The 71151-nt window shown below is 44.4% G+C and overlaps 1 protein-coding gene across 3 annotated transcripts; it reads right to left on the bottom strand.

Moving 5' to 3' along the window:
• Window positions 1–13865: 13865 nt before the first annotated feature.
• On the bottom strand, window positions 13866–50193 carry NATD1 (N-acetyltransferase domain containing 1). 3 transcript variants are annotated; one of them, XM_023735563.1, is made up of 5 exons: window positions 49887–50193; window positions 40587–40705; window positions 38229–38293; window positions 33166–33295; window positions 13866–13922 (listed from the first exon to the last, which is right to left on the bottom strand). In XM_023735563.1, the coding sequence occupies exons 1-4, from the start codon at window positions 49990–49992 to the stop codon at window positions 33166–33168; spliced, it is 420 nt and encodes a 139-aa protein (XP_023591331.1). In that variant the 5' UTR covers window positions 49993–50193; the 3' UTR covers window positions 13866–13922. The 3 variants fall into 3 exon arrangements, with proteins under 3 accessions (XP_023591331.1, XP_023591330.1, XP_004381081.1); XM_023735562.1 differs by lacking the exon at window positions 13866–13922 and having other exon boundaries at window positions 32782–33295; XM_004381024.2 differs by lacking the exons at window positions 13866–13922; window positions 33166–33295 and having other exon boundaries at window positions 36449–38293.
• Between the last annotated feature and the right edge of the window lie 20958 nt (window positions 50194–71151).

Raw genomic sequence — 71151 nt, 5'->3', positions numbered from 1 at the left:
CTCACCCCTTCGGGAGCAAGGGAGAATGAAGAGAACAAGATACAAGGAAAAGATTAGTCCAAAGGAGTAATGGACCACAGCTACCAAGGCCTCCACCAGACTAAGTCCAGTACAGCTAGATGGTGCCCAGCTACCACCACTCACTGCTCTAACCAGGATCACACAGAGGGTTCTGGATAGAGCTGGAGAAGGATGTAGAACAAAATTCTAACACACACAAAAAAAGACCAGATTTACTGGCCTGACAGACTGGAGAAAGCCCGAGATTATGGCCCCGGACACCCTTTTAGTTCAGTGGTAAAGCCCCTCCCAAAGTTCACCATTCAGCTGGGGATTGGACAGCCTCATAGAACAAAACGGGACTAATGAGGCACAGAAGTTCAGGGACAAGGACTAGAAGGCAGGAGGGGACAGGAAAGCTCATGGTAGGGAACCCAAGGTTGAGAAGAGACAGTGTTGACATGTCATGGGGTTGTTAACCATTGTCATAGGGCAATATGCATACTGTTTAATGAGCATCTATTCTGCAAACCTTCATCTAAGTTACAAAAAAAATAATTATCTATGTGAGATCAAATTGACAACAGCAACTCAAGGTTTGATGGGAAGCCTAGGGGACAGTGAGTTGAAGATAATGGTGATGGAATAATTTTGAAAAGGATAGTGAGAATAGCAACACAACTGGAAGAATGTAATTGATGTCACTGAATTGTACATGTAGAAACTTTTGAAATGGTGTAACTTTGGCTACGTATATTTTCACCAAAAAAAGGTCTTCAAGGTCGAGATGGGAGAGTGTTGACATGTCGTGGGGTTGTTAACCAATGTCATAAAACAATATGTGTACTGACTGTTTAATGAGAAACTAATCGTTCTGTGAACGTTTATCTAAAGTACGATTAAAAATTAAAAGAAAAAAAAAAAGATTTTACCAAAAAAGTGAGAAGATAAGCTACTGACTGGGAGAATATCTTCTGAAACCGTTTATCCAACAAGAATCTAATAACTCAAATATACATAAAACTTCAACAACTTAACAACAAAAAGACAAATAACCCAATCATAAAATGGGCAAAGGACTTGAACAGACATTTCACGAAAGAGGACATTCACGTGGCCACCAAACACATGAAAAGATGCTCAACCTCATTAGCCATCAGAGAAATGCAAATCAAAACCACAATGAGACACAATCTCACTCCCACTAGGATGGCTACGATGAAGAAAAAAAAGAAAGAAAATAACAAATGTTGGTGAGGATATGGGGAAATTGGAACACTTATCCATTGCTGGTGGGAATGCAAAATGGTACAGCCATTGTGGAAAACAATGTGATGGTTCCTCAAAAAACTAAAAATAGAACTACCATATAACCTAGCAATTCCGCTACTAGGTATGTGCCCAAAAGACTTGAAAGCAGAAACTCAAATAGAGACTTGTATACCAATGTTTATTGCAGCACTATTCAAAATAGCCAAGGGTGGAAACTACCTAAATGCCCATCAACAGATGAATGGATAAACAACAAGTGGTACATACATAGAATGAAGTAACACTCAACCAATAGGAAGTCTTGATACATGCTACAGTATGGATGGAGCTTGAAGACATTATGCTGAGCAAAATAAGTCAATTACAAAAGGACAAATATTGTATGATCTCACTTATATAAAAAGACAAGAAGAAACAAATGTATAGAGACCAAAGTTTATTAGTGGTTAGCAGGGGCAGGAGGGAGGGTCAAAGAGGGGTTAAGTGTTATGGAAGGGTTGTACAAACGATTACTGTAATTGCTGTCAATAAGTTGTACACCAGTAAAAAGTTGAATTGGCATAAGTTGTGTGATAGATATATATACAACAGCAACAACAACAACAAAAAGAGTAGCTGCTGAGGCTGCTTATATACAACCAAACACTCCAGGGGTTTTGGTTCCTTGGTTTGGAGGTTCAGGGTCATGGTTTCATGGTATATTCCATTTAATTGGCCTAATAATGTGTTTAGTGCTTCTGTTCTACCTCCTAGTTCGTTGCGTAGGGCCTAGGGTCTTAAAAGTTGACAAGCAGCCATCCAAGGCACAACAATTGGTCTGTATTCAATTAGAGCAACAGAGGAAGAAGGCGAGTCAGGAATAGGAGGAGTATACAGAATGTGTGGCTAATTGCCTCCATGAACAACTGCCTCCTTTGCCATGAGACCAGAAGAAATGGATGGTGCCCAACTATTATTACTGAACATTTTGATCAAAGATTTCATAGAAGAATCTTTATCAAAAGGGGGAAAATGTAGAACAGAATTTCAAATTTTAATGGACTCTAGACTTTTTGGAGCCATGGAGGGTGGGTGAACCCCTGATACTATTGTTGTGAGATAATCCTTAAACCTTAAACTAAAAATACCCCTGAAATCATTTTAAAACCAAAAAATAGTTTAGCTTAACTAGTTAAAAAGGTCTTCCTTGAGCATTATGGTCTTTTAAGAACTATCTGTATGGATCAAATTGACAACAGCTACTTAAAAGATTAGATAGGAACCTTACGGGGCAGTGAGTTTATGTTAATGAGGGAAGAATAACAAAAAAGGAGGATGAGAATGGTTGCATGACTCAAAGAATGTAATCAATGTCACTAAATTGTACAAGTAGAAACTGTTGAATTGGTGTATGTTTTGCTGTGCATATTCTAAACAACAACAAAATAAATAAAATTTAGAAAATTAAATACTTTTGTTCAACAAAGGACTTTATCAGCAAAGTGAAAAGATAACCTACAGATTGGGAGAAAATTTTTGGGAACCACATATTCAATAAGAATCTTACGTACAAAATATATAAAAAGGTCTACAACTTAACAACAAAAAGACAAAAAACCAAGTCAAAAAATGAGAAAAGGACTTGAACAAATATTTCACCACAGATGATATTCAAATGGCCAACAAGCACACTAAAAAATGCTCAATATCAATAGTCATTACCAAAAACCCAAAAACAAAGCAGTTACCATCGAGTTGATTCCAACTCATAGCGACCCTATAGGACAGTGTAGAACAGCCCCATAGGGTTTCCAAGGAGTGGCTGGTGAATTCAAACTGCCAACCTTTTGGTTAGCAGCGAATCTCTTAACCACTGTGCCACCAGGGCTCCCAATAGCCGTTAGGGAGATGCAAATCAAAACCACAATCAGATTTCACTTTACCCGCATTAGAATGACAATGATAAAAAATAACAACAACAACAACAACAAAAACCAAAGGAAAAAAACAAACAAAAAAAATGGAAAAGAAGAGGCGTTGGTGAGGTTGTGGAGAAACTGGGGCCCTCCTCCATTGCTGGTGGGAATGTAAAATGGCACAGCCACTATGGAAAACAGTTAGGTGCTTCTTCAAAAATTTAACATAAAAATACTACACAACCCAGCAATCCCAATCCTAGGTATATACCCAGAAAAATCAGAGGCAGGAAGTCAAACAAACTTGTGCACCAATGTTCATTACAGCAATTTTCACAATAGCCAAAATGTGGAAACAACCACAGTGTCCAACAACAGATGGCTGGATAAACAAAAAGTGGTATATAAATACAATGGAATACTACTCAGCCGTAAAGAGAAATAAGTCCTGATGCATACCACAACATGGATGAACCTTAAAAACATACCAAGTGAAATACGTCAGTTGCAAAAGGATAAATACTGTATAATCTCACTTATAAGAAATAAACAAATATATAGAAACCAAAGATTATTAGTGGTTACCAGGGACAGGTGGGAGGGAGAAAGTCAAAGTTTTTGCTTAGGGGGCATTTGTTAAGTTTATGTTAATGGTGTGAAATAATTTGGAAAAGGATAGAAAGGATGCCCAACTGGAAGAATCAAATAAATGTCACTGAATTATACATGTAGAAATTGTTGAATTGGCATATGTTTTGCCGTGTATATTTTTACATAATAAAAAAATTAGTAAAAGTATATGAATTTGTTGTTGTTAGGTGCCATCAAGTCAATTCCAACTCATAGTGACCCTATGTACAACAGAACAAAACACTGCCTGGTCCCGTGCCATCCTCACAATCACTGAGCCCATTGTTGCAGCCACTGTGTCAATACATCTAATTGAGGGGCTTCCTCTTTTTCAATAACCCTCTACTTTACCAAGCATGATGTCCTTCTCCAGGGACTGGTCCTCCTGATAACATGTCCAAAGTACTTGAGTCAAAATCTCACCATTCTTGTTTCTAAGGAGCATTCTGGCTGTACTTCTTCCAAGACAGATTTGTTCGTTCTTCTGGCAGTCCACAGTATAGTCAATATTCTTTGCCAACACCATATTTCAAAGGTGTCAGTTCTTCTTCAGTCTTCTTTATTCATTGTCCAGCTTTCGCATGATATGAGGCAATTGAGAATACAATGGCTTGGGTCAGGCCTACCTTAGTACCAAAAGTGACATCTTTGCTTTTTAACACTTTAAAGAGGTCTTTTGCAGCAGAGTTGCCCAGTGCAATACATTGTTTGAGTTCTTGACTGCTGCTTCCATGGGCATTGATTGTGGATCCAAGTAAAATGAAATCTTGGACATCAATATTTTCTCCATTTATCATGATGTTGCTTATAGGTCCAGTTGTGAGGATTTTTGTTTTCTTTACGTTGAGGTGTAATCCATACTGAAGGCTGTGTTCTTCTTTGATCTTCATCAGTAAGTGCTTCAAGTCCTCTTCACTTTCAGCAAGCAAGGTTGTGTCATCTGCATATCGCAGGTTGTAAATGAGTCTTCCTCCAATCCTGATGCCACATTCTTCTTCATATAGTCCAGCTTCTTGGATTATTTGCTCATCGTACAGATTGAATAGTAGACCATATGACTGTCCAATTCAAAATGGCCAATACCAGTCCATTTCAGCTTACCAATGCCTAGGATATCAATCTTTATGTGGTCTAGTTTATTTTTGACGACTTCCATTTTTTCTAGATTCATACTTTGTACATTCCGTGTTCCAACGGATGTTTGCAGCTGTTTCTTCTCATTTTGAGTTGTGCTACACCAGCAAAGGAAGGTCCCTAAAGCTGTACTCCATCCCTGTCACATTAAGGTCAACTATACTTTGAGGAGGTAGCTCTTCCCCAGTTGTATTTTGAGTGCTTTCCAACCTGACAGGCTCATCTTCCGGCACTAAACCAGACAATGATCTGCTGCTATTCATAAGGTTTTCACTGGCCAATTTTTTCAGAAGTAGACCACCAAGTCCTTCTTCCTAGTCTGTCTTAGTCTGAAAGCCCTGCTGAAACCTGACCACCATGTTGTGACACTGCTGGCATGTTAAATACTGGTAGCATAGCTTCCAGCATCACAGCAACACGCAAGCCACTACAATACAACAAACTGACAGATGTGTGGGGAAAGTATATAAAAAAAGTATGTAAATAAGAGAGGGAAATGTCAGAAAAGCTTACAAAAAGATGCTCAACTAGTAGTAAAGGAAATGTAAGTTACAAGAACAATGCTCTATGCTGCTGTTTACTTAACTTACTGGTAAGAATGAATACAATAGATAATGGCATATACTGGCAAGGTTGCAGAAAACACGTTTTCTTGTGTGTTATGGACAGAAAAGAACCAAACTTTTGAGAATTGTTTGAAAATATCTCTGTATCCCTCTTTGTAACAATTTTATTGAGACATAATTCACACATGATACAATTCACTCATTTGAAGTGTACAATTCAGTGGCTATTAGTATATTCAGAGTTATGAAATCATAGCCTTAATCAATTTTAGAACATTTTATCACCTTGAGAAAAAAATCCCATAATCTTTAGCTATTATCTCCCAACCCCCACCTCCTCAGCCCTAGGCAACCACTAACCTACTTTCTGTCTCTATGGATTTCCCTATTCTGGACATTTCATATAAATGGAATCATACAATATGTGGTCTTTTGTAATTGACTTCTTTCACTCAACATAATGTTTTCAAGGTTCATCCAGGTTGTAGCATGGTTCAGTACTTCATTCCTTTTTATGTATGGCTGAATAATATTACGTGGTACACGTATGCTACATTTTGTTTATCTATTCATCTATTGGTGGACATTTGGATTAATTCAATTTTTTAGCTGTTATGAATAAAGCCACTATGAACACTTGTGTACAGGTTTTTGAAAATAATATTTTATTGCGTTTTTGGTGAAAGTTTACACAGCAAGTTAGGTTCCCATTTGACAATTTCTGCACAAATTGTTCAGTGACATTAGTTAAGTTTATCACAATGTGTCACCATTCTCTTTGTGTTCTGTTTGTTCCATTTCCAGTACTCTTGTTTCCCTGCCGCTTTATCTTCTCATCTTTGCTTTTGAGTAACTGTTGACCTTTTGGTCTCATACAGATGTTTTTTTAAGTAGTGCATCGATCTTACCGGTAATATCCTTTATTTTGTGTGCCAGTCTGCTATTTTGCTAAAAGGTGATCTCAGGGGATAGGCTCGGTTCTAGGTTTAAAGAGTGTCTCGGGGCAATAGTCTCAGGGAGTCCTCTGTTCTCTACTGTCTCAGTTTGTCCGGCTTTTTTATTTTAATTTTTTTTTAAAGAATTTGAGCTCTGCTGCACATTTTTCTTCCATTCTATCCAGGACGATCTATTGTGACCCCGGTCAGAACAGTCAGTGGTAGCAGCCAGGCACCATTTGGTTTTTCCGGTTGTACCATTTTACAGTCCTACCAGCAATGGATAAGTGTTCCACTCTCCCCACATCCTCACCAACATTTGTTGTTATCTGTTTTTTTTTTTTTTTTTTAAATCAGTGCCATTTTAGCCAGGGGTAGGATGGTATCTAATAAAATACAATGGTAGTTTTGATTTGCATCTTTCTAATTGACCTTTTTTTATATGTTTGGTAGCTGTTTGGATGTCCTCTTTGGTGAAGGTTCTGTTTATGTCCTTTGCCTATTTTGTGATTGGCTTGTTTGTCTTTTTGTCATTGAGTTGTTGCAGTTTTCTATGGATTTTAGAGATTAGACCCTTATTGGATGAGTCGTTTCCAAAGATGTTTTCCCAGTCTGTAGGTTGTCTATTTACTCTTTTAATAAAGTCTTTTTTAAAAAAAAATATTTTATTGTGTTTTAGGTGAAAGCTTACATAGCAAATTAGGTTCCCACTTAACAATTTTATACAACTTTTGCCATGATATTGGTTACATTTTTCACAATTTGTCAACATTCTCATTATTTACATTCTTTTTGTTCTGTTTCCATTAGTCTAACTTCCCTGCCCCTCTTTAGCTTCTCATCTTTGTTTTAGGGTAAATGTTGGCCACTTGGTCTCATATGGTTGATTATTAAGGCAGCACAGTATTCACGGATTATATTGTTTATTTTATAAACCAATTTATTGTTTGGATGAAAAGTGACCACCAGGAGTCACTTCAGTTTCACCTTCAAAGGGTAATTTAGGGCGATAGTCTCAGGGTTCTTCTACTCTCTATCAGTCCAGTATGTCTGGCCTTTTTTAGGTATTTGAGTTTTGTTCTACATTTTTCTCCTTTCTTTCCGAGACCTTCTATTGTGTTCCTGGTTAGAACAATGAGTAGTGGTAGCCAGGCACAATCTAGTTCTTCTGGTCTCAGGCTAGATGAGGCCATGATTTATATGGGATATTATTCCTGTGGACTAGTTTCTTCTTTGAGTCTTTGGTTTCCTTCACTCTCTTTTGGTCCAGATGAGTAGAGAACAATGGTTGTATCTTAGATGGCCCCTTGCAAGCTTTTACGATCCCAGACACTACTCACCAAACTAGGATGTAGAACATTAACTTTATGAACTATGTTATGCCAATTGACTGAGTTGTTAATAAAGTCTTTTGATGAGCATAAGTTTTTAATTTTTATGAGGTCCCATTTATCTATTTTGTCTTCTTCTATTCGTGCCTTTGTTGTTATGTTTGATATCCTATTTTTACAAAAGATTTAGGTCCCATAGTTTTCTCCCAGGAATTTTATGGTTTTAGGTTTAACATTCAGGTCTTTGATCCATTTTGAGTTAGTTTTTATTTATGGTGTGAGGTATGGGTCCTGTTTCATTTTTATGCAGGTGGATATCCAGTTTTGCTGGCACCATTTATTAAAGAGACTGTTTCTGCCCCACCGAATGACTTTGACCCTTTGTCGAAAATTAGTTGTCCATAGATGGCTGGGTGTAATTCTGAGTTCTCAATTCTATTCCACTGGTCTATGTGTCTATCATTTAACTGATACCAGGTTGTTTTGATTACAGTAGCTGTAGAGTATGTTTTGATATTGGGGAGTGTGAGGCTTCCTGCTTTGGTTTTTTTTTTCCTTCAATATTGCTTTGGCTATTTGTGGTTTCTTTTCTTTCCATATAAAGTTGGTCATTAGTTTTTCAATTTAAGTAAAATATGTTGTTGGGATTTGTATTGAGATTGCATTGTATCTGTAGATTGCTTTAGATAGAACTGACATTTTCACTATATTAAGTCTTCCACTCCATGAGCACAGGATGTCTTTCCATTTTGTAGGTCTCTTTTAGTCTTTTCTAGTTGTGTTTTATAATTGTCATTGTATAAGTCTTTTATGTCCCTGGTTAGGTTAATTCCTAGGGATTTTATCGATTTGGGGGCTATTGTAAATGGTATTGTTTTCTTGATTTCCTTTTCCAGAGTAGTCTTTGTTAGTGTAGCCTTTCTCTGTTGAGTATAACGTTGGCTGTTAGTTTTGCATAATGCCCCTAATTATGTTGGGAAATTTCCCTTCTATTCCTATTTTTCTGAGAGTTTTTATCAGGAAAGGGTGTTGAATTTTATCTAATGCCTTTTCTGCATCAATTGATATGATCATATGGTTCTTTTGTTTTACTTATGTTGTGGATTACACTGATTGATTTTCTAATGTTGAACCACCTTTGTAATCCTGGTATGAATCTCACTTGATCATGGTGGATGATTTTTCTGGATATGTTTCTAAAGTTTCTTGGGTAGAATTTTGTTGAAAAACTTTGCATCTATGTTCATAAGGGATATTGGTCTGTAATTTCCTTTTTTTGTGGTGTCTTTGCCTGGTTTAGGTACGGGGGTTATGCTGGCTTCACAGAAAGAGTTCAGTAGTGCTCCTTCCTCTGAATGTTTGGTAGAATTCTCCAGTGTAGCCATCTGGTCCAGGGCTTTTTTTTGGCAGGTTTATTTATTTATTTATTTATTTATAATGACATCTTCCATCTCTTCTTTTGTAATGGGTCTGCTAAAATTTTCTACCTCTGTTTTTGTGTTAGTTTGGGTAGGTAGTGTGTCTGTAGGAATTTTTCCATTTCATCTAGGTTTTCAAATCTGTTGTACAATTTTTCATAGTAATCTGTTATGATCTTCTCTATCTCTGTTGGATCATTTGTAATGTCACCAATTTCATTGCTTAATTTGGTTATTTGCATCATCTGTTTTTTTTCTTTTGTCAGTCTAGCCAGTGGTTTTCTATTTTATTCATCCTTTCAAAGAACCAACTTCTGATTTTGTTGATTCTTTCAAATGTGTTTCTATTTCATTTATTTCTGCTCTAATCTTTATTTTTTCCTTGTTCTGTTAGCTTTTGGCTTCTTTTACTCTTCCTTTTCTATTTATTCAAGTTGTCAGTTTAAGTTAATGATTTTGGATCTTTCTTCTTTTTTAATGTAGGCATTTATTGCTATGACTTTCCCTCTGAGTATGGCTTTTACTATGTCCCATAGATTTTGAAGTGTTTTAATTTTCATTTGATTCAAGGAATTTTTTTAATTTCACTTTTGATTTCTTCTATGACCCAATAGTTTTTTAGGAGTGTATTATGTAGTTTCCATGTTTTTTTCTTCCCCCATTATTTTTCCTGTGTTGATTCCTCACTTCATACCATTATGATCAGAGAAGAGGCTTTGGTATGATTTCAATCATTAAAAATTTGTTGAGACTTGATTTGTGTCCTAGCATATGGTCTATTCTGGAAAATGATCCACGTGCGCTGAAGAATGTGTATTGTTCTGATGCCGAGTGAAGTGTTCTATATATGTCCATTAGGTCCAATTGGTTTTATTTAAGTTCTCAATGTCCTTAGTGATCTTCTTTTTAGATGTTCTGTCTATAAATGGAAGTGCTGTGTTGAAGTCCCCTACTATTATTGTGGAGTTGTCTATTTCTCCTTTCATATTAGTCAGTATTCGTTTCATGAATTTTGGAGCATTGCTGTTAGGTGCATATATAATTGTTATGTCTTCTTGCTGGATTGACCGTTTTATTGTTAGGCAATATCCTTCTGTCTTAGTTATTTAGTGCTGCGATAACCAAAATACCACAAGTGGATAGCCTTAACAAACAGAAATTTATTTTTCCCAGTTTAGGAGCCCAGAAATCTGAATTCAGAGCACCGGCTCTAGGGGAAGTCTTTCTGTCTCTATTGGCTCTGGAGGAAGGTCTTCGTCTCTTCAGCTTCTGCTTCCTTGGAGTTCTCCATGTGTCTTGGCATCTGTTTTACCCCATGTCTCCTCTGCTCATTTTTGAATCTCTTTTGTATCTCAAGAGATTGACTCAAGACACACTCTATATTAATCCTGCCTCATTAACAAAACAAAGACAACCCATTCCCAAATGGGATCATAACCACACATGTAGAGGTTAGCATTTACAACACATATTTGTGGGGGACATAATTCAATCCATAACATCTTCTTTATCTCTTGTAATAGATTTTGATTTAAAGTCTATTTTATCTGATATCAGTATGGCTATTCCTGCTGTTTTTTGTTTACTGGTTGCATGGAATATATTTCTCCAGCTTTTTATTTTCAGTCTGTTTGTGTCCTTATGTCTAAGGTGTTTCTCTTGTAGACAGCAAAAGGATGAATCTTTTTTTTTTTTTAAATCCGTTCTACCACTCTCTGCCTTTTGCATGGGGTGTTTAGACCATTTGCATTTAAGGTTATTACTGAAAATGAAGTGTCTACCTCACTCATTTTGCTATTTGTTTTTTGAGTGTTTTGTGTCTTGTTTTTTTATTCTGATTTTTCTGTTTTTGTTTGTATTTGGCTGCTTTCTTGTGATGAGCCTTTTTGCTTTCTACCTTCTTTTCTTCTGAATGTTTTTTCTTGGTGATTTCTTAGTGGCTACCACATATATTACATTATAAAAGTTACAATTGCAACACGTTTACCATATGAACAACAGTTAACATACAACTTTAACATAATAAATCTGTTCCTGATATGCTCCTGACGCCCGTTTCTGTTGCTGTGTCTCCAGGAACATCAATATACATACAACCTTTATTAGATAAGTTTACTATGTACTTATTTCTTACAAACTTGATGTTTTACTGTTTGTGGGATTTAATTATTGAGTTTATGCCCTGAAAATATCATATAATTGGAGCCCATGGTTGCCCATGTTGTTGCATTTTCTGGAGATCTCTCTCATTATTTTTTATATAAATATGCAGTCAATCTTTATTATCTGTGGATTCTGTATTTGCAAATTCGCCTACTTGCTAAAATTTGTTTGTAACCCCCAAACTAATACTTGCAGCACTTTTGTGGTCATTTACAGACATGTGCAGAGTGGCGAAAAATGTGAGTGGCTGGATGTTCCTAGTTGAGGGTGAATCAGGCATTGCTCTGCCTTTTTTAAAAAATTCAACCTAGAGCTTTATTTCTGTTTAACCAATTGTTTCAATTATTCCTTTACAGCAAAATGTAATCATCATCATCATCATCATCTAGTCTAGAATCCATTCCAAGAATCTCACATTATATTTAGTTTTTTTTTTTTTTAATCTCGAATAATCTGGAAAATTTCCTCCGTCTTTGTCTTTATGACCTCGACATTTTTGAAGAATTCAGGCCAGTTATCTTGTAGAATGTCCCTCAGTTTGGGATTGTCTGATGTTTCCTCATGAGTGTTTTGGGCAGGAATTCCACTTAAGTGATGTGTGTCCTTCTTAGTGCATCTTCTTAGAAGGCACTTGATGCTGGCTTGTCCCATTACTGATCTCTCTGTTTTTATTTTTTCCCATGTATAGATTATTGTTGTTGTTGTTAGGTACCATTGAGTTGGTTCTGACTCATAGCAACCCTATGTATGACAGAACAAAACACTGCTCATCCTCACAATCATTGTTATGTTTGAGTCCATTGTTGCAGTCACTGTGTCAATCCATCTTGTTGAGGGTCTTCCTCTTTTTCGATGACCCTCTACTTTACCAAGCATGATGTCTTTCTCCAGGGACTGATCCCTCCTGATGACATGTCCAAAGTATGTGAGACATCATCTCATCATCCTTGCTTCTAAGGAGCATTCTGGTTGTACTTCTTCCAAGACAGATTTGTTCGTTCTTTTGGCAGTCCATGATATATGCAATATTCTTCGCTAACACCACAATTCAAAGGCATCAATTCTTCTTCAGTCTTCCTTATTCACTGTCCTGCTTTCACATGCATATGAGGCAATTGAAAATACCATGGCTTGGGTCAGGTGCACCTTAGTCTTCAAGGTGACATCTTTGCTTTTCAACACTTTAAAGAGGTCTTTTGCAGCTGATTTGCCCAAAGCAACGCGTCGTTTGATTTCTTGACTGCTGCTTCTATAGGTGTTGATTGTGGATCCAAGTAAAATTAAATCATTGACAACTTCAGTCTTTTCTGTTTATCATGATGTTGTTTATTGGTCCAGCTGTGAGGATTGTTTTCTTCATGTTGAGGTGTAATCCATACTGAAGGAGCCTGTCCTGAGGGAGCAGAAAGAAGCCTGTCCTGATGGGACTGAGAGGGGGCTTGCATGGCTGAGAGGTGGTGTCTGCAGCAGAGAGAAGGGCCTGCTTGCGTGCCCAGAGAGGAGCTGAGATAGCTGTCCTGCAATGAAATAGGGAGGGATGTACTCTCCACTTCAGGGGATCCTTCAAGACTTTGTCTACTTGCTTCCTGATCCAGATCCTGGATTGTAGCCTGTTGATCCTGATTCCCAGTTGTACCGTTACTTCCTTAATAAACCACTTAACTATAAGTATGGTCTGTGAGTTCTGTGTGGCCATTGCAATAGATTATCGAACCCATAAGAGAAACAGTACTGTGGGAGAGATGACTGATGTATGAATTGGTAAAATGGTTGGAGAGTGGAGGTATGTCTGTCCTCCACCTCATCGGGATCAGCCTTGGGCTGATATTGATTTGGATTATCCCCTGAAGTTAGACAGGTTCTGATGCTATTACTACTCCTACCATTTTACAAGCACTAGTCACAATAGCCGAAAGGTGGAAACAACCTAAATGGTCATCAATAGATGAATGGATAAACAAAATGTGGTACACATATACAATGGAATACTACTCAGCCAATAGGACAAATGAAGTCTTGATACATGCTACAGTATGGATGGAACTTGAAAACATTATGCTGAGCGAAAAAGTCAATCACAAAAGGTCAAATATTGTATAATCTTACGTATATAAAAAGACAAAACATGCGAATGTATAGAGACCAAAATTTATTAGTGGTTACCAGGGGTGGGACGGAGAGATAAAAGGAGGGTTTGTTGCTTAGAGAGCACTGAGTTTCTGTTTATGATGATGGAAAATTTGCATTAAGGGTAAGGGTTGCACAGCTGATTATTGTTATTGCTCTAAGTTGTATACTTGTAAAAAGTTGAATTGGCAAATATTGTGTGATATATATTTAAACAACAACAACAAAAAAAAAGAGCAGCTGCTGAGACTGCTTATATACAGCCAAACACCTCATAGGATTTGGTTCCTTGGTTTGGAGGTTTAGGGTCATGGTTTCATGGGACATCACAGTTAAATGGCCTAATAACATGTTTAGTGCTTCTGTTCTACCTCCTAGTTCATTGCATAGGGCCTGGGGTCTTAAAAGCTTGCAAGCAGCCATCCAAGGCACAACAATTTTCTCTGTTCACCTGGAACAACAGGGGAAGAAGGTTAGGAATAGGAGGAGGATATGGAAGGTGTGGCTAATTGCCTCCATGAATAACTACCTCCCTTGCCATGAGACCAGAAGAACTGGATGGTGCCTGGCTATAATTACAGAATATTTTGATCAAAGATTCTATAAAGAATCCTGATCAAAAAGGGGAAAGCAAGACAGAATTTCAAATTCTCATGGAAATCCAGACCTTCTGGAGCCACGGAGTCTGGATGAACCCCTGAAATTATTGCCCTGGGATAATCTTTCAACTTTAAATCAAAATTATTCCCTAAAGTCTTCTTTAAACCAAACGATAGTTTAACTTAATTAGTAAAGAATGTGTACCCTGAGCATTCTGCTTTTTTAAAGGACTATCTATATGGGATCAAATTGATAATAGCAACTTGAAAAGTCAGAAACTTTAGGGGCAGTGAGTTCATGTTAATAGGGGAGGAACAAGAAGGAAAAGGAAGGTGAGAATGGTTGTACAACTTGAAGAATGTAATGAATGCCACTGAATTGTACATGTAGAGATTGTTGAATTGGTATATGTTCTGCTGTGTATATTCTCAACGACAACAAATTATTAAAAAAAATAAGACGCCATGAGCTGTCTACCTCTAGACATTTGCTCATGCTGTTTAGTCTACCTGGGCTCCTCTTTCCCCTCATTGTGTCATCCATCCATCCATCCATCGTCCATCTATCTGTCTATCCATCCACCATCCATTATCCATGTGTCCATCTGCCATCCATCATCCATCCATCCACCCACCCAACAAATACCTTCTAGCACTAAATACAGTCAGGCACTGATCTAGATGCTTGGGACATCACAGTGAACAAAACAGAAAACCAAACAATTCCTGCCATTGTGGAACCTGTATTCTAGCAGGGAGAAATGACAACAAATGATAAACAAGATAAAATAAACTATACATTTGTAAGAAGAAATAAATGCTTGGAAAAAATAGAGCAGGGTAAGGGAATTGAGAGTAGAGGTGGCATCAGTTTAAATGGGGGTGAGATGGAGATCTGGGAAAACAGGCTTCAATGAGAAGACAAGAACAGGCCTGAAGAAGATGAGGGAGAAGCCATGTTGGTATCTGGGGCTGATGTAACAGCATGTCCAAAGGCCCTCGGGTAAAAGAAGTCTTCATGGGTGTGAAGAACAGCAAGAAGGCCAGTGTTGCTGGGCTGTAGTGACAGAAGGGGCAGAAGGGTAGGATAGGAGATGAGGTCAGAGATAATGGAGGTCCAGATTATGTCAGGCCTGGTAGGCAATGACCTCTTCACAAATCTCACTCATCCTTCAGGTTCCAGCCAAGATGTCCCTTCTGCAAGAAAGACTTCTGGGACCCTGTGATTTGGGGCTGGGTGCCTGAGTTGTGTTCACAGCAGCCTCATCCCAGCTTTGTTGCTGCATGTGTTCTTCCTTGTGCCCCCTAGGCTGTGGGTCCCCTGAAGACTTGTGGGTCCTCGTCTGCCTTGGTCATCCTGGATGCTCACTGAACACGTAATGGGTGTGCAATTTGTGAATGCCTACTCATCATTTTCCTCACCTGTTACATTACTGTGGTTCTCTCCTCACAGGGATATAGGGAAGACTAAAGGAGATGGCCTGGTCTTCTGGCCTAGTGCCCAGCACCTTGTTGGACTTTTTGTCTTAGCAGATAAAAGCACCAATACATCCTTACCCCCTAACTCTTTTTCTAGGTTCCAGAGTAACCACGTTTCTTCACTCCCTGCCCCAGGTTGGACATCTTTCCACATCCAACGTGTGATTTCAGCACCATTTCCTCCTGAATCAGGAAAAACCTCTCCAAGGGGTCCTATCTTTGACCTCATGTGTTCCACCCTTCCCCCAATTCAGAAAATTCTTGAATACCTCCCAGCCAGTTCTCCAACCCTGCTCCATGCTTAACAGCCTCAACTGGCCCTAAACAAGTTCTTCCCAAGACAAGGAACCTTTTACTTTTTACAGCACCCAGTCTGTGATGTGCCTACCTTAGGAATCATGGAGTGCCTCCAAGCATGAGCTGGCCCTTCAATTGGGCATTCTGAGCTCACTTGGCTTTGGGGCTTCTGATTCTCTATTATGCTTTGTTAGACTTCAGTCTAGATGGATTGGCAGCATGTCATCTTCCACCCCCCTGGAAGGCCAGAAACCCCATTTATCCACCTATTTGTCTGTTGGATGCCAGCTCCATCCCTCTCCTTTCCCCCCCCTCCTCTGTACTACAGAGGGGCTAGAAGCCTGCAAGCAACATTTCCCAGGGGCCCTGTCCAGTGGGCTTCCAGTGAGTTTGTCCAAATGGGAGGCACTGGCAGGAGATTAGAAGGCAGTAGGAAGAGAGTTTCTGAGTTTTTGCTGAGGCAGCACAGTTCCAACAGCAGCAGCCTCAGCAGCTCCAGCTTTGGGCATCACTTTTTGCTCCTTCAGTGTAAGTGTAACAGCAGCTTATTGTAGTTAGTATTATTTGGGTAATCTCACCTTCTCTTTTTCCTCTCATCCTTCCAACAGTTTTTGTAGCTCTGATGGTTAATTTTATGCCAATGTGGCTAGGTTATGAGGCCCAGTTGTTTGATCAAACACTAGTCTAGATGTTGCTATGAAATATTTATATGAAATTAGCATTTAAATCAGTTGACTTTAAGTAGATGACCTTCCACAGTGTGGGTGGGCCTTATCCAATTCTGCCTCAAGACTGTAACAGATACCCTGTCAGAGTGTCCAATCTGCTGACCTACGCATTTCAAATGCAAGACTGTTGGAGTTTCCAGCCTGCTGTCCAGCCTATGGATTTTGGATTTACTAGCCCCCACAACTGCATGAGCCAATTCCTTAAAATAAATTTCTCTATCCTTCTTATGAATACAGATGCAAAAATCCTCAGCAAAACACTAGCGAACATACACCAATACCAAGTGGTATTTATTCCAAAAATGCAGGGATGGTTCAACATTAGAAAATCAATCAGTGTAATATACCACATCAACAGAACAAAGGAAAAGAACCACATGATCATCTGTATGGATACAGAAGAGGCATTTGATAAAATCCAACACCCTTTCTTGATGAAAACCCTAAAGAAGATTGGAATAGAATAGAATTACCACAATATAATTCAGGGCATATATGAAAAGTCAACAGCCAACATTATACTTAATGAAGAAAGACTGACAGCTTTCCCCTTTGAAATCAGGAACATGACAAAGGTGTCCGCTATGACCAATTCTATTCAATATTGTATTAGAAGTCCTAGCCAGAGCAATAACACAAGAAAAATTAATAAAAAGTATCAATATTGGAAAAGAAGAAGTAAAATTATCTCTATTTGAGGATAATATGATCCTCTACATAGAAAATCCCAAAGAGTCCACAAGAAAACTAATAGAGGAATGTAGCAAAGTTGCAGAGCACAAGGTCAACAAACAAACATTAGTTGGGTTTCTATACACCAGCAATGAGAAATCTGAAAGGGAAATTAGGAAAACAATTCCATTTACAGTAGTATCTAAGAGAATAATATATCTAGGAATAAATCTAACCAGGGACATGAAGGACGTATACAATGAAAACTATAAAACACTGCTGAAAGAGATTAAAGAAGACTTAACTAAATGGAAAGATGTTCCACATTCATGGACTGGAAAACTTAATATTTAAGATGTCAATACTACCCAATGCGATCTATAGATTCAACACAATCTTCATCAAAATTCTAATAGCCTTCTTTACAGAAATAGAAAAACCAATCCTCAACTTCATATGAACTGGCAAGATGCCCGAATAACTAAAAGCAATGTTGAAAGAGAAAAACAAGTAGGAGGACTCACACTTCTTGATTTTAAAGCATACTATACAACTGCTAACTAAACGGTTGGCAGTTTGAAACCACCAAAGGATCTGTGGGAGAAAGATGTGGCCGTCTGCTTTGGTAAAGATTCATAGCCTTGGAAGCCCTATGGGGCTGCTATGAGTCAGAATCAACGTGAAAGCAGTGGGTTTTGTTTTAATACCACTACAGTAATCAAAACAGCCTGGTACTCGTCTAAAAATAGACATACAGACCAATGGAATAGAATTGAGAGTTTTTGATAAGGGTGCTAAGTCCATTTGATGGAGAATGAAGTCTCTTCAATAAATGGTGCTAGGAAAATTGGATTTCCACACGCAGAAAAATGAAACAGGATCCATACTTCATACCATACACAAAAACATATTCAAAATGGATTAAGGACCTAAATGTGCAAACTAAACCCATGAAATTCTTAGAAGAACAAGCAGAGCAACGCTGTCAGAACTAGCTTTCGACAACGGACTACCTAATATACCAGCAAAAGTACAAACAGCAAAAGACAAATAAATGGAACCTCATAACAATTAAAAACTTTTGTTCATCAAAAGACTTTACCAAAAAAGTGAAAAGACAAGCTACCGGGAGGCAGAACCAACATGGCGCTACAGACAGAAGCACCACAATGTCCCTCCACAGCAAAGAGCTGAAAAACTAAGTAAAACAGAGATAAACGTCAATCCTGGAACCCTAAGTGTCAAATGAAGAGAGAAAGAACTCAGTCAAGCACTGAATGGAATAAGAAATTGACAGAGAACAGAGATCGAGGAGGGTTATGAGTGGAGGTCCCCTATCAGCTAACGCAGCATGGATCCACTATCTTGGACTCCTGTCAGAGATCAGCAAACAGGGAATATGGGAAAGCAGATTCACGGAGCTTTCAGCAGGCCAGAGAACCCAGTAACCAGCGATACACGCTTTCCTGTCCCCCACCCTACCTCCCCCTGCTTGGCCTTCGCTGTTTCCTGGCAGGCCAATCTGCCACTTCCCAGTGGGCTGTGACTGCAGCACAACAGGCACTGGTTCTGTGCCATGCGAATTCACCCTGCCCACACTGGCTGGTTTCTTCCGTGCCATTTCTTTCCTGCTGGTATTGCTTTTTTCAGCCTCTTTTGGTTTCTTCCCGGCCTCTCACCTCCTCCCCCTCCTTTCTCTCCAACACCTGACTGTGTGTGCCATCTTTGCTTCTTCTTGATAGACTGTGAAGCACTGTTCAGCTGGGGGACTACTTCCCCAGTCCACGCCACCATGCTGGTGGGATCCCTGGGCACTTTTTGTTTTCTCTTTCTTTTTTCCTTTTTATTTTTCTTCATTTATTGGTTTCTCGCCTCTTTCTACTTACCTTCTTTTCCTGTATCCTGAATACCTGGTGCTGTGTATCATCTCCACCCCTTCTAGCCAGGCTGTACTGCGCGGCTTGGGAGCCACTTCTCTGGTGTACGCAGCCACGCTGGTGGGATCCCTGGGGGTATTTTTTAAAATAACTTTTATTTATTTATTTTTATTTTTTCTTTTCCATTTTGTTCTTTTTCATTTATCGGTTTCTTGTCTCTCCATTCCAACGGCAGTCTCCCTCAGCACTTTTTTTTTTTTGGCCCGTTTTTCTCTCCTTTCTCTCTTCTTTCCCATATCGAACCAAGCTTCACACATCACAAACTCCCCCTCCCCATCCCTCCTGCCTATCTGCACTGTGTGCTGAACACTGCACTCCCAAGCAGCTTAGGCACAGCCTACCAGAACCTGCCCTGTGGTGACCACTGGCTCACCCTGTTGGCCCCAGTGTGTGCCACAAACAACCCATCCTAGTCCCTCCCCTTTAGCTGGATGTACACTGCTGCACCATAGCTGAGCAACTGGCCCTAACCATTGGACAAGGAGGAGAAAAACATCATGTCCACAGATGGGCAAACAAAAAAGAATGCACAGCCCACCTGCTCAGGCATAATCAAATGAAACAAAAAAGCAGGATGAAACAAATAAATCTACAATCAATAAATGAAGAAAATAACTATTGAATGTCCTGAAGACAGCCAATAATATCAAAACATATTTTAAAAAAAGGATAGGATGGTTCCAGTAGGCGTCCAAAATAAAACACCAGATGACTTTTAAGTAGAAGGCACTAGAACTACCTGATAGGAAATTCATATCTCTAATATTCAGAGCTATCCAAGAGTTTAAGCAAAAAAAGGAGACAAAAACGAGGAAAAAATAGACAAATTCATGGAAAACACAGACAAAAAAATGGAATAATTCAGGAAAATAACACAGGAAAAAAATGCCAAAATAAATTCACAACTAGAAATCATACAAACACAATAACTAGAAATCCAAAAGATAAACAACAAGATTTCAGAAATGGACAGTGTTATAGAAGGGCTGAGGAACAGGTTTGAAACAATGGAAGGCGGGATGAGCGAAACTGAAGACAAACACTTGGCTACAACGCTGAGGAAAAATCAGAAAAAAAGAACAAAGAAAAATGAAGAAACTCTGAGAATTATGTGGGATACAATCAAAAGCAAAAGTTTGCAAGTGATCAGAGTTCCAGAACAGGGGGAGAAAACAGAAAACACAGAGAGGATCATTGAAGAACTGCTGACAGAAAACTTCCCTAACATCATGAAAGATGAAAGGCTGACCATCCAAGAAGCTCAATGAAAGCCATACAGGATAGACCCCAAAAGAAAATCACCAAAGCATATCATAATCACACTCGCTAAAACCAAAGACAAGGAAAGAATCCTGAGAGCAGCTCGAAAAAACAAAAAGTCACATACAAAGGGGAAACGATAAGAATAAGTTCTGATTACTCGGCACAAATCATGCAGGAAAGAAGGCAATGGGATGACATATAAAACTTTTAAAGAAAAAAATTTACAACCAAGAATAATATATCCTGCAAAACTCTTGTTCAAATATGACAGTGAAATTAGGACAGTCCCAGATAAACAGAAATTAAAGGACTATGTAAAAACCAAACCAAATTTACCAGAATTATTAAAGAGAGTCGTTTAATAATTGTTGAGAACCAACAACATCAGATGACAGCCTGAATCTAGGACATAAGATCGCACCAGCCAGATTCCAACCTAGGAAATGAACTCTCAAGGACTATCCAAAACAAACATATTTACAACAGGGAACCATAAAGGTTAATCTGCAAATGACAACAATGTCAGAAAAACAAAAGAAAAAATAAATGGTGTAGGTATAGAACTTTCTATTTTATTTATTTATTTATTCATTGTTTTTATTGTACTTTAGATGAAGCTTTACAGAATAGTTTCTCATGAAACAGTAGTACACAGTTTTATGACATTGGTTAAAAACCCCACGACATGTCAACACTCTCCCTTCGTGACCCTGGAGGGCCTTTTTTTTGGTGGAAATACACATAGCCAAAGTTAAACCATTTCAAAAGTTTCTACGTGTACAATTCAGTGACATCAATCACATTCTTCCAGTTGTGCTGCTATTCTATCCTTTTCAAAATTATTCCATCACCATTATCTTCAACTCCCTGCCCCCTAGGTTTTCCATCAAACCTTTTGAGTTGCTGTTAATTCGATCTCACATAATTTTTCTTGTACCTTAGATGAAGGTTTGCAGAATAGTTTCTCATTAAACAGTTAGTACACATATTGTCCTATGACAATGGTTAACAACCCCATGACATGTCAACACTGTCGCTTCTCAACATTGGGTTCCCTACCACCAGCTTTCCTGTTCCCTCCTGCCTTCTAGTCCTTGTCCCTGGACTGCTGTGCCTCATTAGTCCCATTTTGTTCTATGAGGCTGTCGAATCCCTGGCTGAATGGTGAACGTTGGGAGTGACTTCACCACTGAGCTAAAAGGGTGTCCGGGGGCCATACTCCCAGGCTTTCTCCAGTCTGTCAGGCCAGTAAATCTGGTCTTTTTGTGTGTGTGTGTTAGAATTTTGTTCTACGTCCTTTTCCAGCTCTGTCCAGGACCCTCTATTGTGATCCCAGTCAGTCAGCAGTGGTAGCTGGGCACCACCTAGCTGTACTGGACTTAGTCTGGTGGAGGCCATGGTAGCTGTGGTCCATTACTCCTTTGGACTAATCTTTTCCTTCTATCCTGTTCTCTTCATTCTCCCTTGCTCCTGAGGGGTGAGACCAGTGGAGTATCTTAGATGGCTGCTGACAGGCTTTTAAGACCCCAGATGCTACTCACCAAAGTAGAATATATAACATTGCCTTTATAAACTGTGTTATGCCAATTGAGATAGATGTTCTCTGAGCATGGCCCCCACAGCCATCTGCCCAGAAATTCAATCCCTCAGGGACTTTGGAAGTGTCTATGGAGCTTCCATGACATTTCCTTGTACAAGCTGTGCTGGCTTCCCCAGTATTGTGTACTGTCTTACCCTTCACCAAAGTTACCACTTATCTGTTGTCTATTTAGTTCCCCCACACACACACTCCTCCCATCCCTCGTAAGCAACAAAGATCGTTTCTTTTTGTGTGTAAACTTTTACATGAGTTTTTACAGTAGAGGTCTCATACAATATTTGTCGTTTTGTGATTGACTTATTCCACTCAGCATAATGTCCTCCAGTTTCATCCACGTTATGAGATGCTTCACAGATTCATCATTGTTGTCTTTGCATAATACTCCAGTGTGTATGTACCATAGTTTATCCATTCATCTGTTGATGGGCATCTAGGTTTTTATGTTTTTGCTACTGTGAACAGTGCTGCAATGAATATGGGTGTACATATGTTGATTTGTGTGACAGCTCTTATTTCCTTGGATATATTCCTAGGAGTGGGATTGCATTTTGTAGTGTTTTTTTATTTTTGGTGGTGCTGACATTTTCTTTCTTCCTCTTACTCTCCTGTGCTGAGTTCCTTTTGTTTGTGGATTTTTTTTCATTTCTTTTGTTTTCATACGTTTTGTTTTTATTGGAACTTTGTTTTTCTTCTTTATTTTGATGAGTAGGTTTGTTAACTTTCTTTGTGGTTACCTTGAAATTTACCCTTATCTTCCTAGATTAGAACCAGTCTATTATTACTTGGTATCAGCTTGCCTTCCTCTCCACTGGAAGGTTCTATACCTACACCGTTTATTCCCTCTTTTATTGTTCTGATGTTGTTGTCATTTACAGATTAACGTCTCTGGTTCCCTGTTGTAATTCTTCTGGTTTTGCATAGTCCTTAAGACTTCATTTCCTAGGTTGGTATCTGGCTAGTACAATCCTGTGTCCTATATTCAGCTTGTGGTCTCATGTTGCTTGTTCTCAGATTGAAGGACTCCCTTTAAAAAGTCTTGCACGTTTGGTTTGGTTTTTACATAGTCCCTTAATTTCTGTTTATCTGGAAATGACCAAATTTCACCATCATATTTGAATGAGAGTTTTGCAGGATATACTATTCTTGGTTATCAATTCTTTTCTTTCAAAGTTTTATATGTCATCCCATTACCTTCTTTCCTGCGTGATTTGTCTCGAGTAATCAGAGCTTATTCTTATCGTTTCCCCTTTGTATGTGACTTTTTGTTTTTTCGAGCTGCTCTCAGGATTCTTTCCTTGTCTTTGGTTTTAGCGAGTGTGATTATGATATGCTTTGGTGATTTTCTTTTGGGGTCTATCCTATATGGGTTTCATTGGGCTTCTTGGATGGTCAGCCTTTCATTTTTCATGATATGAGGGAAATTTTCTGTCAGCAGTTCTTCAATGATCCTCTCTGTGTTTTCTGTTTTCTCCCTGTTCCGGAACTCCGATCACTTGCAAATTTTTGCTTTTGATTGTATCCCACATAATTCTCGTGGTCTCTTCATTTTTCTTTGTTCTTTTTTCTGATTTTTCCTCAAACAGGGTTGTAGCCAAGTGTTTGTCTTCAATTTCACTGATCCTATCTTCCATCTTTTCAAACCTGCTCCTCAGCTCTTCTATGACACTGTCCATTTCTGAAATTTTGTTTATCTTTTGGATTACTAATTGTTGTTTTTGTATGTTTTCGAGTTGTGAATTTATTTTACCATTTTGTTTTCATATTATTTTCTTGAATTCTTCCATTGTTTTGTCTGTATTTTCCATGAATTTGTCTGCCTTTTCCATGAATTTGTCTATTTTTTCCTCATTTTTGTCTTTTTGCTTCAACTCTTGGATAATTCTGAATAGTAGAGATTTGAATCCCCTATCAGTTACGTCTAGTGCCTTTTCTTCTACTGGAAAGTCATCTGGTGTTTTATTTTGGACGCCTACTGGAACGATCCTCTCCTGTTTTTGTAAATGTTTTGATATTTTGTTGTCTTCGGGGTGTTCTGTGGTTATTTTCCTCATTTATTGATCGTAGATTTGTTTTTTCCTTTTTTATTTGGTTATGTCTGAGCAGACAGGCTGTGCATTCTTTGTTGCTTGCTCATCTGTGGGCACGATACTTTTCACCTCCTTCTCCAATGGGCAGGGTCAGTCACTCTAGTATAGCAGGGTAGGTCCAGCTGAAGGGGGTTGCTAGGATGGGTTGCTTGTGGCACATACCAGGGCTGACAGTTCAGACCAGGAATCACTGCAGGGCAGGTTCCAGTAGGCCATGCCTGTGCTGCTTGGGAGTGTGATATTCAGTGCACAGTGCAGGTAGGCAGGAAGGAGGGGGTAAATTGTGATGTATGGAGCTAAGATGGGTATGGGAAAGATGAGAGAGAGGAGAGAAGAACAGGAGCCAAAAACATACACACAAACAAAACAGAGTGCTAAGGGAGTCTGCTATCGGAGTGGAGAGATGAGAGACTGAGAAATGGGGAAAAACAAAAATGAAAAGAAAAAGGGTGAAAGAATAAATCAAGAGACTGAAAACGAAGAAAGACAAAAAGGGAATAAGAGAGAGAGAGGAAAACAAAACAAAGAAACAAAAAAAACAAAAAGAAAAAAAAACAAGAAAAAAGAAATGCCCCCCCAGGATGTCCCTGTGCGTCTGCGCAACGTAAGGGAGTAGCTTCCAAGTTGTGAAGTACTGCCTGGCTAGAAGAGACTCCCAAGCTGAAAAACGAAAAAGAAAACAATCAAAACTGAACAAATCAGAGTAAACTAACAAACAAAGAAGCCCTGGGGGTCCCACCAGCATGGCAGCACGGGCCAGGAAGCAGTTTCACAGTCGAGCGGTGTTTCGCAGTCTTTCAGGAAGAAACAAAGATGGTGCACAGAGCCAGGTATTTGAGAGAAAGGAGGGGGAGGTGGTGAAAGGTAAGGAAGAAATCTAAAGAAGCAGAAAAAAGTAACACCAGCAGCCAACAAAAGACACTCAGGCAGCTGGCCAGTGCAGGCAGGTGGAATCCAAGTGACACCAGGGTGAAGCTGGTGCTTCTTGGCCAAGAGATTGTGGCTGCATGAAGCAGAAGAGGCTAAGTGGGGGTGAAGAAGGGTAGGGGGTGGGAAAGCCTGTATCACTGGTTACTGGTTGTTCCATCTCCTGCTGGAAGCTCTGTGATGCTGCTTTCTTGTACCCATTTGCTGATCTCCCAAAGGAGTCCAAGATGGCAGATCTGTGCTGCGGTAGCCAATAGAGGACCTCTGCATGTATCTCTCCTCACTCTCTGTTCTCGGTGAGTGTCTTATTCCATTCGGTGCTTGGCTGAGTTCTTTATCTCTTCATTTGATGCTTAGGGTTTCAGGATTGACATGTGACTGTGTTTGACTTAGTTTTTCTGATCTTTGCTGCAGAGGGATGGCGTGGTGCTTCTGACTATAGTGCCACATTGCCTGAAGTCCAGAACTTCTAATGGAGAAGAAGGCAAGGCAATACCAAATAATAATAGACCGCTTTGACCTAGGAAGATAAAGGTAAATTTCAAGGTAACCACAAAGAAAGTTAACAAACCTATTCATCAAAATAAAGAAGAAAAACATAAAGTCTCGGTAAAAACAAAGTCTTCAAAAACAAAACAAATGAAAAAAAATCCACAAAAGGAATTCAGCACAGGAGAGTAAGAGGAACAAAGACATCATTAGCACCGCAAAAAAAAGCACTACAAAATGACAACAATAAACTCACACCTATCAATAATTATACTGACAAAAACGGCCTAAATGTACCCATAAAGAGATAGAGAGTAACAAAATGGTTAAAAAAAAAAATAGGATCCATCAATATGTTGTCTACAAGAGACACACCTTAGGAACAAAGACATAAATTTATTAAAAATCAAAGGATGGAAAAAAATATATCAAGCAAACAGCTACCAAAAAAAAAAGGAGGAGTGGCAATACTAATCTCAGATAAAATAGACTTTAAAAGAAAATCCACCATAAAAGACAGAGAAGGGCCCTATATTATGATTAAAGGGATGAACCAGCATGATGACATAACCATAATAAATATCTATGTACCCAATGACAGGGCTCCAAAATACATAAAACAAACTCTAACAGCACTGAAAAGAGAAATTGACAGTTCCATGATTAACAGTAAGAGACTTCAACATACCGCTCTTGGTAAAGGACAGAACAACTAGAAAGAAACTCAACAAAGATACAGAAGACCTAAAGGGCACAATCAGCCAACCTGACCTCATAGACATACATAGAACACTCCACCCATCAGATGCAAAGTACACATTCTTTTCCAATGCACATGGAACGTTCTTCAGAACAGACCACCTCTGAGGCCACAAAGCAACTCTCAACAAAATCCAAAACGTGAGATAATACAAAGTATCTTCTCTGATCACAACACCATCAAAAAAGAAATTAACAACAGGAAGAGTAAGGGAAAAAAAATCAATTGCATGGAAACTAAGTAACATCCTGCTTAAAAACCACTAGGTAATGGAAGAAATCAAAGATAGAATCAAAAAATTCCTAGAATCAAATGAGAATGAAAACACATCATACCAAAACCTTTAGGACACAGCAAAGGTAGTGCTCAGAGGTCAGTTTATACCAATGGATGCACACATCAAAAAAGAAGAAAGGGATAAAATCAAAACATTAGCTACACAACTCGAACAAATAGAAAAAGAACAGCAACAGAAGCCTACAGCCACCAGAAGAAAGGAAATAATAAGGATTAGAGCAGAAATAAATGAAATATGGAAAAACAATAGAAAGAATCAACAAAACCAAAAGTTGGTTCTCTGAAAGGATCAACAAAATCGACAACCACTAGCCAAACTGACAAAAGAAAAACAGGAGAGGACACAATAACCCAAATAAGAAATGAAATGGGGGACATTACAACAGACCCAACTGAAATAAAAAGGATCATAACCGAGTATTATGAAAAACTATACTCCAACAAATCTGAAAATCTAGACGAAAAGGACAAATTTCTAGAAACACACTACCTACCCAAACTATCACAAATTGATGTTGAAAATCTGAACAGACCCATAACAAGAGAAGAGATTGAAAAGGTAATTTTAAAACTCCCAGTAAAAAAAGGCCCTGGCCCAAATAGCTTCACTGGAGAATTCTACCAAACATTCAGAGAAGCGCTTACACCAGTACTACTCAAACTATTTCGGAACATAGAAGAGGAAGGGATACTTCAAACTTTATTCTATGAAGCCAGCATAAGCCTGATACCAAAACCAGGCAAAGACACTACAAAAAAAGAAAATTACAGACCAATCTCTCTCATGAATATAGATGCAAAAATTCTCAACAAAATTCTAGCCAACAGAATTCAGCATCATATATAAAAAAAAAAAATACACCACAACCAAGCAGGATTCCTACCAGGTATGCAAGGATGTTTCAACATCAGAAAATCAATCAACGTAATCCACTACATGAATAAAAGAATCACATGATTATCTCAACTGACACAGAAAAGCATTTGACAAAGTCCAACACCCATTCCTGACAAAAACTCTCAATAGGTACAGAAGGGAAATTCCTCAACATAATAAAGGGCATCTATATAAAACCAATAGTCAATATTGTTAATGGGGAGAGACTGAAAACAGGAACAAGATAAGGATGCCCTTTATCACCACTCCTATTTAAAACTGTGCTGGAAGTCCTAGCTAGAGCAATAAGGCAAGAAAAAGAAATAAAGGGCATCCAAATTGGTAAACTGTCTTAGTCATCTAGTGCTGCTATAACAGAAATACCACAAGTGGATGGTTTTAACAAAGAGAAGTTTATTCTCCCACAGTCCAGTAGGCTACAAGTCCAAATTCAGGGTATCAGTTCCAGGAGAAGGCTTTCTCTGTCGGCTCTGGAGGAAGGTCCTTGTAAAGCATCAGTCTTCCCTTGGTCTGGGAGTATCTCAGCGCAGGAACCTCAGGTCCAAAGGACACGCTCTGCTCCCGGCACTGCTTTCTTGGTGGTGTGAGGTTCCCATGTGTCTCTGCTTGCTTCTCTCTTTTATATCTCAAAAGGGATTGGCTTAAGACACTATCTAATCTTGTAGACCTCATCAGTATAACCTCATCATAGTGATAAGAGTCTACAATACATAAGGAAATCACATATAACCTCATCATAGTAATAGAATTTACAACACATAAGGAAATCACATCAGATTTATAAAATGATACACAATCATACAATACTGGGAATCATGACCCAGCGAAGTTGACAGATATTTTCTGGGGACACAATTCAATCCATGACAGTAATGAAGAAGTAAAACTGTCCCTACTTGCAGATGATATGATACTATATATAGAAAAGTCAAAAGACTCCACGACAAAACTACTGGAATAGATTCAGCAGAGTAGCAGCATACAATAGAAACATACAAAAATCCGTTGGATTCCTATACACCAAAAAAGAGAATGACGAAATGGAAATCAGGAAAACAATACCATTTATCATAGCCCCTAAAAAAATAAAATACTTAGGAATAAATCTAACCAAGGATGTAAAAGACCTATACAAAGGAAACTATAAAACACTACTGCAAGAAAACAAGAGATCTACATAAATGGAAAAAGATACCATGCTCATGGATAGGTAGACTCAACATTGTGAAAATGACAATTCTACCCAAAGCAATCTACAAATACAATGCATTCCAGATCCAAATATCAACAATATTCTTTAAAGAGATGGAAAAAACAATCATTAACTTCACATGGAAAGGGAAGAGACCCTGGATAAGTAAAGCACTACTGAAGAAGAAGAAAGCAGGAGGACACATGCTACCTGACCTCAGAATCTACTATACAGCTATGGTAGTTAAATCAGCCTGGTGCTGGTACAATGACAGATACATTGACCAATGGAACAGAATCAAGAACCCAGATGTAAATCCCTCCACCTACGGTCACCTGATCTTTGACAAGGGCCCAAAGTCCATCAAATGGGGAAAAAAGACAGTCTTTTAAACAAATAGTGCTGGCAAAACTGCATGTCCATCTGCAAAAAAATGAAACAAGACCCATACCTCACACCATACACAAAAACTAATTCAAGATGGATCAAAGACCTAAATATAAAACCAAAAACTATAAAGATCATAGAAGAAAAAATAGGGCCAATGCTAGAGACATTAATACATGGCATGAACAGGATATAAACCATAACTACCAACATACAAACTCCAGAAGATAAGCTAGATAACTGAGATCTTCTAAAAATTAAACACTTAAATGCTTGTCAAAAGACTTCACCAAAAGAATAAAAAGAGAACGTATGGACTGGAAAAAAAAATTTGGCTATTACAAATCTGACAAAGGTCTAATCTCTAAAATCTATAGGAAAATCCAATACCTCTACAACAAAATGACAAATAATCCAATTAAAAAATGGGCAAAGGAAATGAACAGAGACTTCACTAAAGAAGACATTCAAGCGGCTAACAGACACATGAGGAAATGGTCAAGATCACTAGCCGTTAGAGAAATGAAAATCAAAACCACAATGAGAAAGCACCTCACCCTGGCATTACCGGCATGAATCAAAAAAACAGAAAATAACAAATGTTCGAGAGGCTGCAGGAAGACTGGAACTCTTATGCACTGTTGGTGAGAATGCAAAATGGTATAACGATTTTGGAAAACAATATGGCATGTCCTCAGAAAGCTAGAAATAGAAACACCGTATGATCCAGCAATGCCACTCCTAGGAATGTATCCTAAAGAAAGAAGAGCTGTCACATGAATAGACAAATGCACACCCATGTTCACTGCAGCATTGTTCACAATAGCAAAAAGATGGAAACAACCTAGATGCCTATCAACAGATGAACGGATAAACGACCCAGATGCCCATCAACAGATGAATGGATAAATGAACTATGGTACATACACACAATGGAGTACTACACAATGATAAAGAACAATGATGACTCTGTGAAGCATCTCACAACATGGATGAATCTGGAGGACATTATGCTGAGTGAAATAAGTCAATCACAAAAGGACAAATACGGTACGAGACCACTACTATAAAAACTCATGAAAAGGTTTACACACAAAAAGAAATAATTTTTGATGGTTACGAGGCGGGAGGGGGAGAGGGAGGGGTGGAAAAACACTGACTAGACAATAGATAAGTGGTAACTTTGGTGAAGGGTAAGACAGTACACAATACTGGGGAAGCCAGCATAACTTGTTCACGGTACGATCATGGAAGCTCCATGGACCAATCCAAACTCCCCGAGGGGCCGAATTACTGGGCTGAGGGCTGTGGGGACCAGGGTCTCAGGGAACATCTAGCTCAACTGGCATAACATAGTTTATAAAGAATATGTTCTACATTCTACTTTGGTAAGTAGTGTCTGCGGTCTTAAAAGCCTGTAAGTGGCCATCTAAGATACTCCACTGGTTTCACCCCTTCAGGAGCAAGGAAAAAGGAAGAAAACTAAAGATGTAAGGGAAAGATTAGTCCAAAGGACTAATACACCACAACTACCACAGCCTCCACCAGATTGAGTCCGGTACTACTAGATGGTGCCTGGCTGCCACCACTGACTGTTCTGACAGGGATTACAATAGAGGGTACTGGACAGAGCTGGAGAAAAATGTACAACAAAATTCTAACTCAAAAAAAGATCACACTCACTGGCCTGACACACCGGAGAAACCCTGAGAGTGTGGCCCCTGGACACCCTTTTAGCTCAGTAATGAAGTCACTCCTGAGGTTCACCTTTTAGCCAAAGATTAGACAGGCCCATAGGACAAAGCAAGACTAAAGGGGCGAACCAGCCCAGGGGCAAGGACTAGAAGGCAGAAGTGGACAGGAAAGCTGGTAATAGAGAACCCAAGGTTGAGAAGGAAGAGTATTGACATGTCATGGGGTCGTTAACCAATGTCATAAAACAATATGCATACTAACTGTTTAATGAGAAGGTAGTTTGTTCTGTAAACCTTCATCTAAAGTACAATAAAAAAAAATTCAATTAAAAAAAGACAAGCTACCAACTTGGGAGAATATTTTTGGAAACTATATATACAACAAGAATCTAATAACCAAAATACATATTAAACTTTGACAACTTAACAAGAAAAAGACAAATAACCCAATCATAAAATGGGCAAAGGACTTGAATAGACATTTCACCAAAGAGAACATTCAAATGGCCACCAAACACATGAAAAGATGCTCAGTATCATTACCATAAGAAAGATGCAAATCAAAACCACAACGAGATGCCATTTCACTCCAACTAGGATAGCTAAGAAAGACAAAAAAAAAAAAAACAAAACAGAAAATAACAACTGTTGGCAAGAATATGAGGAAACTGGAACACTTATCCATTGCTGGTGGGAACGCAAAATGGTACAGCCATTGTGGAAAACAGTGTGGCAGTTCCTCATAACTAACAATAGAACTACCATATGACCCAGCAATTCTACTCTTAGGTATATACCCAAAAGACTTGAAAGCAGAGACTCAGAGACTTGTATATCAGTGTTCATTGCAGCTACTATTCACAACAGCCAAAAGGTGGAAAGAACCTAAATGCTCAGCAACAGATGAATGAATAAGCAAAATGTGGTACATACATACAATGGAATTCTCAGCTGGCAGGAGAAATGAAGTCTTGATACATGCTACAGTATGGACGGAGCTTGAAGACATTATGCTGAGCAACATAGGCCAGCACAAAACGACAAATATCGTATGACCTCACTTATATAAAAAGACAAGAAAAGGCAAATGTATAGAGACCAAAGTTTATTAGTGGTTACCAGGGGTGGAAGGGAGGGGGACAAGGGGAGTTAACAGGATGGAAAATCACATTGATTAAGGGTAAGGCTGCACAGCTGATTATTGTAATTGCTGTCAATAAGTTGTACACCTGTAAAAAGTTGAATTGGCAAAAGTCGTGTCACAGATATTATACAACAGTGACAAAGAAAAAAAAGTAGCTGCTGAGGCTGCTTATGTACAACCAAATACCTCAGGGGATTTGGTTCCTTGGAGGTTCACGGCCATAGTTTCATGGGACATCCCAATTAATTGCCTAATAATATGTTTAGTGCTTCTGTTCTACCTCCTACTTTGTTGCATAGTGCCTGGAGTCTTAAAATTTTGCAAGCAGCCATCCAAGGCACAACTACTGGTCTCTATTCACCTGGAGCAACAAAGGAAGGTGAGTGAAGAATAAGATGAGCAAATGGAATGTGTGGCTAGTTGTCTCCATGAACAACTGCCTCCTTTGCTAAGAGACCAGAAAAACTGTCTGGTGCCCGGCTATTATTACTGAACATTTTGTCAAAGATTCCCCAGAAGAATCCTGATCAAAAGGAGAAAATGCAGAACAGAATTTCCAATTCTCATGGACTCTATAGACTTTCTGGAGCCACGGAGGGTGGATGAACCCTGGAAACTGCTGCCCTGAAATTATCTTTAACTCTTAAACTAAAAATATCCCCTGAAGTCATCTTAAAATCAAACAATAGTTTAGCTTAATAGTAAAAAAGGTCTGCCTTAACCATATGCTCTTTTCAAAACTATGTGGGATCAAACTGACAATAGCAACTCAAAAGATTAGGTACAAACCTTATGGAGCAGTGAGTGTATGTTAATGAGGAAAGAACAACTCAGAAAAGGAGGGTGAGAATGATTAAATTGTACATGTAGAAACAGTTGAACTGGTGTATGTTTTGCTGTGTATTCTCAAAAACAACAAAATAAAATTTAGAGAAAAAAACTGTCCACACACACACACACACGTGCACACACATACACACATCCTATCAGTGTTCCTGTGGAGAATCCTGATGGATACAGTAACAAATTCCCTGTATTAAATTTCCTGTTTGATACACTAATATTGTTCTTGGCAGCAGAAATGACCTCCCAGGAAATAGTCCCTAAAAGCTGGAAATCCAGGATTGATTATCTGACTGACCCGAATGGACTGGAGCACAGTAAGGACCTCATTGCCCAGGGGAAAATGGTGCCCTGCAAGTTCACAGCAAAGTTCAAAAGCAAATTAGTACTTAAAAGATCACCTATGGCCACCCGGGGTGAAGTGCCTCTTGTAGGCAAAGCTTGGGAGTCCAATGGTTGCTGCACTTGATCGTTGTAACAGGACTGGTAACTACAAAGACTCTGGGGGTAGGCTGGCTGCTTCTGCCTGCACTGGAGAAGCAAGAGAAAGAAAAGTGTAACTCAGGGTTTTAAACTCAGATGAAGGCATGAAGAGAAAAGCAGAGAGCATCTTTGAGAGCCAGAAAAAGAATCTCTTTAATATCTTGTAGCCATGAGATCAATACAACTGATAACATAGGTTTGACCCTGCAGGTTGCAGTTACAAGCTTAATTCACAGCCTCCCCGGATCTCTTATGTGAATGTTAGGACACTGATTGGAAGGCGTGGGACCCTGAGAATAGCAGAGGGGACATTTGGGCAGACTTGAACAAATATGAGACCTGAGCAGGGGAGGGAAGTGTGTGACTAGCGAGAGTTGGGTGTGCCATAAATATTCCTGCTTATGATCCCAGCTTTTCATCTTCTCCACGCAAGCCAGCCACTCTTGATTACCTATGGGCCATGTAGCTTGAAACAGAGCCCTACTTCAGCCTTCCAAATGAGCAAAGAAGTTGTTGAGTTTCATCTGTTTATTCCTCTCGAAGGCCACGTGTTACCCAGAGTGGACATATGACCTCACATCATCATACGAAGAGGATAGGGGCTGGGTTTGAATTCTTCTTCTATCTCCTTCTAAGTTGGATAGACCTTAGGCTGTTCTCTGGCCTCGGTCTCCTCGTCTGTAAAACAAGCCTAATCACATTATCCCGTGGAAAGACTGTGGGGAGGAAGATGGGTAAGATCATGAAGGGGCTGGCAACTGTACTGCCCATCTCTTCCCCATTTGTCTGGGGGTGGGTACCTCCTGAGTAGGAGCCCTGGTGGCACAGTGGTTAAGAGCTTGGCTGCTAACCGGCTGCCAACTGGTCAGCAGTTCGAATCCATCAGCCGCTCCTTGGAAACCCTATGGGGCAGATCTACTCTGTCTTATAGGGTTGCTATGAGTCAGAATAGACTCAACAGCAACGGTTTTGTTTTTGTTTTTGTTTTTTAACTCCAAGTGGAAGCTCTAAGAGGGAAAAATTCCAACTCAGGTGTCACTGCCCTCCTGCAGCAGCCCAGGCAGATGAGAAGTGGCCCCAGCATGGCATACAGATCAGTCCTGCCCTGTGGGTTCTGAGGTTTGTCACTGCTCACCTTTTGGACCTGTTCACTGCCACATTCTAAGACGAGCCAGAGCCCTCCTAACTCCACTGAGCCAGAAGTCCCAAAGAAAGAGTTTTTGAGGGTGGACAGGAACATGAACTCCACAAAGCAGCCGTGGAAGGGAAGGGGGAGCTGCCTACTAAGAGCATGACTGTGCCCTTCTCTCAGGAGACTGGGTGGCACTGGAGACCATGGGACGGGGGCTGGGCCAGATGGGAACAAAGGGGTGTGGACAGGAAATGGACACCAGCGTCACCCTGCCTGGGATCAGGATTTTGACTCCACTGCCTCCTTGCCTTAAGACCTCAGCCAGGTCCTGCTGCTGTCAGGGCCTTGCTCTCCTTATCTGAAAAACAGGTCTATTTCTACTATTCCGGGTTGTGCTGATGATTAACAACCATGGAGCTTAAACCCCAGGGACAGAAGAATGGAAAACACTTTCGGACCCTGACTTCTCCTTTCCTTTCCTACACCCCAGTGGGCTATTTCACCCTTCCGTTCCTCAGTTTCCCCCTCAGTAAAAGTGGGGCCCATCTTGGGGTTGATGAGAGGATGAGGATGGCAGCGTGGGGATGGCAACAGCCCCTCCCTCTCTCAGGAGCAGCAGTTCCAAGCTGGGCAGACAAGGCCACATCTTTATTGAAATATACTTCATGTGGGATGTCCATGAGCTAAAAATAAAAGGGAACAGGTCCAGAGAGCAGCCTTGGCCCAGTATCATCTGTTTAACAGGTCCTGAGTCAGAAAGGCACATGAGTGACCACCTATAGTGACCAGGCAAAAAGAGAAACCCACAGAGCACAGTTTGGCAAGAAAGAGGATGGCTGAGAATGACTGCAGGGCAGAGAGCTTGGCCTGGGGACCCTCAGCCCCTGAGTGTCCCTCTGCCACTGGGCACACGGAATGACCCCACAGGACCTGCCTCCTGTGAGGGCAGGACACACAGGATGCAGGGATGGAGGACAAAGGGGTCAGCACTAATGAGGAGGGGCTGGGGGCTCCAAGGCAGGGTCTGCAGGGACACAGCGCCCCTGACTGGGGAGATGCGGCTACTGATGCCAACACTGGCTACGCTGGAGACGTGGCTGGCCAGCAGGGGTGGCAGCCCCTCAAGGTGGCCTGAGGGGCTGCTCCAGCCCAGCTCCTTGTTCAAACACTAAGTGTGTCATGTGTGTGCCAAGCCGGGCATGGCAAACCATCTCCTGGCAGGACACAGTGCGGAATCCGAGGTTCAGGCTCAAACACACTCCTTGCTGGCATCCCCTGCACCCCAGTGCCCGCCCTTGCCCTCTGAGCCTCCCTCAGGGATCCATGGGCCGCCCTGGAGAGGCTGGGTGGGCTTCCTGGAGCCAACACCCCCTGCAGGCCACGTAGGGGACACAGGACAAGCACGAGCTCACTGAGCTACTGGGGAGAGACATCTGCATGGCAGAATCTGCCCTGGAGCCTGGGAAGGATGTGTGCGTGGAGAGGGGTCCCAGAGAAGGACAAGAAGGGGGCCCAGGCCCAGCTGCCCATGACACCAAGGGAGGGAGGAGACCCAGACCTGGGCTGGCCGTAGGTCCACTCCTGCCCACAGCCTTCCTTTTCCTCAATGGTGCCGGGAATGGGACCCCTTATCCTTGGAGGGCACACAGGCGCTGAGCCCACTTCCTCTCAACTAATTCTTCCTGGAGGCCAGGCATCTCTGCTCCCTCCCCTTGGTGCCAGGCTCAGGAAGGGGCTCCTAAGGAGAGTGATGGGAAGAGGAGGGGGCTGGCCCTCAGCCCTCCCAGGGGTTCCTGAGGTCCTAGCAGGAGGGTCTGTCACAGGGCTGGGGGCTCTGCAGGGACCCCCGCAGGCAAGCAGGCCACAGTGGCCCTGCGGCAGGTGGGAAGACATTGCCCACAGTGCCAGCTGGTGGCCCCTCTGAGCGCAGTGTCAGGGAAGAAGGCAAGAGTGCAGTGTCAGGGAAGAAGGCAAGAGAGCCTCAGTGCCAAGGCTTGAGGAGAGGAGGGAAGGTCAGACAGAGGGAGAAGTCACCGTGGAACCTACCCTGGCTCCCTGGCACTCAGGAGGGTGGCATGGTGGTGGGGCTCCTGGTTCTACCCCTGCCTGTACCATCGAGTCGTGGCCTGGTTGCGGGGGGCGGGGGGGGCATCCCCCAGGGACTCACTGCCGACCGACATCTCAGCACACAAGGGACTCAGACTCCAGGGTCCTTCTCTAGTTCCACAGAGGAGCAGGAATGGATCTGACCGTTGTGGAGAGTGAGGGATAGGAGGTAAGGACCTCGAACCAGAGAGATGCCTGCTGCCCCCAAAAGGAATCCCTCAGAAAAGCCGAGTGTGTCCTGGTGGCTAGCCAGGCTCCACACAGGGGCTGATGGGGGGGGGACCCTGGGCCCACAGCCACCAAGACACGCCCCACCACAGTGTCCCATGGCAGATGTCTGGCAGCAGCAAAGGGAACCCCTCGGCAGACACATGCCCTCCTCTTGTGCGGCAGGGCAGGTATTTAAAGATGCTTTGCCTCCCTCCCTCCCAGCTCCGAAGCGTCGTCTCTGAGGAAGCCCACCATGTGGCAACAACGTCAGTGACTAGTGAGTGGGGATCCCTGCCAAGGGGGCCTGTATTCACTTTGGCTACACCCAGATGGCAGCCCTGGGGCTGGGCTCCTGACAGAAGAGAGACAAATAGGGGGCAGCGGGGTGTGGGGACTGGAGGCCTCGGTTTCCAGCACAGCTGACAGACAAAAGGAGAAGGAAATGGGGTACTGAAAAGAGGACAGCAGCCAACTGCTCCCCACCCTCAGCCCCTTGGCTGGAGGCACCACCACACTTAAGATCCCATACATGTGTACGTGTGTACATGTGTGCATGTGTACATGTGTGCCTCAGTTGAGTGTGCACAGCGGGGCCTGGGCCAGCACTCAGTCACCCCTTCTCCTCTCTCTCAGGCAAACTATCCTTCGTCCTTGGCCTTGCCCCCGCACCAGGGCAGAAAAGTAGGAGAAAGAGAAGGCGCCGCCCTGGTGGCAGCCAAGGCTTGGAGCTACCACCCCCGGCAGCTGGCACACAAGATTTCTTACTGCTCCTCTGGCCTTAGGGAATACTCTCCTCATCTGCAGAAAGGACATCGACCATGGAGGTGGAAGCAGGGGTTCCAAATCAGCCTTCCCGCTGATGACATGCCCTGCCCCTTGTCCCTCCAGAAAGCCCACAGCAGGGACCAGCAGGTGGGACCCCCAGGCTAGCCACAGATATGTCCCTATCCATGCTCTGTCCTGGCCCTGGGTCCTCACCTGCTCACCCCAACAGGCATGGGCAGGCTGGAGCAGCCTCCTGAGAAGCTGCCCCTCTCTGCAGAGTGGGTGTTGTGGGGACCACTGTTGCCCGGCCTCCCCCTTCACCACAGCAACCAGCTCCCTACCCACCGGCATCCTCTGCCAGCCCTTCTCTTGGGATGGCACTCTCAGCCTGCCGTCTCTGCCCCCATCTCTCTGCAGGGAAGAGGGAAAAGGGGGCTGACCGGTCTGGGGAGGGAGGCATTGGCGGTTGCGAGGACAAGCCCAGGAGGGGAGGAGGACGGAGGCAGGAAGAGTGTCCTCTCCCACCATCCCGGGCCTCCTTCCAAAACAAATGGACGCCACCAGGGGTCTGGAGATGGGGCCACTGAGAGGCGTCCTTACAAAAATAACTGAGCCTGGTCCCAACAGGGCTGAGGTTTCCTGAGAGCACACAGATGGCCAGGTGAAGGCCATGTGAAAAGGTCCGGAACAGAGCATTCCCGCCTTAGGGGCTGGGGTTACGGTTGCACGCGCTCCAGGTACTGCGGCAGGGGGTTCTCCTTGACATACTTCTGGATGTACCAGCATGTGAGATGGGCCTTCAGGTCCTCCTCCACCACGAAGTCCAGCGCAGCCTGGGAGCCGGCAGAGAGGAAACAGCATCAGTGCCGCTGAGCTGAGGCCACAGTGCAGTGCATGGCCGTCCCAGCAGCTACACACCTATTGACCGAAAGGGGGTGGCCACTCTGTCCCCTCTGCCGGCCCCAGCTCCCTGAAGGCAGGAGCGGGCCTCATCCCTGCTCTGCCTGCCCCAGCACTTGGAACTGCCCACAGGACTCTGGTCATACCTTGGGGTGGTCTTAGACATGTGAATAACATCATCCCCCAGTTTAGTTGGGGAAACTGAGGAACAGAGCAGTTTGGCAAGCTGCCCAAGACCACAAAGCCAGAAAAAAAGTGAGTCAGGACTGAACGCAGTCTCTGCACCGCTCCCCATGGGCTGTCACCTCAGGGCAGCTGAGAGACCACACGCGGAGGTGAGTGTGGGTAAAGTGCATGTCTTTGCAAGGGCAGCCCAGAAGACCCACAGAAGCCATTAGAGGGACCAGAGCCAGAGCAGTGCTCCCCCTGCAGTCTCTCCTTTTTGCTCTACAGCCCCCACCCCAGCTTCTGTGCCTGGCCCACCCCAGCATGCCTCACCCTCTCCTAGAGTCTCCGGGCCTTTGCACTGACAGGCCCCTCTTCTTTTTCCACCCATCCTTCAACCCCTGCTCCTTTGATGCCGCTTCCTGGAAGCCTCCAAAGCCTTCCCCTTTAGGCTGAGGCAGGGGTCGCCTGAAGGTTTCCGTGGCCCTCTAGGGCTCCCCTGGCACCCCACCAGGTCACACTATGTGGCAGCCTCCCTAAGTCAATGTCCGTGGGGGGATGGTGTTGCGGAGGGGCGGTTTGTGGCTTTTGGCCTGTGGCTATTATCCTTTAGTCCACTTCTCTACAACTAGCTCATGAGCCCTGAGAGCAAGGGATAAGTCCAAGTCATCCTCACCTCCCTTGCCTTGTAGGATGCCTTGTATACCGCTGAATGTCTAATGTTTGTTGAAAGACAGTGGAGGTGGCCTGGGTGGGGTTAGCAAGTGGCCTCCACTGAGCACCTACCAGGTGCTGGCAGTGGCCCCGCTGTCCCTCTCATGTCCTGCCCAGTCTCTCCAGCTCTGCAGCCTCCAAGGCCAGCCCTTCTCCATCTCCTGGTCACAGGCTTTATCAGCCAGACCACTGGGGACACTACGCTAGCCTCACCATCCTATCCTCCCATTTTGCAGTTAAAGAAAGTGAAGCCCTGAGGGCACCTGTTGGAGGTCACAGGACTGGGCAGGGCTGGGGCTCAAGGGGGTATGCCTTTACCCCCTCAGGGAGGCCAGAGGGCAGGGGGCCAAGTAGGCCCCCAGGTAAGGGAGGCAGGTGCCTACCTAGGCTCCCTCAACCTTCCCACTCTGCCCAGGGCATGAACCCTCTGTGAGTCTGTTTCCGAATCTGTGATGTGGGGTACTCCCCACAGACAGGGCTCACAGGATTGTCAGAACAGAGGGAGAAAGGGCAGGTGCCACTTAGACACAACACTTCTGCCCTAGAAAGGCAAAGGCCCCGTGAGCCCAGCCCTGCCCAGGCAGCACCCAAATAAACAAGGGCAGGAAAGGAGGCCTCATTCCTCGGGGAAAGGGAAGAGCAGGCAAAGAAAGAACCCTGGGGCAACCCACACACGGAACCTACTGTAGCAGCCCCACTAAGGAAGTTAAAGCCACTCTTTGCTCTTCATTAGCCCCAAACCTGCTCCCCAGCAGCCCTGGTCAAAGCGCTTTGGGGAATAAGCTGCCCTGGGGGCTGGGAGCGGCACAAGCTAGTGAACCACTCATTCATGCAATTACTCTGGAATTTACTGAGAACCTACTATATGCCAGGTGCAGGGGTGGAGAGGGGACATCAGGTGTCTGTGAAGTGCCCAACACACAGGCGGTGAGGCCACACCTTAGTGGGCAGGACAGGGCAGGGCAGGGCAGTAGGCCGAGGCACCAGCCGCAAAGGACTGGTCGCAGCTGGCCGTCCCTTTCCCTGTGCCTGGAGGTGGGTGGGAGGGCGGTACCTCCTGGCTGGCACAGCACCTGTCCCAGCCCAGAAGCTGGGAAAGTGACATTGACTGACAAGAGCCCATTCCAAGCTGCGAAGTGGACACTTGAGTCTGGGCTATGACCAAGAACTGGGCTGGATCTGGTCGGCGCCACCCCCACCCCCAGCTCCACCCTCCTGAGCCACCACCAGTCACCCTCCCTTGCAGCCTGCCCCCATGCTGACTCTCCCCTCCTCTCACCTGGCCCCAGGCGCTGCCCCCCCCAACTTCCCCCACCCTGCACCGCCCCCACCCCCAGGCCACCCTACCTTGGCAAGGTGCTTGGCAATGCCTCGCCCACGGTAGGCATCGGGAACTTCTGTATGCTGTAGGTCCACGGTCCGCTTGCCAACATACTCGTAGAGCAGGACAGCCCTGTCGTGACATCCTGGGAGCGAAGGAAACAACGTGAGGCCATGGAGACTCCAGGGGCATAGGAACCCGGGGAGGCAGGCAGGGCTTGGCAGGCCAGCCCAGGCTCAGACCCTACACGGGCCCAGCTGACTCGATACCTGGCCTCTGCAGACTCAGCAGTGGAAGCTGGGAGTGGAAGCTGGGTGGAGGGACCGGCATTTGGAGCAGGCTGTTGGAGATGAGTCCTCAGTAACCTTGGGACATTCATGCAAATCTCCCTGGGCCTCACCAGGGATATAATTTATAATGTAAAGTAGGAATATAATTTATAACATTACTTAAAGGGCTAGTTGGAGGATTAAATGAGTTCATCTCTGTCTGTAACATGCTTAGAACGGTGCCTGTTGTTAGCTGCTGTGGAGTTGACCCCGACTCATGGCAACCCCATACACAATGGGACAAAATGCTGCCTGGTCCTGCACCATTCCTATGATTGGTTGCAGATCAGATCATTGTTATCCATAGGGTTTGCACTGGCTGATTTTCAGAAGAAGATTGCCAGGCCTTTCTTCCTAGTCTGTCTTAGCCTAGAAGCTCCACTGAAACCTATTCAGCATCATAGTAACACACAAGCCTCCACCGACAGATGGGAAGTGGCTGCCCATGAGGTGCACTGGCTGGGAATTGAACCAGGGTCTCCCACATGGAAGGCAAGAATTAACGGTGCCTAGAATGTACCAAAGGAGGGCTGGTGGTGCAATGGTCAAGCGTTCTGCTGCTAACCAAAAGGTTGGTGGTAACCCACCAGCAGCTTCACAGGAGAAAAGACCTGGCAATCTGCTTCTGTAAAGACTACTGGCTAGAAAACCCTATGGGGCAGTTCTACTCTGTCACCTAGGGTCACCGTGAATCAAAAATTGACTTGACGGCACCCAATAAGAACAACAACAGATCATACCAAGCACCATGGAAGCCTTTGCTATCATCAGTATTAGCATTCCAAGACCCCTCCACCCCCTCCATGGCCCAGCTCTCTGAGTCCCCACCTGAGCCCCATCCAGAAGGTCCCAGGGCCCAGTGCTGGACACACAGCAGGGCTGAGCAAACCCTCAACTACACCAGGGCACAAGACAAGAGAGACAGGGCTGGGAAATACATCAGGACCACCGCCGGACCCTGGCAGAGATGCAGTCAGTGGGCTGCAGCTCCCCGGACACCAGTGTTCACACCTCCCAGGTCTGCATGGGCAAAGGCCTGTGGGGGTGGGGGCTTATTGGCCCACCCCCTAAACTCCTCCTGTTGAAAAGGAACTAAAGTTTGCTCAACCACAGTTTTTGTTCCTCATTCATTCACTCAACCAATCAACAAATGTCTTTGAGCTCTAGGCACCGTTTGTGCTTCTGGAGATACAGCAGGGAACAAGCCAGACAAGACCCCTGCCCTCATGGAGCTGATGTTCTAGAAGGGGAGACAGATAATAAACAAGAAAAGCAAAGGAGTGCTATGGAGAAAAGTATACAGGGAAAGGCCTTGGTGAATGCTGGGCAGGAGAGCCTCATGAGAAAGGAGTTTGGGGATGGAGACGTAAAGGAGGAGAGGGAGTCAGCCACAGGGTAACTAGAGGAACAGCATTCTAGGCAGAGGGAACAGCCAGTGCAAAGGCTCTGAGGCAGGAGTGTGCCTGGCATGTTTGAGGAATGGCAAGGAGGCCCAGTGGCCGAAGTGGAGTGAGTGAGGGTGTGGTAAAATGAGTTTATGTGGCCTTTTGCCTTGGTTCTGTAAAAGAGAAAAAGAAAACAGCTTGGGAGATTTTCCCCTGGGCCCTGGAGAGTTGTTACGGCTGCCCTAGTCATTTGCAGAAGCTTGTTACTTTTGCCCAGGGAAGAAGCCAGTTCCTACCAGCAGAAAATGTCAGTTACTATGCGAACAGATGGAGCCTCTTGTGAGGGGACTGGTCAGTTTAGTCCAGAGAGGGGATTGGTCAGTTATTACGCATATAGGGTATGTAAAATCCACCAAATAGGATTGAGCCACTTGCCTATATAAGCATCCATCCCACAGAGGTTGAGGGGGACCTCACCGTCATCAAGAAGAGCCTGGAGCAGAGCATACCCTTTGGACCTGGGTCCCTACACTGAGAACCTCCTAGACCCAAGAGACAAGAAAGCTGTAACACTGGAGCGAAGGCAGCAGAATCAGGAGACTGGTGCAAGACGAACTGGTGGGCTTCCTGGCTCACTGAATGAAGTGGCTATGGTGGGCTGACTGACCCACAGAGCAAGAGAGCTCAGTGTCTTCAGGTAGGAGGCTTGCTGGCAGAGTGGGGTCCTCCAGGCACTTGTTGGGGGAACTAAAAGAGCTGTAACACTTGCCTGAGCAGGGCAGGGGCCTAGAGGAGCTTGTCCTGAGGGGGCTAAGGGGAGTCTGTCCTAAGGGTGCCGAGGGGAGTCCTGTCCTGAGAGGGCTGAGAAGAGACTGTCTGGAGGGGGCCAAGGGGAGCCTGTCCTTGGGTCCTAGAGGAGGCCTGCACGGGGGGGGGGGGGAATAAAGTGAAGCATCCTACACTAAAGAAGGGAGGAATGTCCTCTTCACTTTGGGGGATCCTTCCAGACCTTGCCCATGTGCTTCCTGACATCGATCCTGTTCCTGTTACTCCCAAGTTAATCCTGATCCATGTTACTTCCCTAATAAACCATGTAACTGACTACGGTCTGTGTGCTATGGGTAGCCATTGCAATACATTACTGAACCCAGTAAAGAAGTTCCCTAGAGAGTGCCACTGGGAGGACAGCCGGTGTCAGAATTGGTGAAAAGGTTGGAGAGCAGAGGTGTGTCTGACCTCCACCTCACAGGAATCAGCTTTGGGCTGATGCTGATTCTCATTCTCCCTGAAGTCAGACGAGGTCCAAAACTACTGCTACAGTGTTACAGATGGGAGAGGATGGGGCTATTTAGCCAGAGACAGCTAGGGGAGGCCCCTCCAAAGAGAATACCTCTGAGCTGTGAACATGAGTAGGAAGCAGCAGAGGGAAGAGTAGGGGACACATGGCAGAAGGCACAGCCTGTGCAAAGGCCCTAAGGTTGGAACACACAATTTACTAGCCCTAAAAGATATGTTGATGTCACATGTCTCTCTACTAAAAGTAAATTGCTTTTCCTGTGTTTTAACGTTAACGCACCACAGATAATCTGCTCTTCGATGCTGCCTGGGCTCCGAGCCTATGCTGGATGTCACAGGGTTAAGAGCGACAGGCTGAGATATACAGTAACCCACCCAGGGTCACATGGCAAGTCAGACACCAGAACGGAGTCCAACTCCAGTTACACGGCTTTCTGGTCCAGGTTGTCTCGGCTGACTCTCCCTAAAGCTCTAGGATGGAGGCCACCATTTACCTCTCCACCTCCAGATGGGGAAACTGAGATGCAGAGGAGGGGTGCTGACTCATCTGAGATCACATAGCAAGTCTAGGCTCCAGATCCTCAGCCAAGTTCATCCCTTCTGCTATGTAACTCGAACTCTGGCCTCCAGGCCCTTGCTTGAGCCGGCCCTTCTGTCTGCAATGTCTTTCCCCCCTTTTTGGCCAGGCACGATTCCTACTTGCCCTGAGGCCCAGCTGAGGGGAGCCCCCAGCCCCTGGCACATCCTCACGTGGCCCGACTGCAGCGTCACATGCCTGTGCCCACTGCCCTGGTTACACCACCTGGGACTGGGCTCTCGAATCTCAGTTACCGCCACCTGTCAGGGTTAATTCAGCTCACCCAGGACAGGCCACTAAGATCAGGAGGCTATTTTGGGGCTGACCTGGTCACTGAGGTAGCTGCCCACCTCTCCTGGTCACTTAGTCACCCAGAAGATCATCAAGTTTCAGGTGCCAGGGGTGCAGCAGTGAACAAAACTGATAAAAAGCCCTCCCTCGTGGAGGTCCCACTTTAGTTGGGGAGACAGAGAAGTAAGGTGATATTAGAAGGGATGCGGGCCAAGTCAATGCAGTAGAGCGGGGAAGGGCAAGGGAAGAAGTGCAACTCTAAAGAGGGTAGACAGAAGCCTCTCTTGAGCAAAGATTTGAAAGAGGTGAGGAGCTAAAAGGCTATCTGGGGGGAAGAGCGTTCTCAGCAAGCGTAAAGCCTGACATAGCTGTCAGAGGACCAGGTGGCTGGACCCGAGTGTGTGAGGGGATAGAGAGGAAACCAAGTCAGAGGGTTGGGAGCTGGGTCAGGCAGGGTCTTGCAGGACAGTCACTGAAAAGGTTTCAACTTTCACACCACACATCCACCTATGCAAAGCAGGGCCTCAAACCCCAGCACATCTGCTTGTGTTCTCCTGTTCGTTCACACATTAATTCATTTATTCCTTCAGTTAATATGCCTGGACCACACACTTGGGCTGTAGTGGACTCTCTGCCTCCCTGTCAACCCCTGGGGGTTCCACAGGCTTGGTCACCACGCATGCGCAGTCCAGAGCAGACACATGAAATATCTGTTGCACAAACACACGCTTTTCCCTCTGTCCAGCACACACTAGGGGGTCAAGGCAGGCTGTGGCCATGCCCCATGGCCTGGGCTCTAGGGGCCCAAGGCTCCTGGGAGACAATAGGACCAACTGGCTTGCCACGCCAGGCTTGGGCCCAGCCTTCTCCACATGCTCAATGAGCAATCCTCACGATAACCCTACAGGGAAACTGAGGCACAGGGAGGCCAGGTCATGCAGCTTGGAGGTGGTGGGTAATGGGACTGAGCTCAGTGAGGAGGGTTTGTGGCTGGAAGGGGACCAGAGGGCATCCAGGGTTACCAGGGCGGGTGTGGGGCTGCTCACAAGGGAAAGACACGTCTCATTGGGTGGAGGGTATCAGACCCTTAATCACCAACCTTGAGTGTCTGGCCTGTGCCTGGTGCCTCACTGTTGGAGGGTCCTCAGGGGTCACCAATAATAGTCGCTCATGCCTGCCGCATGGCCTACAATGCACTTTCTCTCCTCATAGCCAATGTCAAACTCCTGCAGACCCCCAAGATGGCCAACCCCAGGGGCTCAGGCCCAAACCTTGGGCTGTCCTTGTTTTCGTCCTCTCCCACACCTTCCAGCAGGGCTGTGGCCATGATCTGACCACAGCCAGCTCTTCACAGCTACCACCTATTCTCGTCGCCTGCCCCACGGGTGCCATGACCACCTCAGAGGCCTCCCTGCTTCTGTGCCTCCCCCCACAAGGTCTCTGAGAGGCAGCCTGTAAAAGCAGGCGTCAGACCCCAGCTCCTGCTCCCACTTTGGGCCTTTGTTGCAGCTCCAATGACCTCCTGCTGCTCCTCTGCCCCCAAGAAGGATCAGCTCCTTATTATCTGAAATGAGTCCAAATGTCATCTCCCTCCCAAGAGAGGTCCCCTCTCCCCTCCCCCAGGTGGCCACCATCCCTCGAGAGCAAATACAAGCAGCCTCACTGTCAGCCACCCTGGTGCCCTGGGCATGTGGTGGCTGGGCCTGTGCGTACTGTTATCTTGGCTCTAGGTCCAAGGGCAGGGCCACCTGGTCACACCCCAGCTCCAGTGCCAGGCCCTTATCTGGGGGAAGCAGTACTTGTAGCCCCAGGGAGCGGGGGCAGCAGGTACCACCCTGGGTCTGAGTCCCTGCTCTGCCAGGTGGCCTTGGGGGGCCAAGAGTCTCATCTGTCCTTGGGACAGTCACTACAACTATCTCCCTCCTGGGGCCCTGAGAGTCAGATCCAGATCTCAGAATGGAGGGCCCTTCCCTAGCTCTCCCCAGCCAGGGCCCTCCGCTCTCCCCCAGCCCCAGGCAGGATGAACCTTGGACAAATGGGCACCAGGAAATGACCAGGGAGGCAGTTACAGAGAAGTCAAAAGCAGGCAGGTTCGCAAGAGGCTCTGCTCCACCATTCCCACAAGGAAGGTGGCAGACCAAAATGCCCATGGTTCAGTTGAGGAAACTGAGGCAGAGCTAAAGCCAAAACCCAGGTCCCTGTTCTACCTCTTCCTATAGGAAGTGAGGTGCTCAGCCCTGGCTGAGGAGGATAAGGCAGGCCAAGGAAGGGCTGCTCGGGGGTGGGGGCCTCACCAGGCTTCCTCTGGCCTTCAGATGATGACACCCTCAGATGGAGACCTAGGGGCTAGATTCTGGCTTAGCTGCCTCCTGGCTCTGTGACTCAGTTTCCCCATCTCTAAAATGGTGATAATACAAGCTAGTGTTTAAGAGACCGGATTTGGGGACCAGATAAGCCCGAGGTCCTTCTCTGAGACCCTGTGTCAGCAAATTCCTTGAACATCTGTCCAGCAGCCAGCCATTTCTCCCCACCCCTACTCCCACTGCCCAGACTGGTACAGTAGCCACCTCCCTGCTTTGTCCTATTTCCAAGGCCCTTGCACCTCCCCTGCTTACCCCACTACTTCTCTGACCTCATCTTCTACCACCCTCCTCTATCAACCTTCCACTTTAGCCCCTCGGCCTCCCTGCTGCTCTGAACACACTCCAGATGCCACAGGGCCTTTGCTCCTGCTATTCTCTGTGAAGGCTCCCTTCTTGCCTCCTTCATGCCTATACTAACAGGCCACCTTCCCAGGGGGCCTTCCTGGCTACCTGATTCTCTAAGTAGCAACACCTTCCCCAACACTCCCTCCCGTTAGGGCTTTGCCTGTCTTGAGCATGGCTGGACCCCCAGCACCTAGAACAGTGCTTGACGTGCGGTAGGTGCTCAATAAATATTTGTAGGGTAAATCCCAGGCTTCCACTTCTGAGGTGCAAGACCTGGGCAAGGCATTTCACCTCTCTTTGCCTCAGTTTACCCATTTGTGAAACGGGAGGAGCAGCTTTACCTCACCCTGCCCAGCGTTGCATGAGGATAAATAAGTGATTTCAAGTGCATGGGGCCTAAAAAACAGCAAGTGCTTAATAAACGCACCTCCATCACCTGGAACCAAAGCTTGCTGGAAGCTCCTCAGCCTAACTCTGGCTGGGGCGGACCCGGGCACACAGCTGCCCTGCCAGCCTGGAGCCCGGGGCGCTTGGCCTCAAAGCCTCGGTGCTCACATCTCTCCGCGGGCATACAGCAAGGAGTTGCCAGCCTCAAGGACTTGTCTGGCAGCTCCCCAGATAAGGGCAGGGGGGTGGTCAGACAGTGGGTGGGCCCCTCCCCTACCCCCAGAGACTCACTCAGACTTGGCCTGGCCTGGTGGCCCCAGGGGAGGCCCAACAGCGCATGCAGCCCCTGCCCAGAGAACCTGGAGGGGAGCTGCCAGCTCCACTTCCACTTCACCTCTTGCCTCCCTACCCAGAGCTGACATTTGTAGGTAGCCACCAGAGGCTGGACCTGGGACAGGGCAAGCTAAGAGGAGGCTAGCATGCCTGGCCAGGTGGTAGTCGTCTCTGGTGAGTTGCACTTTAGCTGGACCTACTTGGAAGAGAAAGAAGAAAAACCCCCAATGCTCCCTTTTTCTTTCTGCCTCCGAGTCCCCAAATGAACCTCAGAAAGGAGGCTGACATGCCACACAGCTTCAACCCATCAGCGTAGCAGGGTCTTAAGCATCCTGGGAGGGCAGGCCAGGGCTGGCACCCACAGCAACAGGGAACTTGCTCCCACATGGGCTGTGGGGTCAGTCCAGCCAGGCCTGAATTCCAGTTCCAGTACCATGTGATGCTGGGCAAGCCACTTCCTTCTGAGCAAGCCTGTGTGGCCCGAGCCTCAGTTTACTAATCTGTAACGTGGAGTAACAATGCCACATCACAGGGATGTTGTGACAGAGCATCCACGAGGCAGTGGATGTGGCAGGGCCTGGCCTGACACCCAGCACAGCCCCAGAGTGGGTCTGAGAAATGCCAATGTGAGCTGGGGCAAGCCCAGCTCACAGTCAGGCCTGTCCCAGCTCTGCCCCAGTCCACTCTGCCACTCAGGAGGCTCTCACTTTGGGGGTTCCCATCTCCTCTTCTCTGAGATGGGCACAGTGGCTCCAAGGGCCCTTCCTGCTGGACCCTGCTGCAGGAGGCCCGGCAGGGAGGACAGAGAAGTTATCAATGCAGAGAGTGGGGTTGGGGAGACGCTGGGAGCGCGTGCTCCTATATTTCATAATTCTATTTACAGCCCCCTTCCCAGGAGAACGGGAGTGTGGCCTAGGGAGTAGTGAAACCTTTCTCCACAGGAAAGAGAACTCACCTTCGCTCTGGCTTTAAAAATAATGATCAGACTGTGTTTGTGGCCGGTTCTGGCGCTGTTCTGAGACTTGGCTCTTTTTACTGCATTTCATCCTTTACAACCATTCAATGTGGTATGCGCTACTGTTATTCCCATTTTAGAGATTTAGAAACTGAGGAAGAGAGAGAGAGGTCTGGCCCAAGTCTCAGAGCCGTCATCTCCTAAATACCCCCTTAGGGGCCAGAAGTCCCTCTTCTCCACCGACCCTAGGTCCACCCAGAGGATTCTCCAACCTCCTCGGTGTAAGACAGACAAAGTTCCCAAGAACAGCAAGAAGCAATCTAACAGCTGGAAAAAGGCGGGAAGGGGCACAGTCACAGCTGACCCACTCTGCAAGATCTCAAACAGCAGCCCTCACCAGGAGCCAAACACCGGAAAACAGTCAGGCCTGAGCAGGTGCGGATCTTCTGAGGGTCTGAGGCAGGCGGATGGTGACAAGGGACCAGAGCTGCCTCTGCCCTTCCTCTTTCTCCCCTGGGGACACTGCTCACCCGGCCGGCGCCTCAATCTGCTGCGCGCAGACCTGGCTGCCCTCTCGGCTCTGGTGCTCCGCATAGAGCACCGCTCCCGGGAAGACCTCTCCTCCAGCCGCCCCAGCGCAGCGCGCGAGTCGGACGCGCCCCAACTAACCACCAAGTGCAGCTTCCGGCACAAAAACGGCCGGCGGCGGCGCGGCACACACATCAGCGCCTCTCCCCCAGATCGAGGGTCGGGGTCCAGGGACCAGGGGTCGGGGATCCGGGGGCCCGGAAAGCAGAGGCCCGACCCGGGGGTCCGGAGGACCAGGGACTGAGGCTCGAGGTCTGGGGATCCGGAGGACTGGGGACGAAAGCTCGGGGTTCCGGGGTCTGGGAGGCGGGGTCCCGGGACCCAGGGATCCGGCGACCGAGGGCTGGGGGCCGGGTTCCCGGCGGACGGAGGCCGGGGGCCGCGAGGCGGCGGCGCGGGCGCTCCAGCTAGAGAGCAGTCTCGGTAGTGCCAGCTGGGCTGCAGACAAAAGGTGGGGGGCGGGCCGGACCGCGTTACCGTTGAGCCGGACGGTGAACTGGCGGCGCCGGCGGTCGTGCTCCACGCGGATGGGGCAGCCTTGCTCCAGGACGCCCGGCGGCGCCGCTGCCGCCGAGTGCGCCATCAGTGCGCGCCGGGCGCCCTCGGACCCGGGGCAGAACGCTCGGCGGGGCCGGCGCGCAGAGCTGCGGCTGCGGAGTGAGGCGGCGGGCAGCTGAGGCGCAGAGACCGCAGGCGGTGGCGCTGAAACTGACACTCGGCGGCGGCCGCGGAGACGGCAGCAACGGCAACAAAAAAATAAAGAAAAAGAAAATCCTAGGGCCAGGAAATCAGCTGTGCGGTCACGTGCGGCGCGCGGCCAGTCAGCGCGCGGACCTCTGTTTTGATACATTCCACCCGGCTCTTAAAGGGGCCGTGCCGCCCAGCGAGGGCACACCAGGCGCCACGCCGCTCGATCTGGGTTCCCTTGTGCTCTTGGCCTACGGAACCTTTGTGGCCCCACCCGAACCCCTTCACGTGTAGTGGCATTGTAATTATAGCCACGACAGCCACCATTTATTAAGTACTTGCTGTGAGCATAGCCATGCATAGCCAAGGCCTCGTACACAGGAAGCGCTCAGTAAGTACTCACTGGGCTTAAATTCTATGCACTGTGCGCTTGCAGATAAGGAAAGAGCGGCCCAGGGCAGCAAAAATACCTTGAGTAAGATCACAGCCGGCTGGGGCCGTGGTGGGATTGGAACTGCGGAGCTCACCCCATACGCAGCTGGATCTGCTGGGGAGAGATTTTTCCGAGAAGCCTTGTTTGGCATGGAGTGAGATGCCACAGCAGAAGCGCAGGAAGAGGGCTTGGAATTCCTGGATCAACTCCACAGACGGGGAAACTGAGCCCCAGAGCGGGGCAGGGACTTGCTTGAGGACACAGAGGACCCTCAGGCCCAGACTACCTTTTCCAAAGGGAACATAACTAGCAGTCTACTCCACCCCCATCGCAGATCCAGACTCTTCCCTCTCTTGCTTCTATACTTCTCACCCACAGCTGCTCACTGAATCAAGTGACTATAGACTACGTTTAATATTTTGCTAGTTAAGGGTTAAGCCTGATGTTCGCACCATGTAAGTGCCACCCAAATCAAGATACAGGCACTCTTGGTTCCAGTGCTCCATCCCTTGAGGCAACAGTATCCTGACTGCTAGCATCACTGACTAATTTACTTTTTCTAGAACTTCATATAAATGGTATAATACAATACATATATTTTAGTCTTTTTTTTTTTTTGCTCAACATTTTATCTATGAGATTCATCCATGTTGCATGTATCATGTTGTTTCCTGAGTAGTATTCCATTGTGTGCATATACCACAATTTATCTGTCCATTCACCTCTTGATGGGCATTTGAGTTATTTTAAGTTTTTTACTATTATGCATAAATCTGCTATGAACATTCTTGAACATGTCTTTAGGCATACATATTGTAACATTCCTCTTGGGTACATAACAGCAATGGATTGCTGGATCTTAGACTGGCATATGGAAGCAGTGGTGGTTCAGTGGTAGAATTCGCACCTTCCAGACAAAAGTTGTTAGATGCCATAGAGTCCGTTCTGACTCATAGCAACCCTATGCACAACAAAACAAAACATGGCCGGGTCCTGCACCATCCTCACAATCGTCAAGATTGAGCCCATTGTTGCAGCTACTGTGTCAGTCCATCTCGTTGAAGGTCTTCCTCTTTTTCGATGACCCTCTACTTTTCCAAGCATGATGTCCTTCTACAGGGACTGGTCCCTCTTGATAACATGTCCAATGTATGTGAGATGTAGTCTCGCCATCCTTGCTTCTAAGGAGCACTCTGGCTGTACTTCCAAGACAGACTTGTTTGTTCTTCTCATGGTCCATGGTATATTCAATATTCTTTACCAACACCATAATTCAAAGGCGTTAATTCTTCTTCGGTCTTCCTTATTCATTGTCCAGCTTTCGCATGCATATGAGGCAATTGAAAAAACCATGGCTTGGGTCAGGTGCACCTTAGTTCTCAAAGTGACATCTTTGCTTTTTAACACTTTAAAGAGGTCTTTTGCAGCAGATTTGCCCATTGCAATACGTCATTTGATTTCTTGACTGCTGCTTCCATGGGCATTGATTGTGGATCCAAGTAAAATGAAATCCTTGACAACGTCAATGTTTTCTCCATTTATCATGATGTTGCTTATTGGTCCAGTTGTGAGAATTTTTGGTTTTTTTATGTTGAAATGCAATCCCTACTAAAGGCTGTAGTCTTTGATCTTCATCAGTAAGTGCTTCAAGTCCTTTTCACTTTGAGCAAACAAGGTTGTGTCATCTGCATATCGCAGGTTGTTAATGAATCTTCCTCCAATCCTGATGCCATTTTCTTATTCATATAGTCCTGTTTCTTGGATTATTTGCTCAGAATACAGATTGAATGAGTGTGGTGAAAGGATACAACCCCAACACACACCTTTCCTGACTTTAAACCACACAGTATCCCCTTGTTCTGTTTGAATGATTGCCTCTTGGTCTATGTACCAGTTCCTCATGAGCACAATTAAGTCTTCTGGAATTCCCATTCTTTGCAATGTTATCCATAATTTGTTATGATACACACAGTTGAATGCCTTTGCATAGTCCATAAAACACAGGTCAATATCTTTATGGCATTCTCTGCTTTCAACCATGATTCACCTGACATCAGAAATGATATCCTTTGTTCCACACCCTCTTCTGAATCCAGCTTGAACTTCTGGCCATATTGAACTTCTGTCAATGTACTGCTGCAACCGCTTTTGGAGGATCTTCAGCAAAATTTTACTTGCATATAATATTAAAAATATTGTTAGATAATTTCCTCATTTTGATCACCTTTCTTTGGAATGGGCACAAATATGAATCTCTTCCAGTTGGTTGGCCAGGTATGTCTCTTCCAAATTTCTTGACATAGACAAGTGAGCACCTCCAGCACTGCATCAGTTTGTTGAAACATCTCAATTGGTATTCCATCAATTCCTGGAGCCTTGTTTTTCATCAATGTCTTCAGTGTAGCTTGGACATCTTCCTTCAGTACCATTGGTTCTTGATCATATGCTACCTCCTGAAATGGTTGAACATGTACCACTTCTTTTTGGTACAGTGACTATATTCTTTCCATCTTCTTTTGATGCTTCTTGCATCATTCAATATTTTCCCTGTGGAATCCTTCAGTATTGCAACTCAAGGCTTGAATTTTTTCTTCAGTTCTTTCAGCTTGAGAAATGCCTAGCATTTTTACATTTCAGTTTTCTAACTCCAGGTCTTTGCACATTTCATTATAATACTTGGTTTTCTCAAGCTGCCCATGAAATCTTCTGTTCAGCTTTTACTTCATCATTTTTTCCCTTCTCTTTAGCTACTCTATGTTCAAGAGCAAGTTTCCGAGTCTCTTCTGACATCCATTTTGGTCTTTTCTTTCTTTCCTGTCTTTTTAATGACCTTTTGCTTTCTTTCTTTCTTTTTAAACTGTACTTTAGATGAAAGTTTACAGAGCAAATTAGTTTCTCATTAAACAATTAATACACATTGTTTTGTGACATTGGTTGCCAACCCCACAACATGTTAAACTCTCCCCTTCTCCACCTTGGGTTCCTCATTACCAGCTTTTCTGTCCCCTCCTGCCTTCTCGTCCTTGCCCCTGGGATGGTGTGCCCATTCGGTCTTGTTTTGTTTTACAGGCCTGTCTGATCTTTGGCTGAAGGGTGAAACCTTTTGCTTTCTTCACATATGATGTCCTTGATGTCGTTCTGCAACTCTTCTGGTCTTCGGTCATTAGTGTTCAATGTGTCAAATCTATTCTTGAGGTGGTCTTTAAATTCAGGTGGGATATACTCAAGGTTGTATTTTAGCTCTTGTGGACTTGTTCTAATTTTCTTGAGCTTCAGCTTGGACTTGCATTGAGCAATTGATGGTCTATTCCGAAGTCGGCCCCTGGCCTTGTTCTGACTGATGATATTGAGCTTCTTCATTGTTTCTTTCCATAAATGTAGTCAATTTGATTCTTGTGTTTTCCATCCAGTGAGGTCCATGTGTCTATATAGTCGCCACTTATGTTCCTGAAAAAAGGTATTTGCAATGAAGAGGTTGTTTGTCTTGCAAAATTCTATCATGCGATCTCCAGCATCCTTTCCATCACCAAGACCGTATTTTCCAACTACTGATCCTTCTTTGTTTCCAACCTTCGCATTGCAATCACCAATAATTATTAATGCATCTTGATTGCATGTTTGATCAATTTCAGACTGCAGAAATTGGTAAAAATCTTCAGTTTCCTCATTTTTGGCATTACTGATTGGCGTGTAAATTTGAATAATAGTTGTATTAGCTTGTCTTCCTTGTAGGCGTATGGATATTATCCTATCACTGACAGCATTGTACTGCAGGCTAGATCTTGAAAGGATCTTTTTGACAATGAATGTGATGCCATTCCTCTTCAGTTTGTCATTCCCGGCATAGTAGACCATATGATTGTCCCATTCAAATTGGCCAATACCAGTCCATTTCAGCTCACTAATGTCTAGGATATAGATCTTTATGCATTCCATTTCATTTTTGACTTCCAATTTTCCTAGATTCATACTTTGTACATTCCATGTTCCAATTATTAATGGATGTTTGCAGCTGCTTCTTCTCATTTTGAGTCATGCCACATCAGCAAATGAAGGTCCCAAAAGCTTGACTCCATCCATGTTGTTAAGATTGTCTCTACTTTGAGGAGGCAGCTCTTCCTCAGTCATATTTTGAGTGCCTTCCAACATGAGGGGTTTATCTTCTGGCACTATACCAGACAACGTTCCACTGTTATTCATAAGGTTTTCACTGGCCAATTTTTTCAGAAATAGACCACTAGGTCCTTCTTCCTAGTCTGTCTTAGTCTGTAAGCTCTGCTGAAACCTGTCCACCATGGGTGACCCTGCTGGTATTTGAAATACCAGTGGCATAGCTTCCAGCACCACAGCAACATGCAAGCCCCCACAGTATGACAAACTGACAGACGTATGGAGCCAGGCAAAACACCTGGGTTCAATTCCTAGCCAATGCACTTCATGTGCAGCTACCACCTAGCCATAAGTGACGGCTTGTGTGTTGCTATAATGCTGAACAGATTTCAGTGGAGCTTCCAGACTAACATTGACTAGAAAGAAAGGCCTTGCAATCTATTTCTGAAATCAGCCAATGAAAACCCCATAGGTCACAACAGACCAATCCAAACTGATCATGGGGATGGTGCAAGACTGGGCAGCATTTCCTTCTGTTGTGCATGTAAATGAATAATTTCTTTTATAAGGATCAGCACAAAGCTGGTTCCTATGGGGTGGAGGTGGAAGATGTCCCAAATGTCCAGTTTTTCCAAACTGCTGTACCACCCCATCATGTTGAACATCAGCTACTCTCCCTCCCCTTAGTACTCTGCCTCCCATCTTTGGGTTCAGTAATTCGCTGCAACATCTTACAGAACTCCAGAACTGTACTTACACTTAAGTGGTTTATTAGGGAAGTAACAGGGTAAAACTTGGGATCGGGATCAACTTGGAAGTAGGAAGAACAACTCAGGACACAGTTCGTCTATCAGGACAGCTTCTTCTTGCCCTCTGCCACCAGGCTCAGCCATTGGGAGCCTCTGGGAGCCTTGCTGCTGCTGGCCTCTGCTGGGAGCCTCCTTGGCATACCCCACCAAAGCTGTCTTATGCTGCCTTCCATGTTACAGCTCCTCTCTCTCCGTGTCTCCCGTTAAGTCTAGTGGGATGGCAAAACTAACCAATCCCCTCATCAGGGTTCCACGTACCTTATTTGCATAATCAGCAAGCTGTCCAATCCCTTTAGTGGGCCACAAGCACCTTATTTGCATAGTCCCACCCAATCATTTTGTAGGAGTCACAAGACCATGGTGAGAAAGGCCATATGAAAACAATTCATCACACCACAAGCCACCCCCTGGTTTTTCTAGCCATGGTTCCTTAGTACTTGGAGGATAACGTCCCCCTCCAATCATTTTACCAGTCTAAAACAGTCATTAACAATTAGTCCTTCAATAGGGCAAAGAGTCCTCAGGGTAGGGTTACTCAGGTACCAGTCATTCAGGTCTGCTGCAGGTATCCATCTGATCTGGTCAAGTTATCCAAAACTCATCTTGGCTTCACCCTCTCGGACCTCTGATAAAATTTAACGGAGAGAAGATTATTCCCTTGCTCTGAACCTCACCAGGTGTCAGTACAGCAAAACCTTTAAGGGACTTCAGGTTTGGCCACTGTACTCCAGTCCAGCAGTGCCTCCCCCTTAGTCCACTCTTCACAATTACAGCCTCTACCATTACAGTTTTTACAATTGTTGCCAGGGTCTTCTGCCCAACCTGGGCAGCACCCATGAGGTTCTTGCCTTCTACTGACCAAGAATGACCAGGAGAGGCTCAAGTTTTCTGCACGAACAAAGCTTTATTGAGAAAAAGTAGCTCGCAAATGGAGACAAAGAGGGACAATACAGCGCTAGCCTTTGTCTCCCCGAATAAGGGATTGGCTAGGGCTTATAAAGGTTTTCAGGCAGGAAAAGGCATCAGCTTTATTCATGAAAGAGGCAGGGTTATGAAGATTAGGTGCGTGGGCAGGAGGCAGCCCAAGATGGAACCTGTAACAAAGACTCCTGGGACTGGATGGCAGGACTTATTATGGGGTGCCACGCCTGCACAGTCCCCCTGTGGTGCCAGCTTGATTCCTGTCACTGGTCTGTCGGTCACCTTGCAGATGTCTGCATATGCTCCAGGGATCAGATCAGGTTGGTTCTTCTGAAAAACATCTTATCAAGGAAGTACACTGAGAGCTGGGTGGGTTGTTCTTTCATTATTGCATGTTCCAAAATAATGGGTTTTTTGTGTCATTAGTTAAGCACGTGGTTTTAGTTCAAGGTCCTTTGTTTGGGGCTCAGTCCCTTTTTCCCTTCCCTATCTGATTATCACAATTAACTCTGTTAACAATCAACACTCACAACTGAATCATATAATCCTATCAGCATCTTCTCCTACCCTCTCTTCTCCACCAGACCCATCAGGAAAAGAGGAATCTGTTCAGTGGGGATCCTCCCCTTCCCCCCTCATTTTGAGTGTAAGCACGCTCACAAAAGCATGTAAGCCAGCCACTTTTTAATCTCCCCCCGTTTTACATAGCCAATTTCTAAACTGCCTGTCCCTAACAAACCAATACTCTGAGGACACAATCATGTTCCTTGGTTTGAAGACTCTTCTGTACCAGTTGAAACTTTGAGCATCTTCATCTAGAAGCACAGTCCAGTGCAGAGCAAGCCATCAAATTGCAGCAATCTACGCCAGCTCACGGTGTCAAACATCTCTGTCTCTTCATTCCACTGGGTTCTGGTCAGCTTATGCCTAGCCCCCGTGGGCTAGGTCACTGGGTACCAGCCATAGGCTCAGGAGTCCACACACCTCCCTGTACTTCTAACCAGGCAGGCCTTTCTCTCTCTCATTCATCCTAGCCTCTATGGGCTAGGTCAATGGGTGCCAATGGGACATGTCCAAACTCAGTCCATCTTTTCATTGCTGCACCTCTCCCACTTCCATTTGTTGAGTGGACCCAGGTGGTCACCACAAGCGAGCATACCAGGCTCTCTACTCACTGGCTCCCTTTAACTTCCAGTCCTGAAAGGGGGTTCTTCTGATGGGCACTGACTTTCCTGCTGCAGTGCATCCAATCGCAAACCTCTTGCTCAGAATTCAAAAAGTAAAACGGTCATTTTTTTCCTGTAGGTTCTTCCTTCAAATGCAAATATCCTCCTCTCCCAGCAGTTCTAGGTAGGTCTGTGTGTCTTTTCAAAATGCAGATTTCCTGGTTGGAGCTCAGGTTTTCAAGCTAAGCCCCCAATACTTTATACACAGGGCTCCTGCATTCAAACCAGCAGTCTGTTTCTTTTGGCCAAATTCTAGTTCCCCTTTTAGCATATCCAATTATGTATTGACTGAAGGTGGAATTACACGCTTTCTGTTTTTTAATCTATAGTACCCAATATTCATTTTCATCATACATTTAGAGGTCTGTTTTACAACACTAGGTAGGAGAAACATTCAATATCCATAATACATTCAAATAAACACATAACCCTTTTTTAAAACATTCCAGTTTCATCTTCTCTTCTCCACACTTTGACTATCTTCCAGTTCATATGCATATGGCCTTGGGCTGGGTGGAACCAGAGGACCCTGGCACCTTATCAATTATCTTGCTTATCCAGCCTAGCTTTTGCCCCAAGCCACTCCAGAAGCAGCTTTTCTATTCTCCATTTCCTTATCTGTAGCTCCCGCATAACATCTCTTACTTTCCTTTCAACCATGACAGATAACAACAGCCAAAGTAACCATCCAAGAATCAAAAGTTTCACTTCCCATGCCCTTTCATTCTTTCTCTTACAAAGTTCCATGATTCCACGAGTCTGGAGTCATTGCAACAAATCCCACTTCTGATGCCAACAGTAAAAATGGCATGGCGGTAGTGTCTGACCACATCTAACTTCAGGATGAGGAGAGAGAATCACTATCAGCATCAGCCCAAGGCCAATTCCTATGAAGTGGAGGTCAGGCATGCCTCCACCCTCCAAACTTTTTACAAATTCTGACACCAACTGTTCCTCCCATGGCACTCTCTACTTCTCTGCTGGGTTCAGTAATTCACTGCAGTGGCCACCCAGAACTCACAGACCATACTCACGGTTATGGAGTTGGTTAGGGAGGTAACAGGTTACAATTTAGGATCAGGAAGGACTCAGGATACAGTTCTTTGATCAGGATAGCTTCTTCTCACCCTCTGCTGCTGGGCCTACTGGTGGCCTTCTCAGGCAAGTGTTACAACTTTAGCTCTGTGGGTCAGCAAGCCCTACTGCAGCCGTCTCGCACTGGCCTCCTGGTTCCTGCCATCTTGTGTGCTATTGCTCTTGCTACTGTTGCACTGCTGTCTCTCACTGTCTTCTGTGTTACAACTCCTCTCTCTTTCTCCATGTCTCCCCTTAAGTCTAGCAGGATGGCAAAACTGACCAATCCCATCATTAGGGTTCCATACACCTTATTTTCAAGGTCCCTCCACCACAAGGGTGCCATACACTTCATTTACATTATTAGCAAGCTATCCAATCCCCTTGGTGGGCCACAAGCACAGTATTTGCATAGTTCCACCCATTCATTTGGTGGGAGTTACAAGATCATGATGAGAAAGGCCATATAAAAGTGATCCATTGCACCACAGCATGGGATTTCCATGAGTCAGGAGCAGACTCCACAGCAGCTAATAACAACAACAGAGTGATATATGTTTAGCTTTATGAGAAACTGCCAGATCTTTTTCCAAAGTGGTTGTACCATTTTACACTCCTACCGACAATTTTGAGAGTTTCAGTTGCTCCGCATCCTTATTAGTATTTGGTATTGTGAGTCTTTTAAATTTTAGCCAGTCTGGTGGGTATAAAGTGATATCTCATTGTGGCTTTCATTTGCATTTCCCTGATGTCTGATACTGTTGAGCCTCTTTTCATGTGCTCCTTGGCCATTTGAATTTCTACTTTTGTGAAGTGAAAGTTTAAGTATTCTCCCATTAATATTTTATTTATTTTTTAATTTATTAGAGTTCTTTTTAATAGAGTTTGGTTACGAGTCCTTTGTCAGACATATTTATTGAGAATATTTTCTCCTAGTAGATCATTTTTCACACATGTGTGCTATATCGGGGAGTTTGGAGACCAAACAAGGCTGAGGAGTGAGTCATTACTTACAAGGAGACAGAAAGGAATCCTGGGGTCAAAGGGGGACTTTACTTCAGCTGAGTCAGAGCTGGCTGCAGTTCTAAGCAAGCAAGATGTGACCTTGTGCCAGGTGGATGTCTCAGGTAATTTCTCTGTTTCCATAGAATTGAGTGGGTAGGGAGGCCAGGACAAATTCCTAGAAATTCCATGAACAGGACATCTTGTTTCCCACCTTTGGACCTTTGAATGTAGCAAACATCACCTTGTCTGGGAAGCCCTCACCTCTGAAATCACCTATTGCACAATATTGAAATTGTCTCCCCAACCAGCTTGGGTCCAGGGGGATTTAACTGCCTGGCAGGGCTCCGCACAAGAGCTCAGGCCCTCCCTGGCTTTGGCCCCCTTCTTTCTCCCTTACTTCTAAATAGCTTGTTGGAGGGTTTAAACCGTGCAGAAATCCTTTCTTAAACAAGGCAGCAGATCAATCAAAGAATAAGGCGAGCAATTACTGTTGGCTGAGTTCAATGGATTTGCCCTGTCTGAAGCCCATGCAGGCCAGTCATGGAGGAGGCCTCTGTGAAGGGGTGCTGAATGTATGTGACCTCGAAAGCTATATTGTGTCAGAAAACAAAGTCCCAACAATCTTGGGGTCAACAGGCCCCAGGTGCTGAAAGCCCTCATGGCTGAAATCCCACATGCAAACCTGGTCCTATATATGATATAATTTATTCAGTCATTAACTCATTCACCAAATATGCATTTGGCACCTACTATGTGTCAGGCAGGAGAAAGACGTGGCAGTCTGATTCTATAAAGATTACAGCCTTGGAAATCCTATGGGGCAGTTCTACTCTCTCCTATAGTGTCGCTATGAGTCGGAATCAGCTCAATGGCAGTGGGTTTTGGTGAGTGTGCCAGGCACGTTCTAGGGGGACACAACAGTTAACCAAGCAGACAAAACTCCCTGCCCTTCTGAAGCCTACTTTCCAGTGGAAGAGGGAGACCATAAGAAAACAGAGGTATGAATATATGGAAGGATGGACAGGAAGAAATTAAGTCAGGAAAGGGGATAGGGCATGCTTCCCAGGAATGATCATGGTTTCAGATAGTGGGGCGTTTTTTTTTTTTTTTCCTAAATTTTGTTGTTGTTGTTGAGCAAACAGCAAACAGCAAAACATAACACCAATTCAACAGCTTCTACATGTATGATTTAGTGACACTGATTACACTCTTTGAGTTGTACAACCGTTCTCGCCCTTCTTTTCTGAGTTGTTCCTCCTTCATTAACATAAACTCACTGCCCCACTAAGGTTCCTATCTAATCTTTTGGGTTGCTGTTGTCGATTAGATCCCATATAGATGGTTCTTAAAACAGCATAATGCTCAAGGCAGACATTTTTTACTAGTTAAGTTAAACTATTCAGTTTTACAGTAGAAGCACTAAACACTGATGTCAGATGGATCCTGGCTGAAAGCAGAGAATACCAGAAAGGTGTTTACCTGTGTTTTATGGACTATGCAAAGGCATTCAACTGTGTGGATCATAACAAATTATGGATAACATTGTGAAGAATGGGAATTCCAGAACACTTAAATGTGCTCATGCAGAACCTGTATGTACATCAAGAGGCAGTCATTCAAAGAGAACAAGGGGATACTGTGTGGTTTAAAGTTAAGCAAGGTGTGCATCAGGGTTGTATCCTTATTCAGTCTGAATGCTGAGCAAATAATCCGAGAAGCTGGACTATATGAAGAAGAATGTGGCATCAGGATTGGAGGAAGACTCATTAACCACCTGCGATACGCAGATGACACAACTTTGCTTGCTGAAAGTGAAGAAAACTTGAAGCACTTACTGATGAAGATCAAAAACTACAGCCTTCAGTATAGACTACACCTCAACACAGAGAACAAAAATCTTCACAACTGGACCAATAAGAAACATCATGATAAAGGGAGACAAGATTGAAGTTGTCAAGGATTTCATTTTACTTGGATCCACAATCAACACCCATGGAAGCAGCAGTCAAGAAATCAAATGATGCATTGCATTAGGCAAATCTGCTGCAAAAGACCTCCTTAAAATGTTAAAAAGAAAGATGTCACTTTAAGGACTAAGGTGCACCTGACCCAAGCCGTGGTGTTTTGATTTGCCTCATATGCATGGGAAAGCTGGACAATGAATAAGGAAGACTGAAGAAGAATTGATGCCTTTGAATTATGGTGTTGGTGAAGAATATTTAATACACCATGGACTTCCAGAAGAACGAACAAGTCTGTCTTGAAAGAAGTACAGTCAGAGTGCTCCTTAGAAGCAAGGGTGGTGAGACTACATCTCACAGTACTTTGGACCCGTCCCTGGAGAAGGACATCATGCTTGGTAAAGTAGAGGGTCATCAAAAAAGAGGAAGACCCTCAACAAGATGGATTGACGCGGTGGCTGCAACAATGGGCTTAATCATAACAACGATGGCGCAGAACCCAGCAGTGTTTCGCTCTGTTGTGCATGGGGTCGCTATGTGTCAAAATCGACTTGATGGCACCTAACAACAACATTGTTTGGTTTTAAGATGACTTCTGGGGATATTTTTGGCTTAATGTTTAAAGATTATCTCAGGACAATAGTTTCAGGGGTTCATCCACCCTCCATGGCTCCAGAAAGTCTAGAGTCCATGAAATTTTGAAATTCTGTTCTGCATTTTCCCCTTTTTGATCAGGATTCTTCTAGGGAATCTTTGATCAAAATGTTCAGTAATGGTAGCTGGGTACTATCCAACTATTTTGGTTTCTTGGCAAAGGAGGTAGTTGTTCATGGAGGCAATTAGCCATACATTCCATTTGCTCCTCCTATTCTTGACTCTCCTTCTTCCTCTGTTGCTCCAGGTGAATAGAGACCAATTGTTATGCCTTGGATGGCTCCTCGCAAGCTTTTAAGACCCCAGGCACTATGCAATGAACTAGGAGATAGAACAGAAGCACTAAACATGTTATTAGGCCATTTAACTGGGATGTCCAATGAAATCATGGCCCTGAACCTCCAAACGAAGGAATAAAATCCCATCAGATGTTTGGTTGTGCATAAGCAGCCTCAGCAGCTACTCTTTTTTTTTTTTTTTTGTCGTTGTTATAGATATATCTATCACACAACTTTTGCCAGTTCAACTTTTTACAAGTGTGCAACTTATTGACAACAATGAGAATAATCGGCTGTGCAACCCTACCCTTAATCAGTACAATTTTCCCATCACCATTAACCTCCCTTTTTCCCCTTCGCTTCCGCCCGTGGTAACCACTAATAAACTTTGGTCTCGATACATTTGCCTTTTCTTATCTCTTTATGTAAGTGAAGATGTACAATATTTGTCCTTTTGTGATTGGCTTATTTTGCTCAGCATAATGTCTTCAAGCTCCATCCATATTGTAGCATGTATCAAGACTTCATTTCTGCTACTGGCTGAGTAGTATTCCATTGTATGTATGTACCACGTTTTGTTTATTCATTTATCTGTTGATGGGCATTTAGGTTGTTTCCACCTTTAGCTATTGTGAATAGTGCTGTAATGAACATCAGTGTACAAGTCTCTGTTTGAGTCTCTGCTTTCAAGTCTTTTGAGCATATACCTAGGAGTTAAATTGCTGGGTCATGTGGTAGCTCTATTTTTAGTTTTCTGAGGAACCACCACACTATTTTCCACAATGGCGGTACCATCTTGCATTCCCACCAGCAATGGATAAAGGATTCCAATTTCCCCAAATCCTCACCAACATTTGTTATTTTCTAGGTTTTTATTTATTTATTTTTTAATCTTAACCATCCTATTGGGAGTGTAATGGTATCTCATAGTGGTTTTGATTTGCATCTCTCTGATAGCTAACAATGCTGAGCAACTTTTTATGTATTTGATGGCCATTTGAATGTCCTCTTTGGTGAAATATCTATTAAAGTCCTTTGCCCGTTTTATGCTTTGGTTATTTTCTTTTTCTTGTTTAGTTGTCAAAGTTTTGTATGTATTTTGTTTATTAGATTCTTGTTGTGTATATGGTTTCAGAAACTATTCTCTCAGTCAGTAGCTTGTCTTTTCAATTTTTTGGTAAAGTCTTTTGATGAACAAAAATTTTTATTTTTGAAGTCCCATTTATTTATTTTTTCTTTTGCTGTTTGTGCTTTTGTTATTATATTAGATAATCCATTGTTAAAAGCTAGGCCTGACAATGTTGCCCCGCTTGTTCTAAGAATTTTATGGTTCTAGCTTGCACATTTAGGTCCTTAATCCATTTTGAATTTGTTTTTGTGTATGGTGTGAGGCATGGATACTGTTTCATTTTTCTGCACGTGGAAATCCAATCTACCCAGCACCCTTTATTGAAGAAACTCTTCTTTCCCCATCGAATAGACTTAGCAGCCTAGTCAAAAATCAGTTAACCGTAGGTGTGTGGGTTTATTTCTGGACTTTCAATTCTATTCCATTGGTCTATGTGTCTATTGTTATACCAGTACCAGGCTGTTTTGATTACCCTGGTGGCACAACGGTTAACAGCTATGATTGCTAACCAAAGGTCAGCAGTTCGAATCTACCAGCCACTCCTTGGAAACTCTATGGGGGTAGTTCTACTCTGTCTCATAGGGTCGCTATGAGCTGGAATTGACTCAACAGCAAGGGGTTTGGTTTTTGTTTGTTTGTTTATAGTATGTTTTTAAAATCAGGAAGTGTGAGTCTTCCTACTTTGTTCTTCACTTTCAACATCATTTTAGCTATTCAGGGCCTCTTGCCATTCCATAGAAAGTTAAGGATTGGTTTTTCTATTTCTGCAGAGTGATCTTTTCCTTAAAGACGTGAAGGGGGTAAGAGTGGAAGTCAGGTGGATGGCCGGGGGAAGAGCAGCCCAGGCTGACAAAACAGCCAGTGCAAAGGCCCTGAAGTGTGTTTAAAGAGGGGAGCCAGGGGAGCGGGGTGGGGCCGGAGAGGTGATGGGCCAGATTGAGGGGATTTGCAGGCCAAGTGGGGCCTTTGGAGGGAACTGCAGTTGGGCTTTGAGCAAAGGCGGCACATGAGCTTAATGTTGAAGTTTTTAAAAATTATAGAAAATTTCAAAGATACATGTAAATGGAGAGAATACTAAAATGAAGCCTCCCATACCCATGATGGCTGAAGACATTTTTCCACTGAGAAAAATTTAAGGTATCATTTTCATACAGTAAAAACTACCCCTTTAAATGTATAGTTTTGCAAGCTTTGACAAATGTGTATAATCATGTAACCACCACCACAATCCTGTTATAAAAGTTTACCACCTCTGAGTAGCGTCTGGGGTCTTAAAAGCCTGTGAGCAGCCATCTAAGATACTCCACTGGTCTCACCCCTTTGGGAGCAAGAGAAGAAGAAGAGAGAGGATACAAGGAAAGGATTGGCCCAAAGGACTAATGGACCACGGCTACCATGGCCTCCACCAGACTGAGTCCAGTACAGCTAGATGGTGCCCAGCTACCACCACTGACTGCTCTGACCGGGTTCACAATAGAAGGTCCTAGACAGAGCTGGAGAAGGATGTAGAACAAAATTCTAACCCACAAAAAGAGACCAGATTTACTGGCCTGACAGACTGGAGAAACCTCGAGAGTATGGCCCCCGGACACCCTTTTAGCTCAGAGGTGAAGTCACTCCCGAGGTTCACCATTCAGCTGGGGATTGGACAACCCCATAAAACAAAACAGGAATAATGAGGCACAGCGGGTCCAGGGACAAGGACTAGAAGGCAGGAGGGGACAAGAAAGCTGGTGATAGGGAATCCAAGGTTGAGAAGGGACAACGTTGACATGTCATGGGGTTGTCAACCATTGTCATAAGGCAATAGGTGTACTGTTTAATGCGAAACTACTTGTTCTGCAAACCTTCATCTAAGGTACAAAAAAAAAAAGAATTATCTATGTGAGATCAAACTGACAACAGCAACTCAAAAGGTTTGATGGGAATCCTTGGGGCCAGTGAGTTGAAGATAATGGTGATGGAATAATTTGGAAAAAGATAGTGAGAATAGCAGTACCACTGGAAGAATGTAATCGATGTCTCTGAATTGTCGATGTAGAAATTTCTGAAATGGTGTATCTTTAGCTATGTATATTTTCACCAAAAAAAAAAAAAAAAATGTCCTCCAAGGTGGAGAAGGGAGAGTGTTGGCCCTGAAGCCACTCCTGAAGTTCACCTTTCAGCCAAAAATTAGACAGGCCTATAAAACAAACAATAACATATGTGAGAAACATGCTTCTTAGTTCAATAAAGTATATGAGACCAAACGGTCAACACCTGCCCAAAAGCAAAGATGAGAAGGCAGAAAGGGACAGAAAACAGGATGAATGGATGTGGGGAACCTGGGGTGGAAAGGGGGAGAGTGATGATACATCGTGGATATTACAACCAATGTCACAAAACAATTCGTGTATAAATTTTTGAATGAGAAACTAATTTGCACTGTAAACTTTCACCTAAAGCACAATAAAATTTAAAAAAAAGAAGTTTACATCTCAAAACTTCCCTGTGCTCCTTTCCACCCCTGCCCCACCTCACCCTGGCAACCACTGACCTGTTTCCTGTCTCTGTGTTGTTGTTAGCTGCAGTAGAGTTGGCCCCTGACTCATGATGACCCCAAGTACGTTGGAAAGAATTGCTGCCGGGTCCTGCGCCACCTGCATGATCACTTTGGATTGAACTGTTGAGATCCACAGAGTTTTCACTGGCTGATTTTCAGAAGTAGATTGCCAGGCCTTTCTTCATAGTTAGTCTTAGTCTGCAAGCTCACAGCAAAACACAAGCCTTCACTGACTGGCTGATCATGATGTGCATTGGCTGGGAATGAAACCCAAGCCTACAACATAGAAATGGAGAATTCTACCACTGAACCACCACAGTAACCCCCTTGTCCCTGTAGTTTTGCCTTTTCCAAAATGTCAGATAAATGGAATCGCTCAATACAGAGCTTTTGAATCTGACTTCTTTCACCTGTCATATGGTCTGTAAGATGGTCTGTGTTGTTGTGTGTATCAGTGGCTTGCTCGTATCAGCATTCCGTTGAATGAATATGATGGCTTTGGTTTTAATAGGATCCCTCTGCCTGTGTCATGGAGAAAGGGTTGAGGAGGGGAAGGGGGATGAGGAGGGAGACCACTGCACTAGTCTAGGCCAGCAGTGACAACAGTGGCTGTTATGGATTGAAATGTGTCCCCCGTAAAAAGACATATTGAATTCCTAATCCCCAGTACCTATGAGCATAAGGTCTTGGAAAATATTAAGATCAGTTAAAGTAACATGAACCAGTCCCTCGGTGTCACCAATGGTTAAGTGCTTGACTACTAGCCAAAAGGTTGGCGGTTCAAACCCACCCAGAGGTGTCTCAGAAGACAGACCTGGCAATCTGCTTCCCAAAGGTCACAGCCTTGAAAACTCTACAGAGCAGTTCTACTCTGTATACACGGGGTCACTAGGAGTTGGAATCAACTTGATTACAGCTAACAACAGGAAGGTATGAGACAATGCTGGAGTAGGGTGGGTCCTACTCCAGTCTGAGTGGTGTCCTTATAAAAGAGGAGGAGAGACACAGAGACAGAGGAAAGATGGCCATGTGACAGAGGAGTGATGCTGCAGCCGCAAGCCAAGGCACTCCTGGAGCTGCCAGACGCTGGGAGAGACGAGGAAGGATCTTCCCCTAGAGCCTTGGAGGGAGCTTGGCCCTGCTGACAGCCTGAATTCAGACTTCTGGCCTCCAGAACTGTGAGACAATACATTTCTGTCCTCATAAGCCGCCCGGTTTGTGGAACTTGTCACAGCAGCCACAGGAAACAGAGGTAGTGCTGATGTATATTGGATGCTTTGTGTGTGCCTGTCCCTATGCTAATCCCTTTGATTCTCACCGAGACTCAGAAACATTGTATGGCATGTCCTGTTATTAACCCCATTTCACAGTTGAGGCCAGGCACCTTCTTTGGGTCACACAGCTGGCAATGGCAGAGTCAGATTCAAACCCAGCCCCCGTCCCCCCCCCGCCCCCGGTTCTGTTCCCAGGAGTGAGTGTCTGCAGCACACCAAGGGGCTCCAAGGCTGTTGGTGCTCTGACCCACCACCATTGCCTAGGGACTCATGAACTTGGCCCAGGCAATCCCACTCCATTTTAGGAAAGGGAAACTGAGGCTGCACGGGAAGAAGGAATATGCCTAGGGCCTCACAAGATGTAAGTGACAGATTTAGGATTTGAACCTGAATCTATGTGTCTCCAGAGCCTCACTTAGCCCCTTAGTGCTACACCTCTGGGTCTCAGCTTCCTCATCTGTGAAATGGAGCCAAGGGGTGTGAGTAACTTCATCAAGTGTCCCAATATTGGAGGGCGAGGCCTGAGCAGGCCTGGCTCATCCTGGCCCTGCTGTGTGACCTCAGGCCGGTTACAGGCCCCTCTGGGCTTTGCCTTCCCTCCAGCCTAGCATTCTTCCCTGTGGGCCCCCATGCCCTTAGCCTAACTGGACCTCAGCCACCTCCACACTTCTGGACAGACCTGCTTTTCTGTGAATGTCTTTACTGCTGTTCTTTCTTGAGAAGAAACATGAAGGGTGCTTATTTAAAAATTTCAGAATAAACAGAAAAAAGACCAAGATGGAAGTACCTCCTGAATCGCCCTCTGAAGTCCACTGCTGTTTGCAGTTCTGCTGCTCGGCTTTCCAGACATCTTCCTATTCTGTGGTCCTTCTTGCACTCATTCATTCACTCTTTCAATGTTAATTGAGCAACGACTGTGTGTTCTAGGTGATGGGGACACTGCGGTGAACAAGACAGACAGAAACCCCTGCCCCTATGGAGCTTAAAAAAACAATAACAACAACAACAAAAAAACCAAACCTGTTGCTGTCGAGTAGATTCCAACTCACAGCGACCCTATAGGACAGGGTAGAACTGCCCCATATGGTTACCAAGGAGCACCTGGTGGATTCAAACTGCCGACTTTCTGGTTAGCAGCCATAGCTCTTAACCACTTAGACACACAACAAGATTTTTTTTTTCCAACAAAAATGTAATGAAATCATATTCACTGCTTTGTAGCCATTTTTATCCTTTTCCCATTTAACAATACACTGTGAGCATTTCCGCTTGTTAATATTCAGAAAACCATAGAATCACTCATTAAAAATATTTTTAAATCTAATTTTTCTGTAGGTGATATGTTCACATTTCAAAAACTAAAACAAAATCTATAACCATATCAAGAAAAAAGCTACCGCATACTCATGTCTCCCACCTGCCCAGTCCTCCCCCACCACATACAAGGAAGCATTTTTACTTATTTCTTATGAATCCTGCCAGTTTTCCACAAATAAACACAAGCAAATACAGATATATACCCCCACACACACCATTTCTAACTAGAAAGTTAGAATATGATACATAATGATCTGAGATCTGTCCTTATCGGCAAGTTCATTGACTCTTCTCTATAGCTGTGTAGAATTTTACCGAGTGATGTGCGTGCTGCTATTAACAGTTAACAAGACCCTTGCATTTCTCTTTGACATAGCCCTTTATTGATGGCCATTTGGGTTGTTTTTCTAAGTGTAGCATTTCTGTCATGGCTGCTGAGTCGCCCATCTCACAGACGTGCAGTAATTACTTAACCAGTTCCCTAGTGCTGGGCCTTTACATCATTTTCACTGTGTTGAGATGAATATGTTGGGATGGATGTTTTTACCATCTGCCCAATTGTCTTTTCAGAAAAATTTACCAGCAGCAACTTTTTTTTTGTACTTTAGATGAAGGTTTACAAAACAAATAGTTTCTCATTAAACAGTTAGTACACATTGTTTTATGACAACGGTTAAAAACCCCATGACATGTCAGCATAGTCTCTTTTCAACATTGGGTTCCCTATTACCAGCTTTTCTGTTCCCTCCTGCCTTCTAGTCTTTGTCCCTGGACTGTTGTGCCCCATTAGATTCGTTTTGTTTTATGGGGCAGTCTAATCTTTGGCTGAAGGGTGAACCTCGGTAGTGATTTCATTGCTGAGGTAAAGAGTGTCTGGCGGCCACCCTCTCAGGGTTTCTCCAGTCTCTGTCAGGCCAATAAGTCTGGTCTTTTTTTGCGAGTTAGAATTATGTTCTACATTTTTCTCCAGCTCTGTCTGGGACCCTCTGTTGTGATCCCGGTCAGAGCAGTCAGTGGTGAAAGCTGGGCACCAGCTAGTTGTACTGGACTCAGTCTGGTGGAGGCTGTGGTAGTTGTGGTCCATTAGTCCTTTGGACTAATCTTTTCCTTGTATCCTGTTCTCTTCATTCTCCCTTGCTCCCGAAGGGGTGAGACCAGTGGAGTATTTTAGATGGCTGCTCACAGGCCTTTAAGACCCCAGAAGCTACTCACCAAAGTAGAATGTAGAACAGTTTCTTTATAAATTGTGTTATGCCAACTGAGCTAGATGTTCCCCAAGACCATGGTCCCCACAGCCATCTGCCCAGCAATTCAGTCCCTCAGGAAGTTTGGATCTGTCTATGGAGCTCCCATGACCTTTCCTTGTACAAGTTGTGCTGGCTTTCCCAGTATTGTCAAGTGTTTTACCCTTCACCAAAGTTACCACTTATCTGTTGCCTATTTAATATTTTCCCGTCCCAACTCTCCCATCCCTCATAACCAACAAAGATTGTTTCTTTTTTGTGTGTAAACTTTTTCATGAGTTTTTACAGTAGATGTCTCATACAATATCTGTCCTTTTGCGATTGACTTATTTCACTCAGCATAATGTCTTCCAGTTTCATCCATGTTATGAGATGCTTCACGGATTCATTATTGTTCTTTATCATTGTGGTGTAGTACTCCATTGTGTGTATGTACCATAGTTCATTTATCCATTCATCTGTTGATGGGCTTCTAGGTTGTTTTCCTCTTTTGCTGTTGTGAACAATGCTGCAATGAACACGGGTGTGCATATGTCTACTAGTGTGACAGCTCTTATTTCTCTAGGATATATTCCTAGGAGTGGGATTGCTGGATCGTATGGTATTTCTATTTCTAGCTTTCTAGGAAGCGCCATGTCGTTTTCCAAAATGGTTGTATCATTTTGGATTCCCAGCAGCAGTGCATAAGAGTTCCAATCTTCCTGCAGCCTCTCCAACATTTGTTATTTCCAGTTGTTTGGATTCGTACCAGTAATGTCAGGGTGAGATGCTATCTCATTGTGGTTTTAATTTGCATTTCTCTAAAGGCTAGTGATTGCGAGCATTTCCTCACATGTCAGCGGGCTGCTTGTCTGTCTTCTTTGGTGAAGTGTCTCTTGATTTCCTTTGCCCATTGTTTAATTGGATTATTTGTCTTTTTGTTGTAGAGGTGTTGGATTTTCTTGTAGATGATAGGGATGAGACCTTCGTCTGACTTGTAATGTCCAAAAATGTTTTCCCAGTCTGTAGGTTCTCTTTTTACTCTTTTGGTGAAGTCTTTTGAAGAGCATAGGTGTTTGATTTTTAGAAGATCCCAGTT

The sequence above is a fragment of the Trichechus manatus genome, unplaced genomic scaffold (genome assembly GCF_000243295.1).
Source record: "Trichechus manatus latirostris isolate Lorelei unplaced genomic scaffold, TriManLat1.0 scaffold00080, whole genome shotgun sequence".
NCBI lineage: Eukaryota > Metazoa > Chordata > Mammalia > Sirenia > Trichechidae > Trichechus > Trichechus manatus.
This window is presented reverse-complemented; position numbering and strand designations above follow the sequence as displayed.

Bases quoted from the DNA above. Each gene is read 5' to 3' on its own strand.
- NATD1 (XM_023735563.1), bottom strand. From the start codon at position 49,992: ATGGCGCACTCGGCGGCAGCGGCGCCGCCGGGCGTCCTGGAGCAAGGC. The intron at 40,706-49,886 runs GTAACGCGGTCC...CTTCGCTCCCAG, and splicing joins GTTCACCGTCCGGCTCAACG to GATGTCACGACAGGGCTGTC. The intron at 33,296-38,228 runs GTATGTCAAGGA...TTGCTTCTCCAG, and splicing joins ACATGCTGGTACATCCAGAA to TGCAGGCAGAAGCAGCCAGC.